The 72089-nt window shown below is 37.4% G+C and overlaps 2 protein-coding genes and 2 long non-coding RNA genes across 6 annotated transcripts; 1 reads left to right on the forward strand and 3 right to left on the reverse strand.

Moving 5' to 3' along the window:
- Positions 1-9741: 9741 nt before the first annotated feature.
- LOC103454556 (uncharacterized) lies at positions 9742-21980 on the reverse strand. 2 transcript variants are annotated; one of them, XR_011575463.1, is made up of 6 exons: positions 21616-21980; positions 21411-21535; positions 20832-20892; positions 19962-20032; positions 10199-10361; positions 9742-10083 (listed from the first exon to the last, which is right to left on the reverse strand). It is a non-coding gene; the product is annotated as an uncharacterized lncRNA (long non-coding RNA). The 2 variants fall into 2 exon arrangements; XR_001792096.3 differs by lacking the exon at positions 19962-20032.
- Positions 21981-29472: 7492 nt separating this feature from the next.
- Positions 29473-31182, forward strand: LOC114821161 (uncharacterized). 2 transcript variants are annotated; one of them, XR_011575521.1, is made up of 6 exons: positions 29473-29718; positions 29835-29874; positions 30508-30596; positions 30701-30733; positions 30886-30913; positions 31107-31182. It is a non-coding gene; the product is annotated as an uncharacterized lncRNA (long non-coding RNA). The 2 variants fall into 2 exon arrangements; XR_011575520.1 differs by lacking the exons at positions 30886-30913; positions 31107-31182 and having other exon boundaries at positions 30701-30783.
- A 772-nt stretch (positions 31183-31954) lies between these two features.
- On the reverse strand, positions 31955-33298 carry LOC139191454 (cation/H(+) antiporter 4-like). The gene has a single exon (XM_070812312.1). It carries the CDS (start codon positions 33196-33198, stop codon positions 32071-32073), a length of 1128 nt encoding a protein of 375 aa, XP_070668413.1. The 5' UTR covers positions 33199-33298; the 3' UTR covers positions 31955-32070.
- Positions 33299-33321: 23 nt separating this feature from the next.
- Positions 33322-35067, reverse strand: LOC103454602 (cation/H(+) antiporter 3-like). Its single transcript, XM_029092217.2, has 2 exons — positions 34783-35067; positions 33322-34476 (listed from the first exon to the last, which is right to left on the reverse strand). Exons 1-2 carry the CDS (start codon positions 35065-35067, stop codon positions 33322-33324), a joined length of 1440 nt encoding a protein of 479 aa, XP_028948050.2.
- Positions 35068-72089: the final 37022 nt, after the last annotated feature.

The raw sequence follows: 72089 nt of genomic DNA on the forward strand, positions 1-72089 counted from the left end.
TGAAGCTCTTGTTGGCACCATAAATTGGTTTTGCTTCACACTGTCTTGATCAAGAGTGTGTGAAGCTTTTGAGAATTGTGGTTGAACTCCTTTGATGAAGCTCTTGTTGGCACCATAAATTGGTTTTGCTTCACACTATCTTGATCAAGAGTGTGCGAAGCTTTTGAGAATTGTGGTTACCCTCCATTGATGAAGTTCTTGTTGGCACCATAAATTTGTTTTGCTTCACACTGTCTTGATCAAAAGTGTGTGAAGCTTTTGAGAATTGTGGTTGAACTCCTTTGATGAAGCTCTTGTTGGCACCATAAATTGGTTTTGCTTCACACTGTCTTAATCAAGAGTGTGTGAAGCTTTTGAGAATTGTGGTTGAACTCCTTTGATGAAGCTCTTGTTGGCATCATAAATTGGTTTTGCTTCACACTGTCTTGATCAAGAGTGTGTCAAGCTTTTGAGAATTATGGTTGCCCTCCATTGATGAAGCTCTTGTTGGCACCATAAATTGGTTTTGCTTCACACTGTCTTGATCAAGAGTGTGTGAAGCTTTTGAGAATTGTGGTTGAACTCCTTTGATGAAGCTCTTGTTGGCACCATAAATTGGTTTTGCTTCACACTATCTTGATCAAGAGTGTGTGAAGCTTTTGAGAATTGTGGTTACCCTCCATTGATGAAGTTCTTGTTGGCACCATAAATTGGTTTTGCTTCACACTGTCTTGATCAAGAATGTGTGAAGCTTTTGAGAATTGTGGTTGAACTCCTTTGATGAAGCTCTTGTTGACACTATAAATTGGTTTTGCTTCACACTGTCTTAATCAAGAGTGTGTGAAGCTTTTAAGAATTGTGGTTGAACTCCTTTGATGAAGCTCTTGTTGGCATCATAAATTGGTTTTGCTTCACACTGTCTTGATCAAGAGTGTGTGAAGCTTTTAAGAATTGTGGTTGCCCTCCATTGATGAAGCTCTTGTTGGCACCATAAATTGGTTTTTCTTCACACTGTCTTGATCAAGAATGTGTGAGGCTTTCTACGAGTTGTAGTGTTTGCATTGTTACAGAGGGGAAATGTTTGAAGCAGATGCAAGAAAGCTGAAAAGCTTGATCTTCGTATGCCATGCACTGAAGTTGCTGTTGGCTTGCAATAAGACTTTGTTGGTGACTATAACGCTTGTTGGGCATAAGTGCTCCCCTAGTTGAGTTGTCAAGCTTGAGGGTTTTTTATTATTTGTGAATGCTAGGAGTTCACATGTACAAGTTGTACCACTCGTCTTCTGGTAGGTGGAATGAATGGTGAGTTGCTTTCATCACTTGGTTGGTGGTACGAAGATGAGTTCCTTCTTCACCTGGTTGGTGGCATGAGTGGCAAGTTTCCAAATGATATTAAAGTACGGGTTGTACATTTCATCACCTGGTTGGTGGCATGAAGGAGAGTACAGGTTGTACATTTCATCACCTGGTTGGTGAGAATAAAGGCAAAGTGTCTAGGCACATTGTAGCAAGTGTTGAATGACACAAAATATGTTGAACCCTTTCAAAGCATAGTTGGCTTATGTATGAATGTGTTAAAATGTATGATTGAACGAATATACTGTGAAGCTATTCATTTATTTGTATAATCTTGTTGACATATACTTAGACTTTGTTTCATGTTGGAAGCATTCATGTTGAAGCTTTAAACCCGAGTGTTTCATTGCTAGGAATGTAAGAGGATTAGGATAAAGTTGTCTAAATCACATCTTTATTGAATTCATGCCAAATAGTCTTCGTTACATAGGATGCCGAACGGCTGAAGCTTAACACTTGTACAATGTGAGTTTACATGTAATAGTACTTCAAGTGATCAGCGTTCCATTGATGGCTAAGGGTCTTGTCATCGGAGCTTCTAAGCTTGTAGGAGCCAGGGCGACTGATGCCAACAACTTCAAACGGTCCATCCCAGTTTGGACTAAGTATTCATTCACTCGGGACTCTGTTGCAGAGTAATCTTTTCTTCAATACCCAGTCCCCCACTTTGAAAGAACGAGGTTTGACCCTTGAGTCATAGTAATTGGAGATGCGCTGCTTGTAGGCGACATTCCTCAAGTGAGCATGGTTTCTGTGTTCCTCGACTAGATCTAAGTTGAGGGTAAGTTGTTTGTCATTTTCGCTTTCACGTAGTTCTGGACTCGAAACGTTGCTTGCTTGAGCATAACTAGGACAACTGCCTCTGTACCAAAGGCAAGTGAGAATGGGGTTTCTCCTATTGATGTCCGATACGAAGTGTGGTATGACCAAAGAACTTGGGGTACAAATTCTGGCCAACAACCTTTAGCCTTGTCCAAGCTGGTTTTCAAAGTTCGCTTGATTATTTTGTTGATGGCTTCAACTTATCCATTAGACTAGGGATGGGCTGGGGAGGCAAAACATAAGTTGATGTTGAACTTAAAGCAGAACATCATGAACTTATTGTTGTCGAACTGTCGCCCGTTGTCAGTGACTATCGCATTGGGAATGCCGAATCTGCAAAGGATGTTTTTCCATACGAAGTCTTTTATTTTTACCTCAGTAATGGTTGCTAAGGGTTCTACTTCGGCCTACTTTGTGAAGTAGTCAACTGCAACGATTGCATAGCAAACCTTGCCCTTCCCTGCAGGCATTGGGCCGATCAAATCAAGTCCCCATTGGGCGAAGGGCCAAAGGCTGATCATAGGAGTGAGCGGCTCGGGAGGAGAGTGAGGAATAGTTGCGTAGCGTTGACACTTATCACATAAGCGGGATATTCTGATGGCATCTTGGTGGAGTGTTGGCCAATAATATCCTTGGCGAAAAGCCTTGTATGCTAGGGATCGAGATCCAGCATGATCTCCGCAGACTCCTTCATGTATTTCCAAAGGATAGTTTCCGCCTCTGCGGGCATAAGGCATCTTAGGTATGGTAGGTTAAAACCCCGCTTGTAGAGTTGGTCATTAATGATCAAGTAACGGGTAACCTTGTATCGAATCTGCTTAGCCTGAACTTTATCATTTGGAAGGGTGCCATGAGCAAGGAATCTATAAATCGGGGTAATCCAACTATCTTCTTGTTGTAAGTTGCACACTTCCGCAACCATGGTGCTTGGTGCTGCCAACAATTCGACCTGAATTTTTCTCCCAATCTTGTCTTCCACCGCTAAGACGAGGCGAGCCAAAGCATCTGCATGACTGTTTGCCGCTAGAGGAATTTGGGTGATTTGGTAGTGGAAATGCTTAAGCAACAATTATGTTTGTGCCAGATATGCTGCCATGGAGCTATCCTTAGCGTCAAAGTTGTTGGTGACCTGGTTAACCACCAATTGGGAGTCACTGAAGATATCAACTCGTTTAATCCCAAGTTGTTTGGCCAAACATAAGCCTGCTAGGAGGGCTTCATATTCGGCCTCATTATTCGACGCTTTGAATTTGAAACGAAGAGCATACTCTATCGCCACTTTGTCAGGGGTCGTAAAGACTAGTCCTGCTCCACAACCATGTTGGTTGGACAAGCCATCAACATATAGACTTCATGTTGGGGCTGTTGGTTCTATTTTCTGGGCTTCCGAGGGTAATGAAACCACTTCTTTAGGCGTAGAAACAATGTCAACAGGATATGTGAAGTCGGAGATGAAGTCTGCCACTGCTTGGCCCTTCTTAGCTGGCTTTGGTTGGTAGGAGATGTCAAACTCACCCAATGTTATCGCCCATTTGATCATTCACCCGGAAGTGTCAGGACTTTGGAGTATCTGTCGAAGAGGATGATTGGTAAGCACAATGATGGAGTGTGCTTGGAAGTAGATACCGAAAGCCCAATTTCTCAATGTTGGAGTATCGTGTCTCCGCATCTTGTAAGGCCTTGCTAGCGTAGTAGACATGCCGTTCGACATTACCATCATTTCGAATGAGAACGGAACTTACTGCTGAAGTCGATACCAACAGATAGATAATGAGAGTGTCACCAACCTCAGGTTTGGAAAGCAAATAGGCTTTACTCATGTAGTCTTTGAGGTTATTGAATGCCTCAACACATTCATCAGTCCATGTAATGTACTTCTTACTTCCCTTAAGTGCTTTAAAGAAATGAGCACACCTGTCGGTGGCCTTAGAGATGAACCTAGTTAAGGCTGCCACCTTGCCAGTAAGGCTCTGGATGTCTTTTGAAGTTATTGGTTCATTCATGTCGAGGATTGCTTTGATCTTCTCGGGATTAGCCTTAATGCCTCGTTGGCTTATCATGAAGCCTAAGAATGGTGAAAGTTTTAGATAGGTTGGTGATGTGTTGGTCAGTATGTTTGCTCTTGACTAGCATATCATCAACGTAAAATTCCATGCTCTTCCCAATTTGTTCGACGAACATTGAATTGACCAGTCTCTGATAAGTCGCTCCTGCATTCTTTAGGCCGAATGGCATAACTTTGTAGCAATATAGTCCCCTGTCAGTTGTGAAGGCTATGTGTTCTTGGTTCGGAGGGTTCATGAGGATTTGGTTATATCCTGAGTAAGCATCCATGAAGCTCAATAGTTCACACCCTGCCATAGAGTCTATAAGTCTGTCTATAAGAGGAAGAGGAAAGCTATCCTTCGGGCATCCTTTGTTTAGGTCGGTGTAATCGACACACATTCTCCACAAGACCTTTTGGAGCATGAAACTTTCCTTGGTCGGATTCTTCTTAACAAGGACAACATTTGCTACCCACGTTGGATAATTGATTTCACGGACAAAGCCTATGCCTTTGAGTTTTTCAACTTCTGCCTTCATTGTCTCGTACCGTTCAGCGTCATAAGATCTTCATTTCTGTTCTTGGGGTCAATACTTAAGCGATGACAAATTATATCGGGAGTGATGTCTGGCATGTCCTCATATGACCAAGCGAAGACCTCAGTGTTCTCTTGCAAAAAAGAGATCAATGCCAACCGAATAGGTGGTGACAAGGTGGTACCAATCTTCACCATGTGATTCGGATAATCTTTTGAGATAGAAACCTTCTCCAACTCTTCAGTGGGTTGTGCTTGCTGGGTGAAAGAGTCATCTCGAAGATCGTCTGGTTGATTGTTGCCACCGTGAATATCTAAGTTGGCTTCATCTGGGCTGGTCTTTATGACTTGGTCATGTATAGAAAGGGTTACCTTGGGCACAGGCAGGTGTTGTTGCTTGACCGAAGTGTTGTAACATGATCGTGCACTAAGTTGATCTCCTTTGATGTAACCATTGCCATAGGGGTTGGAAATTTTATCAACAACATATGTGTGGATACCATGGCCTTGAGATCATTGATGCCTGTGCGTCTGAAGATGACATTGTATGTTGTTGGGCAATCAACCACCAGGAAGTTAGTGGTAATGGTAGCTGTGTAAGGGACTATACCAATGGTGAAAGGTAAGTGTATGCTCCCCAAAGGTTGCACGATATCACTGGAGAAGCTTATTAGAGGGGAAATCGAGCGGTCGAGCAAGTGTTCAGCTACATTAAGTGCCCTAAAAGCTTCAGCAAACATGATAGTGACCGAAGCCCCCGTGTCTACAAGGATTCGTCGTACTTCAAAGTTTGCTATGTGAGCTTCCACGATCAGTGGGTCGTTGTGAGGGTAGATGATACGTCTTTCTTCCTCAGGGTAGAAACATATTGGATCCCAGTTAGGCTTTTGATACTTACCTCCCCTGATGTCTTCCACGTGAAACACTTGGTGGTTGGACCTTAAAGCTCGTTCACTATTTTTCATAGCCCTGTTGGAAGATTTAGATATGGGTATGCCACCACTTATGGAATATATCACATTTATCTGGCGTTGGTTACGGTTACCCCTTGGAGGGTGAAGAAGGAATTGATCAATTTTTCCTTCACGTGCCAAAGCTTCAATATGATCACGAAGGGTGATACACTTCTCACCGTCATGGCCGTTATGCTCGTGGTAGCAGCAAAACGTGCCCATGTTCTTCGTGGGCTTGTAATCCGGGTGCCTCGGCTTTAGCTTCGGTATCAAGTGTGCTATGCTAGGGTAAATGGCCACACATGTGGCGTTCAAAGGTATGTATGCTTCATACCTCAGGGTAGGGGCTGTCCTGACACGTGCTTGACTCACTGTGTTGACTGCCTGGGGTTGGGGATTATCAAAGCGATACCCTTGGTTATCGCGGTAATGTCCCTTACTCCTTTTACTAAAATGAGACTGGTGAAGATGGAAATCTTTCCTTTTGCCCTAAGATTAATATGTCTGTTGACTTGGCAAAGTATTGAGTAAGGTAAGGGGAGGCACCGCTGCCGTTTGGAAGGTCGAGGTCTTCTCATTTGGTTGGATCTGGCTTCCACTCCCTACTTGCTAATAAGGGGTGGTTGTGGGAGGTTTCCCTTGATATGTCATTGCCTCGGCGAAGGCATGGTTGTAAGCATGTGCCATCACCTCAGAGTAAGTCTTCCAAGTGTTGGCATTGATCATGTACTTGAAGAAACAATCACGTAAGCCTGCCGTGAAGGCCTTGAGGGCGGTCTTGTTATCTGCCTCAGCGTAGTGAAAATACTCATGACTGAAACGACCAGCATACTCTCGTAGTGACTCATCCGGCTTCTGGCGAATAATGTACAAGTCATCTGCAGAATGTAAGTGATCGGTCTGGAAGATGTGTTGAGAGACAAATAGTTTCCTCAGTTCCTCAAATGAGTCTACTGTCTCAGGTGCAAGACGGCAATACCAGTTTAGAGCTCTGCCAGAGAGGGTAGAGGAGAAGAAAAGACATCGCTCTTCGTCGGTGTGCATCCGATATGCCATGGTGGACTTAAAGAGGTTAAGGTGTTCAATTGGGTCTTCCCTTCCAGTATAGAGTTGTAAACCAAGCTTTTGTTTTGTCTTCGCTTGAAGAGGGTGTTAAGGATCCTCCTTGTGAGAGGGCCAGGCCTGGGTTGGTTCCAGTCAAGTGTCTCGGCCTGACGTTCGACCTTCAACTTGTTTACTTCATCAAAGAGCTGTAGGACAAGGGGGTCTTGAGTGGAGTCATGTACCACTAGGATTTTCTTTCGTAAGTCTCAATCACCTCTTGGAAGTAGGAAAGTTTGAGCAAAGGCAAGTCTGTCGAAATAGCTCAGAGTCTCATGTACCTTCATGTTCCTCTAGGACATGTTGTTCCTTCCCTAGATTGGCAGCTAACCTGGGTCGTGGGAGGGGATCGAGTCTTTCAGAAACCCTTGGGTCATTGATCTTCGAGCATATGTGGAGGGGATTCTCTCGACGTTGCTTTAGGAAGTCTCGGCAGTCACGATAAACGGTTTTCGATCCTTCTAACCCTTCTGCAAAGAGGTGTCTTCCTCCACTTCTCCTGCTTCAGGGTCGAAGCAGCTGGGTTGAGAGAAGTCTCATGTTGATCAATGTTTTGATGATTAGCTCGCTCCTCATCAGAGATACCCATGTCGAAAGAAGGTGACCCTCCGTGTTGGGGGGCACCCAGATGATGGTTGATGTTCACATGGGCAACAAGCTCGCGTGTTTGAGTACGCATAGTTTCGTGGAGCGTCTCAAAGAGCTTCTCATACTGCTCCTGGAGGACCTCATTCTTCATTGCTATCTTGTTGTTTTGAGATTCTAGCTCATCGACTTTAGCTTGAAAAGCAACCCTCTTTCCTTCCTTCTTTCGTTGCTTCGCACTAAGTGCAAGAGGGGTGTCATTCTGTGTGTTGTGGCTTCCTTTGCTCCCCATGTTGGAGAAGGATGCCTAGTCAAAAGAGAGTGTACGAATGGTGGAAACCAGCTTGACAAAGCTGAAGAGAGTGGGAATAAGTGTCGTTCCCACAGACGGCGCCAAATGTTGATGCACAAAATCAGTGGAGACTTTTGTACAACAGAAAGTATTAAGTTTGTGACCTTCGTTAGATTGCTCCGGTCACTAGTGTGGATAAGTATGTAAATGGATAGAGATAGGGAAGCAAACACAAGATGTACGTGGTTCACCCAGATTGGCTACGTCCATGGAGTAGAAGAGTTCTCATTAATTGTGAAGGGTTTACACAAGTACATAGGTTTAAGCTCTTCTTTTGTGAGTACTAGTGAATGATTTAGTACAAATGACATTAGGAAATATTGTGAGAGAATGATCTCTATTTATAGAAGAGAGTTTCTAGTTTCATTCTGACATTGACACGTGTCGTGTTGTGATTGGCTTCTGATGTTGACACGTGTCGCGCTATGATTGGCTTCTGATGTCGACACGTGTCGCGCTGTGATTGGCCTCCTGGTTGGAAGGAAACTTTTCTAGGTCCTTGACGGTATAACGTTGACTGGTGCTCAATAGTTTCGGGATTGGTCAAGTATGGTACAAACACTCTTTTAGTCCTCTGCAGCAGAAATTACATGAGCAGAGATTACATTTATTCGTATTGGAAAGTAAACGAATGCCTTAAATCCGCAGATTGTGAATTAAATTCTAGCTATTGGGGAACAAGGGAAAAGATAAAAGAAACAAGATCATATATCGCCCTACATATCTTCGTACACTATAGCAATAATCTGAACATACACATATTCTGGATGATACTAATTCATATAACATCCACCTTCTTGGTGTTGTTACAAAGCGAGACTAATTAAGTATGTTATACATCATATATGATGACAAGTAAGCAAAGTAACTACATAGTGGGGGTAAAAAAAGAAACCCCGTAAATAATTCAATCCTGAAGTTCATGATCTTGATCTTCACAAGCTTCACAGACCCTAACAGTATCAGCATTCACAAAGACTGCCCTTGTGGAACAGAAGGGGTGATCGGACCAGGAAAATCCTTTCATATGGGAGGAGGAGATTTTGCAATCTTGACTACTTGAACTCCACGGTATTGAATCTTGAGCTGTTCGAGCTCGCTGGCTACATGATCTGTTTTGGTGGTTTGGAGGGGAAGAACAGTAGCTTCGTCTAAGTTCCTCAACTGAGGAGTAGTACGAGGGTAGAGGAAGTCAGTGGGAAAGAAGAAGTATTGAAGGCCAGCCATGAAAAAGTAGGAAGCAGAGAATGTATGAGGGTTATAAGCTGTTTATATGAAGATGTTGGTTTGGTGGACTTCGGAGAAAGAGTAGATCATCACATGTGCCTTTGCGTACCTAATAGTTTGGCTTATATACTGCAGTGGCTTTGCATTTTCAAGGTGCTTTATTGTTTTGTTGGTCGAGCATTTTCAATGTGCTTATTTGGGAAATTAAAGAAAATGACACCGGAGTGACTGTAGGTAAGGGACGAAACCATATCTTTTACAAAGTTTTTGCCCTTCTTTTTTAACAATGGTGTGGAGGGGGAGTAAAAGGGGATGCATCATGGTCGTTGAAAATATCAAACATGGATTTTAGGAGACCTTGATCGGCAAAAAACAAATTGAGCATTTGAATTTGTAGAAGATCCTTCTCAAAAAGCCGAAATTTCATCTCCAATGCGTTGTATCACGTTCAAAACAAAAAATAAATAAAATTGAATCAAATTCATGTAGATTAATTTAATAAAATAATAAGTTAATCATTAAAAGAATGATTAAAACGTAATAATTCCATGATTGAAGCTGAACAAACTCTCTTTAGCGTAACGTCGAGCGTGCTAAAAGCGTATTGTAGGGCTTATGGAGAAAGAGGGTGCGGCAAACATAAAGAGCATTGGGTGAATTCAGAGGTATGATTTCTCATGTTATTGTGTCTTTATTTATAATAGTAGGAAAAGTAAATTCCTTATGCCACTAAAGGTAAGATAAATTCCTTATCCCAATATAATTACAATTTTAATAGGATAATATCTAAAGTATAAAATATAATAGAATTTCACAAGAATAACCAAAGATATAATAAAATTTACATGATCACATTCCTAACCTAATTAGAACTGCAACAAATTTTTCTATTTAAACATCATTCTTGTCTGAGTTCGCTCTATTATTTTGTTTAATTTTTCAAAACCCAATGCTACATGTATCAAACAAAATTTAGAAACAAAAATACTCGGAAAATTGTAAAACAAAGAAACAAAAATACTCGGAAAATTGTAAAACAAACGCACGCGGTAATCCTTAGCACCTTCCATCCTTCAATGTAAAAGTTAAATTTAAAGAACCCCTCACTTCAGAACTTCCTCTCCGCCGCCTGCATCAATTTAAATGCTAGGTGGGATGAAATGTACAAACCGCATATACAAACATAAACAAAATTGAATAATGTCAACAAAATATGTAAAGAGAAAGATGGGATGATTATCCACCGAAAATGGCATCATAGCCAGGTTGGTGCGACATATTGGCGTAGTGGCAGGGTAGGAGGTGTTCGGGCAAAGATTCTTCTGGAGAAGGCTCATCGGACCTCAGCACAGCTCCCCATGGGATTGGCACTTTGGATGTGTAGTTGGGCTCTTGCTTGTTGATGTGCTACAAGAATAAGACAAAGTTAGTTCTGAAAGGTGCCTTTGTGGGGCCTTAGGTGCAGGCCTTGAGGCTCACACTCAAAACTAACTAAGTGCTAGGCGTGTCACTGCTATCTCAATATAGCAAATGTAGAACAAGTGTGTTTTAAGTCGATTACTTGCGCCCCAAGTTACTTTAAACTTCTTGTTATCAAAAGATTGTCGTGGATGGGTTAAGTCCACATTAAGTTCTTCTTCTTGCCTTGTAAACTAGGACTTTTAGTTAATGGTCTTATATGTTTGAATGAAGGGAGTTGAGAGCTCCTTAAGTTACTTGTTTGGTTCCAGATTACATTTATTGAAAACATATTCGTCAAACTAACCAGATCCAAATGCAAAGGGAACTCTTAAAATAGAAAAAAAAACAAGTGGAAATAACTTGAATACATGCTGGAGAACGTATTAAGTAATAGATTTACTAATTTAGAAAACAAATAAAGAGCTTCGGGCAAGATTTCACCTTATCTGGTAAGGTTGAACCTCTTGCAGTCACTTATCTTTGAATTTACAAGGTTTGAATACTAAAGAGGGATGGATGGTAAACAAGTTTACACAAGGGAATCGATACTACACCACTGAGGGAAATAACAGAGCTTTTAAACTAGACAAGAGATAGCTTTTCTAAATAACTACAGCTAAAAGGATTGAATCTGGGCTGATTTTAGCTTTTGGGTGCAAATTTGGCTTGAGAGCAAAGTTTGTATGTTTGTTTGTTTGATCGGTTGAGTATCCTTGTCCCTATTGTCTCTTCTTTCTTTTATAAACAATTTGGCCCGACTGCTGTAGCTTTTGCTCGTGCCCGCAACCACATGGAGGGTAGTAAGTCATCAACTTTTTACTTGTGATGCCACTGGAGAGTGTTCTTTAGAAGATAAAAGGTTAGTCCTCATCACTTGTCACTTCACCCGTAGACACGTGGCTTTTATTTTGGCTGAGAAGGCTTTAACTTGCTCTGGGCTCGATGCTAGGCTTCGGGCAAGTTTCCCCTTTAGTTGGCATCCTTGGTTTTCCTCTATTTAAGCCCAATATTCAAATATTAACCCAAATAATGCCCCATTTAATCATTGTTATGTATGCAAATGATGATTAAACAACCGTCGCATGCTTTCAGTCGAGACTTGCACCTTTTAAGACAGCCGTTGTTAACTAAACCGTTGCACTAACCCATGATTTCCAACGTTAACTAACCGTTTACTATATAATCTTCACGTAAACCTTTCAGCCAAATACTTTAGCAATCTCTAACCTCTGAATTTCCATAACTTCCTAGATTCTCTTATTCTCTCCGTTCACACTCCATATTCTTAACTTTCACCCCATCTTCTTCTCAAAATCATCCAATGGAACCCAAAGTTACCCAACCTCAATCCTCCTATGAATCTGGTGAAGGTATTACCACCATGCGCCGTTTGCTCAACGACCTTCATCGTCCTTGGGCTGGCTTTCAAACCTTACTTTTCTTTGAAGAAGGATGAGTGCACTCTTTGGGGCCTGCATGGACTTCTCAGGTTTCTATTGCCGTGGAAAACAACATGCCCAAGGTGAATTGATTCACCCTAAACCTATTTTCAGTTGAAGCTGGCATCTCTTCCTCTAAATGATCTACACATCGACGAGGATTTCCCTTGATGAATGATGAAGCTTGGGTGCAGTGGGTAAATGAGCTCGAGCCTATTTTTAAGGAGAAATGGATGAACAATGGCATGTACAAGCAAATTATGTTATCTAAGACTATTGTGATTGCCAAGCCTGAACTGCTAACCACAGTTATCCTCTTCTGGAATTCGGGCACCAACACCTTTGACTTCAGGATGGGCCTCATGTCCCCGACCATTCTTGACATGGCTTAAGTATTCGGGTGAAGGCCCTCGGGCAGAGTTATGAATGTCACCTATGACTGGTCTTCTTTTTCTCGCCTAATTACTGAGAGCTCGGGCACCTCTAATCCTATAACCCAACTAGAGTACAACTCTTCTATTTTCATGAGTAACGAGACTTCTTTCATGGGTTTCATCCCTTTTGTCAAGAATACTTTTGGCCCGACATCCTCCAATGCTAACAGAGATCATGAGCATATGTATTTTCTACTATACTGGCTCAACAAGCATGTCTTCCCCAACAAATCCAAATGAGTAAAAGTTGAGTGGATCCATTTGGTGGAATCTCTGAACAACTTCGATGACGTGGCCATGAGCCCATTTCTCCTCGCTCATATCTATCACCTTCTGTATGAAATAACCAAGAGTGAACCATTTGAAACCAACCTCAACGGACCAACCTAGATGGTTTAGTTATGGTTGTAGTGGTTTTTTCCTGAACTTCAAGCACCAAATCTAGAATTCCTAGAAGGTGTTGCTCCTGCCCGAATTCTTGCTGAGGCTTCACCTACCAATCACTCCATATTTTCCTAGCTTTATTTTTTCAGAGTCTGCAAGACTCGGGCATACCTGGAGTGGGGAGCTTCAGTGCTTAGGAGATATCCTTGGTTCTAAGACCAAGCTTTTTCAAGATGCCTTTGGAGAAGATGCCATCCTCTTCTGCAAAGAAAAATTTATTAGCTGCATCTAGTCAAGGGATCTGGCATGGTGAGTCCATAATGATTGCTACGAGCGCGGGCTAGAGGTTTACCACCCCAACTTCTGCGCTAGATAATTGGGGTTTAGACAAGTCATCCCTATACCCTTTTTCGACTCCGTTCATTGTGGCACCTCATATCGTCTTTGTTCTCCACTAGCAACCACCTTTCGGGCTGCTCGATGCAGTTTGGAAGACATGAGCAGGATTGCACGAAAGCCCATGGCTCTGAACTTTGAATGCACCTCTTCTTTCTTTTCTTGGTGGGACGCAAAGTGGACCAAGAAGTATGTAGGGGATTTGCGTGAAGCCCGTGACTGCCTCTTTGGGCAACTCTCAATTAAATCCTACCCCAGCTCGGGTGAGATTAAGAATTGGAAGGAGATGATTCATCAGAAGAACCAACTTCTTCTAATGGGTAGCTTTTACTCTCCTAACCTGTATTTTATGTTATTTTTATAATCTACCCTCTTCTAATCCTTTCCTTGGTTTTTTCATACTTGCAGCCTAAGGCAACACCGAATGGGTGGATGTTGGGCTAGATGAGAAGGCTGGGGAAGCTTTTGTCCTTCAAGAAGCTAAGGCTAAAGCAGCGAGGCAAGGCATTGGAGATGGCGGAGATGTCTCTAAGTTGCTTAAAGACTCGGAGGGCGAGGTTAAGTTTATGGTGGAGACTTGGGCAACACGGTAGACAAGGGCAACAGTAGTAGAATCTTCACAGTTTGAGCCTAAAAAGCGACCTTAAGCTCAACTTTCCATACCATTTCTATGGGCAACCCTCCACAAACAAAAAGACTAGAGCTCAAACTTCCAAAACATCCAAATCTTACAAGTCCTCCACTACTCCTCCAAGGGATAAGGAACTCAGGAAAATGAGGCAGAATGGGTTGATACGGTGGTTCCGGCCTGTATTTTTTGCCTCTCTGTTTACAGAGAAGAAGAAGATAATGAGGGAGAGAGAGATAAGAGGGTTCTCAAAGGAGAGACCACGGGAGGGAAAAGACAAAGGGCACTAGAAATGGGGTGGTGCCACGTGTCAGTCATGTAGTGGTCCAAAGTGGAGAAATATCTCCATTTGTGAACTTACCAAGATACCATTACATTTCGAATTCCATAATATCCCCGTTTTTGCTCCAAATTCAATTCCACTTGTGCCCACGAGTTCGTATCATCAAGTACTACACAAATACGCTAAAAGAGCTGATGGTCAACGAAAGTCAAAATCTTTGCCTCAAGGGCATTTTCGTAAAATCATTAACTTAAAGTTTACCAAACTTAAAATTAGGGACGGTTTGTCACAATCTACCCACCTTAAAAAAATTCATCCTCGAAATTTGAAATCACTTGCCATACATAAAACTCCAAAAAGTGGGGAGAAAGTATATATATAAGGAAGAAATCAAGCTAGAGCGGTTGCATAAAAGAGAATGCCATTCCGTCGCAATCGGAGTGCTGTGATTCCTCCTTCAGTGCAATACTAAAACATAATACTTTTATAAAAACATAACATCGAGAATACGTATATATGTATAGTAACATCCTGCCAAAATACACATATATAACAATGTAAAGTTAAAGTAATTATTCTAAAAATAAAACTGAAAATAGAATATTTTCACTTGCGCACTCATTGAGTCACGTACTCGTAGTAACTTTGGGTTAAGCCCAAACAATAAGTAACTAATTAAGTAAGTATACTAACGTGAACGAGCCTACCTATCTACTTGCTTAACGAACCCAACGAATAAGTTATTGTTATTACGATCTACAGCTCGCAATACCGATAACTCACTGTTATCTCGATAAGCGAGTAACAAATTCCCGAGGGTGCAATAATACCATCTTGCCCCTCATTGGAAGGTATACATGAATCATCTGACTAGCACCTTAATTGCGCTCAAGCACTGCCCTTACAGGTAACAACGCAACTAGCACACAGTTTTCTAGATTGTAATCTCAATTATTCCAATACATGTTCGTAATACTTACCTGTCAATCATGTGCCGTGCATAAAAAAATCTTGATACCACGACTCAAATAAGAATATAGCCAAACCAGAATAATAACTATCGTCGTACACAACATAAGCAAAGATACCTAGCCGGCTAAAACTATAAAACATACAAAAGTAATATGTCCTCTAAGGTCCGGATAGTGTATTCAAACTGATCGTTAGTCTGAGGGTGAAATATAATACTGGACAAAATCTTAACACTCATAGCCTTCAAGAAAATTTCCCAAGGCGTGGAAGTGAAATACGTGTCATAGTGAGATGCAGTAGTGATACACACACCATGTAGTCGAATACCGTTGTTCACAACGCTATAGGGAGCAGATTCATATTGAGTTTCTCTCGAATTTGGTGAAAGACTATGCCAAGAGGCTACAAAAGCACTCAAGTATCCGAGGTCAAAACAAGTCTTTCAAGTCTAAAGTACAAGATAACTGGATTGAATGCATAACATCTCACTACAACCATAGTTTCCTAAGTATTCAATCATTAATAGTAAAGATTCGTTCAATGGAGTATTTGTTGGGTGTCTGAAGACCACTAGATTTCAATATCCGAGCAATTCCTTTAGACGGTTTGTCTACTTCAAGAATAATACAAAGTGTAGTAGGGTAGACACGTACCCAAGATTAACTAGACTGCTCTTCAGCACCAAAAGGTGAATATAGCATCACAATCAGAGTATATACTGATCGAATTGTTAGAAAATCCGATAAATTAAAAAATGAGGCATTTTACCAAGTGATCTAAATGCAGTTCTTCGAGACAAACAAAAGTGAGCTGACTTGTCAAATCGGTCGATAATTACCGAAACATCATAATAATTTCCACATGTACGAAATACCTTGTACTGGGAGTTTATGCTGATATTCCCTATTTGCATTAGGATAAAAGAAGTGATTATAACCACTCGAACAATTTCTTAATGATTCAAAAATAATGTTAATTCAATGCTCGTGAACTCCAACTGGGATAGAACAAGTTAATGATGTTCAGGGATAGATACATATTTTTGCACAATCGGGGTGGTACACGATAGTGCAATCATAGGATTTGGTTTAGTTCTTCCATTGTCGCTGTCAGAACTTTAGCTCTTCCGAACAGAAAGTGTATGTGAGAAGTCTAAAGTTGGTAAAGGTTCTAGACACTTTTCTCCACAGAGAAGTGTCATCCAGTTTCTGAGTGAAAATTATAATTGTTGACTCTAGGTCCTATGTATGATGACTCATTTCAAACGGTTCTAACAGTTGGAAAATATAAACGATACTCCATCATGCTGCCTTTGCACAGTCAGATCATCCAACGAACATGTCACCATGGATCCCCAAAATGATCAATGTCATCGAAAGGTGTAAAACAAGGGTAAGGTGAGACAACACTTCGGTTGTCAGAGACTTTACTCATATTCAACATCATAACTGGACTAACTTTCTTCGATCAATAAGTGAGGAAAAACACTATGGCTGAAAGATGGTTAACAAATTGTCGATAAAATTGACAAAATCAAAGATATCTCGAAATTCACAATATTTTGTGAGAATTTCAACTTTCTTCCGCTACCAGCTTTTTGGAACTTGACAAAAGGATCATCTGTTTAGATCACGTCTCCCAAGAAGTACCAAGCTAACCTTTGCGAAACGTGGTAATAAGTTAATTGTTGGTATTTAGGGAATTTAATCTCGTAACTGGTATAGGTGAGAAAGTCGTCTGTAAGATTACTATGAATTAGTTAGGCTATGGAAGAAAACTAAGGCTAAAAAAGTTTATCGAAAAAGGCCAACAATTCAAAGTATGGGTTAACGATTTTAATCATTACCCGATTGAGTTGCTAAAATCTAGGTACGATCCTAAAGTTTGGCATTTTGCCTTCACTGATAGGTTTAGGGTTCCCTAGGTAAAATGTTTGGTTGGGTAATCCCCTAATCGGTAAGCTTTAGTAACTAAGTTCCTTCAATGTGTAGGATTTGTTCAAAAGATACAAGGAAGATTGGTGTACTTCATTTCACCGTTTGGTGGTATCTCAGGTAAAGTTTGAGGTTTGACGCCAAAGATATACGTCCTCGAAATATAACACACTACTGTGTTCCACTACGCCACATGCTAATAGGTCTTCACAGCTTTCTCGATACTCAGTTCACTCTAACAATGAGGAATTAACTCATACTTTGATTCTTATGTCCACCTGTAGAAATGATCGAAAAGGTGACTAGTCGGAGAGATTTTGTTTACCTAGATAGGTGATAAGGTATAAACAACTATGAGTTTACTTTTCTAATACAAAACTTGCTCCTCACTTCCCATGATTTAGTTTCTTCGGCTTAAGTAGTCACTGTTAATCAGTCTATCAGTCGTACCGCTAATTAATGCATATACAATATTTTTATATTGTTCGCTACCCTGAAAATGTGAACCAGCGTTCTAACATAGAGGTATCACTCTGTTGACCCTAAAAACTACCAAGACTACGTGGCGCACAGGCTAAGTAACTAATGAGCTAACTACGTCATTCGGTTGATGCGAAGCGTGCCAACTCGTCAGCTGAGCTCGGCCGAGGAGTAAAATGCGTTGATGTTGTGTTGAGCGCGCGATTGACTTCTCGATCTTGAGACTGCGGCCGAGGAAGGAACACGTCCCGGCCTTTGGGTTCTATAGCTTGAAGACATGGTTGCTAATTTTGTGAAGTTCACAAATCGTCGGCGCTGGATTCAATCACAGTGATTATATTTGTAAGGGTATAAACACGTCGAATCGACAACAGAGTATAGGGGCATAAATACTCAAAACAGATAGATGTCTTGATGGTAAATGTGGTTCGGCCATCAGAATGCCTAACTCTAAAGCTTACTTATGAGTATCCAATCATAAAACAACTCGGCGTTCAATGTGCCGAGCCCTAGTATACTGTAACACCTCACCTCGCTGAAAAGGCTAATGAGATGACCTCTGCCAATAATGACCCGAAAGTTTCTCTCAACTAGGACTTAGATAGATAGCCAGTCGGCCTTGACGCATTGTTGTTTATCAAAACTGAAGGTGTTCCGCGATCGATTGGTTCTATGGTGATAATGTTGTTTATCCAAACTGAAGATATCACTGGTTGCCTTCACAGTGCTGTTTATCCAAATTGAAGATGTGTTGGCGGAAAAAGAAAATAAAAATCTCAAGATTGTTAGAGTTTGCGCAGGGCAATTTGTGTGTTGAATTGGAGAGAGCTTCTTCCATTGCCACTGCCTCTGTATTTATAGGGACATATGCGCGTTGGTTGATAGACTTTTGCCATGTATTAGAACTCTTCCACTGATTGCGTCAGATAAGCCTTACTATTCATAAGACTCTGAACTTAGTCAAAAATGTAACCCAATTCAATCCTTGTGCTCAGCCTTATCACATCAAATCCTAAGATAACCTGCATGCTTGGATTTGATCAAATAATGCCCATCAAAATAACCACCAATCCACTTACACCGCTATGGTTGGTTGCTTTGTGGAGATAATAATCACAAACTTGTGGTACATAATTACATGGGAAATAGTCTCCCAACCTTCCACATATATGCATGTGCTGACTTAAAGAATTGCAAATGAATTGCAATTCTTCTACTGGTTATATAATATTATCCCATGCAGAGAAGGGCTAAAATATATTAAAAGATAGTGCCATGATTAAAACCACAATATATCTTTCAATAATAGCAAAATTATCTTCACTTTTCATACGACGGTTGAGAACTATACTTACTCAATAGCCTTGATTACACGAGCCGATGGTGTAAATTTGGGTCTAAACATACTCCCAGATACTAGCATTTGTCCGGTATCAGAAATCATACCACTTAAATATTGGTTACAAGTTCCAAGATATCAAACAATATCGTCAATTAGTAGCGCTACTATAGACGGATTATAGGTTATAACCCACTCAAGTGGCTAGTTTAAGATAATTGGTAAGGAATTGGTCCTGTAAAGTGGTTTCAGTAACTATAAGAGAAAAATACTTACTACTTCGAGGAATTCTATTGACCATAGATATAACAATTCATACTCATGTGCCTATGCTCATCAAATTAACGAGTATAGCACCAAAAGAAATTTGGGAAACTAGTATTCGTTGGTACGTCCTAAGGCTGGAAAAGGAATTTGTTAATGATCTACTTTAGGACAGCTTAAACGTAAGTCGATCTTCATCCTGAAGATCCGGAATGATCCTTAAAGCGTTTGAAGAGATTAGTGCAATTGGGGACCAAAAGTGGCTGTTCCCCAAATGTTCTCCTGTCAAGTGCTACCACTTAGCACCAAGTTGTCGTTCAAGACAAATTTTGGAATCTTTACGAAGTCAACTTCGTAGGAATTCAAATAGATGGTATATTAACAGGTACTGCCAAGGAATCAAAACCATTTCTAGTTTCATAACTCGGAAAGGTTGGTAAAAATGATTAGATGGCAGTAAAATTGGTAGGTAAATCCCCCATGATGCACAACCATCGATATGGTAGCTCTGCCTCAAGGCCATCAACTTGTCTCAAATCTACATCTTGCCTTAGCAGGGAAAATCTTCATTAAAGTTTAGAGGCAGTCACCAAAGCGATGTTATAGAATGTCGATAAGTCATATAAATCACCCAAAACTTAAGAAAAGCTAATACATTTTCCGTAGTCGACGAGGTGGCAAAATTCAACATTTAGGCTCAAGTAACGAGAATGCTTACATCACGCGTGTGATGAATGCAATACTACCCAACTTATGCTCTGATACCAAATTGACACATGCCGACCCGGAATGTCCACTAGGACTCCGAATCGAGTTGTGCTGGCCAACACTTGGAAGGTGACGAAGCCATAAAGTATAGTGATGTGGAAAATGTGAATAAATTTAAACCTAATAATGTCTAAAGACAAGAGTGCGCCATGAGCGGGAATAAACTCATTTCACACGCAACGTCAGAGCATAAATATAGTACAGTAGTGCGGGTAAGGATCATACCCTCAGAGGTAGCCACCTATACTGAGATTCACCAAGAATCCTCGTCGATAAGAACTTTCAACAGCTAAAACCTGGAGGGGCGAAAAACAAGGGTGAGTGGGCAAAAAAAAAAATGTGAAAACATATTTATCTTTATAAACATAATAACCCCTCTCCGTAAACCCGTATAGTTTCCCGAAAATAATAATACATACGTATATAGAAATGATGCTCGAAAGTAGTGAAAACTAAGTATATGCCATGTCAAGTATCTTAACAATGAAATAAGTAAGTCAGGTGAAATAAATCAATATAAAATGATATGTCAGCTGGAGTCACCTAACGTGACATGTACGACTGAGCCTATAGCTCATCTACCAATTCATGCCCATGAGTCGGAACCACCTAATGTGGTCTGTACGACAGGCTGGGTATAAATAGATACACTCAAGTGCTACGATCACGTGAAGGCTGTGCGAAGTATCGCAAGTCACCTACAAGTCGGAACCACCTAATGTGGTCTGTACAATAGGCTGGTACCTACCTTGGATCCAAGGTGAGCGTGTGGTGCGGGAGGTGAACGATCACATGAAGGCTAGGCCCTGGCCTCGGGCGAAGCACTAACACCGGGGTGCGGGATAACAAGTACTAAATGCATCTAAACATAACCATACCCACTGCAATCACTGTCATCAATATAAACTCACCTGAAGCTTACCTGGGCATCTGCAACGTCATGCAATAATATGCGTATCTATACTAACGCATATGCTAAAATGTAATGCAATTGATATGGCATTTAAAAAAAACGTAAATCCATTTAAAACAATTTCTAGAAAATGTAAAGCATATATACGTATATATATAGAAAACCAAAAAAAACCCACTCACAGAACATGACGTTGGGTCGAACCCGCCTTACGGCTTCAAAGATGCTTGCAATGCATTTCACCTAGAAACAAAACCATTATTTCATGTTTTTCCCTTAACTTTAGGAGCTCATTTCAAGCTTAATTTTCAACCAAATTCAATGATTCAAAAGTCAACTAGAAGTTAGAAATGTGGGAAACATGTTTGTACCAGTTTGAAATCAAATAATGGCCGGAGTTGACCAGGAAAATGGTTTGAAAGTGGCCAAATGGCCACGGGTCCAAGTTTTCCAGAATCTGGGAAATTTTGTCCCAACGTTTAGAGCTAATTTCTAGCTCGATTCTCAATCAAATTCGATGATTCAAGAGCCATATTAAAGATATATATGTAGAGAATAAGTCCATACCAAATTGAAGTCGAGTTTATGTCGGCGTTGGCCAGAAAAATGGCCTAAAGATGGCCAAATGGTCACGGCCAAAATTTCCAGAATCTAAAATATTTCAACCCAAATTTGAAGGCTAATTTCTAGTTCACTACTTAACCAAACTCAATGATTCAAAAACTAACTTGAAGCTAGAAATGTAGTGAACAAGGCTTTACCAATTTCGAGGACCAACCATTACCGAGATGGCAGGAAAAATCCTCTAAAATGGGCTAAATAGTCACGGTCCAAGCTTCCAAAATTTCTGGGGAAGTCCTCCCTTTGTCCCCGCAGCTTCTAAACCCTATCCAAAACAAGTCTAAGCCCTGAGATCGTTCACTAGAAATGAAAAATAATAAGGGAGAGAGAGATCCTAATGCCTACCTTGGTCGGGTTTCATTGAAGTCGCCAGAATCTTAACTTTTAAAGCTGAATTCCTTTTGAGCTCTAAGGGACAATTCTCATAACCCAAACTTGGAGTTAAGTTGATAAAGGTGTGATGATGGTAGCATGGTGGTGTAAAGGTCTGGGTCTTGTATGTATGGAAGCTGTCATGTGTGGTGGTGTCTCGGTGGTGACTAATCCAAAGAGAGAGTGAGTTTGAAATGAGAGGTGAGGGCAATGAGAGTTAAAAGAGAGGGAGAGATCCAGGGATAGGGAACTCAGGAAAATGGGGGAGAATGGGTTAATGCGGTGGTTCTTGGCCTGTATTTTTGGCATCTCTGTTTACAAAAAAGAAGAAGATAATGAGGGAGAGAGAGATAAGAAGGTTCTCAAATGAGAGACCACGGGAGGGAAAAGACAAAGGGCACCAGAAATGGGGTGGTGCCACGTGTCAGTCATGTAGTGGTCTAAAGTGGAGAAATATCTCCATTTGTGAACTTACCAAGATACCATTACATTTTGAATTCCATAATATTCCCGTTTTTGCTCCAAATTCAATTTCACTTGTGCCCACACGTTCGTAACATTAAGTACTACACAAATGCGCTAAAAGAATGAGTCATACGTCTCTCTAACCGATGGTCAACGCAAGTCAAAATCTTTGCCTTAAGGGCATTTTCGTAAAATCACTAACTTAAAGTTTATCAAACTTAAAATTAAGGACGGATTGTCACATAAAGTCCACAAAATCTTATTTAAAAAAAAAAAAAGCAACCCTCCTCAACTTCAATCCTCCCTCGTGCGCAACACATCAACCTTCCACTGTCGGAAACTTTGCTTGAAAAACCCATCCACATAAATCCGTTGTTTCTCTTCGGTTTCATCAACATCCTAATGAACCTACATTAATATCAATAACAATAAATTAGTAATTTAAAAATATTATGTTTTAACAAAAATAATTGTTCATTATTTACTACAAACTTACCGATAACTCCATCAGCATGAACTTTTTCAACTCCTCAGGGACCTTTTTTCAAGACTCAAACTTAGCAGAACAATCCCTCTGCACCAAATTCTCAATGTCGTACCAAAATTTGGCATATGCCTTAGCCATATTTTTGCCTTCAAAGTACAACACTTGCTTCCTTTGATACCTCTCTGATAGCACTACCAGTTTCTTTTTGCCAGAACCTTCACCAGAATCGGCCATTCTTTTTTAAACAATTTTTTTTTTTAAACTAGGGTTCTGAAACTGTGTTTATATAGCACTAGGATACCTTTGCTCGCACAAAGCTACATGTTCGTCACGCAAAATGCATAAATGCACAATAAATGGGAAGGTTTGAACACAATCTGACCCTGCATTGTGTGACAAACATCTGTTATTCATCACGCAAAGTAATCTTACGTGGCGAACATGGTGTCCCACAATATATTTAACGACGAATGGAATGATTATAATTATAAAGTTTACGTAACCATATATAACTATGTTTACGTAAACTGTATAATTACAAACAAATATTCAGTTAAATATTTTTCTAAAAATATTTAATACCTTAAATATTTATTCTAAAAATAATTAATACTTTAAATATTTATTCCATAAATAATTAATACCTTAAATATTTATTCTATAAATAATTAATGCCTTAATCCATACAATTATTTTGAGCATAAGTACGATATTCATTGAAGATTGAAAACACATACAAACCGAGGATAAGGTGATTACATTAGGCCTCAATAAAAAAAAAACCAAACAGGAATTAAAACATAATTAATCCAAATACATAACTTATAAAAAAAACCTTAAATTTAAATATTATCATACAAAACATAAATTTAAAACTACTATTTCGATGGTGCTGGTACATTCCTCCATCAACTTCATCAACTATTAGTTCGTATCATCATCAAGAGTATACTTACACTGTTAGACATATATGCATATAATTAATTCCAACATATAACTAAAAATTTCACAAACTTAATTATTAATCCATCAACAATATACTTACTAATAATAGTTCATCCATCATAGCCTTCTTCACATTCTCGAGCACATCATTCCAAGAACACCACTCAACAATGGAACAATTATTCCCCATGGCGATAGCAATTGCATGTGCGAACTCAAAATGTTGCCTCAAATCATTCGGGTTGACGGCGGGCACACTCTAATCCTTATTTTTATCCTCCATATGTTCTTGAAGAATAAGAAGAACAAAATTGTGAAGAATAAGGACAACAGAAGCGCATATTTATAGGAAGGTTAGGGCCTTTGCGTGACGAAGACTTTGTCGCGCAAACATCTGTATTAAATGCGGTATTGACTTCGATTCACCTGTAGTGAATAGTCTAAACTGACAGGAACTTGCATGACGAACCCTTGGTCGCTAAATTGTCCCCTATTCGTCACGCAAGTTTTTCGCACCAAAAAAAAAATTACCGTGTGTTTTCTTGCTGACTGCGCAAATTTTTTTTTCCTAGCTTGTCTATTTTCTGCGACGAAACATTTTTTCCGTCCTGCAAGTACGTCTTGTGCTACGAAATATTGTTCGTCGCGCAAACTATTTTTTCTACTAATGACATATGCAAACTCAAACATTTAAAAAGTTTATATTACGAGTGCAATTATATATTTCTTGTTTAATGTTAGCAATATCATAAATGTGAGCATTTTTCATCAGGCAAGAGGTGGCTTACTGAAGAGCATCAATTGCGACCTTAAACCTTGGACGATATAGCACCATAGTAGAAAATGGGAGCGGCAATAACACCATAGTAGTACAATAAAAAATGAAAACTTAACATCATATTATTATCAAGCATAAAGTAAGTTTGATTAAGCATCGGAAGTTCACCATACATAGATTCTTAGAGGCCAGGACAATGGTTCATCCAACCTTGTAATGAACATTTCAAACCACCTGCCAATTGAGAGGTTTTCTTTAGTCCCTTAATAAAATGCAAATCAAAATGAATGAAGAAGGTACAATAAGTTACACAATAATAATTAGTAGCAGTTCAAATCTGGGATTAATTAGTAGCCCTCAAGTACTGAGAGGTTCGCTTTTAGTCTCTTATGTAATAGCTGACTAAAGTACTTAGTTATTTTCATCCAATCGAGGTATTCAAACATTTGATTAAACCACAAACTACAGAGCTTTATTTGAGTTTACACAAACATGAGAAATCTAACAAAAAGGATTCTTTCAATAAAACATGTAGTGTCAATGTAACATAATTAAGATTAAGAGATGACCGATGCCATACAACAACTGTTTTCAGCATAAGAACTCCATGTGCAAGTCTCGCATTTTCTGTGTTGAAATTGAATCCAAGTCCAATTGCACTTCAGGACAAGATCCTAAAATGCAACATACAATAAATTTAAACCACTACCACTGTTCAGAACCAAATGATACTAGCATAGTAATATCTACATGGTTACCTGCTGAATGTGAAGCAAGTTGCCAAAAAGACTTGCTTCTTGGACAACATTGGAAGGTTTCTTTGCCCATGGTAGGTTTCTTAGCTCTAACTCACTTTAGAAAGCACATACATCACTAAATGAAAAGTACCATTAACATCAGTGCTAACAAACACGAGCAAATAAAAAATATGAAGCCATTTTCTAACCCTGTTTGACAACCTATTCAATTCCCTTCAACTGGTACATTTGAAAAATTACAAGAACCAAGCATTGACCCTGCACCATAAAAATCTTTCAAACATACCCAAATTAAACAATTACAAGAACCAAACATTGACCATGCACATAAAAATCTCGTTGCTTCTAAGACAATTTAAACCCAAGTGAAATATTAAAACATAAAACAAGAAATCATTCAAGGCAACCCCAAAATCTAAATGGAATGGAAATCAATATCAAACCAATATCACACAAAATGGCATCTAGTTAATTAAAAATTATATTAAATAAAAAGAAAATAACTAAACCGCTATACACTTGGTGCGTTGCGGGTTTGTGATGAGGAATTGAACAGACGGGCCGAAGGAGAGAGAGCCGGAGCGGATCGAAGCTGAAGGAGGGGGCTGCGAGAGAAACAACTCGGTATTTGTGGAGATTTGGGGTTTTCGTGTTTAACCAGATGATCTAGAATAGGAGCGCAGATTCAAGACGACAGAGCGAGAGAGAAGAGGTGGCAACAGATATGTGAGAAACGAGAGAGAAGGAGCAGCGTGATAGAAGAGTGTTATCCCGGCACTAATTTTTTAATTAATTAGGTTTAGGAATTTGAAGATTAGCAATTTTAATTCTAATCGGCAATTGTTCAAAAAAATTCTAAACGGCAAAATATTCTTTTTGTTGCCCGCTTAATTAAAGAAAACGCGCGACTTAAAAATAGTAATTTTCAAGAAGGCGGGAAAACTCCCACCAAATTCTTACCCAACACAAATCAAGTTTGTCAGCTAACAACTTCTTCGCCGACAAAATATTTTGTTGGCTCTAACCTTTGGTCGTTGGGAGATGTCCTTGCCAAAACCTTAACCCTGGCGCACGTATTTAGTGGACAAACCCAAAAATTTGTCGGGTAAAAACTTTTTGACCGACAAAATAAATTTTGTGGGCTCAAAATTCGTTGGCAAAATTAGATTTTCTAGTAGTGAGGCGCCTAGACCATATAAACATCCACCTAGCCCGCCTAGACCGCTTGAACCCGTCTAGGTGCCCAGTGGCGAAGCTACGTGAGGACGAGGAGTAGCGGCCGCCCCTCCCTTCGCCGGAAAACATGCCTAGGAGAGCTAGTTCAGCCCCTCTGCTCTCGTCGAAAATGAGAATTTCCGCTCCGGTGATTTGGTTTCTGCTGCTACGCAACAAAGATGGATTTGTTTTTTTCCTCTTTTTTATTAGATTTTGGAGAAGGAAATCTGAAAAAAAATGTAGTTGCAGACCGACGGAACTTGCGAAGAAGATGAAGGTGTGTTTGATATTCCCTATACCAAACGGTGTCGTTTGGCAATGCTGACCCTTTTTTTATATTTTTCTCTCTTAAAAGTTAAAACTAATTGTACTGACACATTTGTTTACATTTTTCTCTCTTAAAAGTTAGTACTGATTGTACTGACACACCTTTCTCCTTCGGTCCTTTCTGCCCCACTTTGTTTTCCCATTTCCCCCTCCTTTTTTTTCTATTCTGACCGCACCTTTGTTTTGGTTTGTTAATCAATTTCTTTCTCTTTTTTATTTTATTTTTTATTTTTTATTATCATTTTTGTATGTATTTTCCCTCTTTTGAATACCTCAACATATGTATTTTAAACTCTCACATTATCTATAAATATTGTATTAATTTTAAAAAAAAACAATGTATATATTGTTTAATGCTTATTTTACAATAAAAGAAATTCATTTAAATCCATCTAGGCTCCTACCTAAATCTCGCTTAGGAGCTTAGCTGCAGGCTCCAGTCCGCTGCCTGACTAGCGCTTAACGTTTTTTTAGAATCTAATCCTAACTAATTTAAGCTTCTTACATGGCTTTAATATTACCTCTTACAACTGCTTTGGTGAAGAGATGGTTTGCTGTTATGAATATTGATTCAAAATTTTGCACTCTCCAATGTGAAAGCAACCACTTCAGTTGAACCTTGCACTCTTTAGAATTTCGGCCCTCCCCTCCGTAAATCCTGGCTTCGCCACTGGCGCCCACCTAGACTACCTGGACCTGTTCAGACACCTACTTAGGTCGCAACTCCCACTTAGACAGAAAATCGATAACTTTCATTTTGCGTTTTTTTTAATAAAATGTAATAGACTTGTTGAATACTTGGATGAATATTCATTATATGCTTGTTCCCCACGTTATCAATATGTTCTAATACCTATAATTTATATATCATTTTATTTTGCAATTTTTGTATTCCAACACAATTACGTATTTTTAAGTAGGTACTTATTTATATGATCTATATAAAGTTACTTATCCACCTAGGGGATGTTTGTTTCACCTCCTTAGGAGGGACTGGACTGGACTGGACTGGACTGGACTACAGTCGCATGTTTGATAGATGCTGGAACTAAGTTAAGTGGGACTAAAGGGGACTCGATTGGACTAGAGGCCTCCTTTAAGGTTCTTAGCGAAGTCCTCCCCAAAACATAGGACTTGCTAAGACTGGCTTCTTCCTCCTCCTAGCGAGCCCCTTTGTGAGTTCTGGGCTTCTTCCTCTGCTCCTATGTTTTCACAAATGCCGAGAGCCACCATCATTCCCCCTCGCCAATTCCCCCTTCCCCTCATTCTCTCTCCTCGCTTTCTTCTCTTTCTGCTTCGCCGAGATCCGAGCTTGGCTCGAACTCAACCTCGACATCGACAGTTGCTCTATCTTGCTAGTACTGTAGTTCTGCTACGATGGTGGCGACTCAGTAGCAGTCGGCTTCTCCTACGCAGAAGATATTCTAAGCACGTTCGAGAATCGTTGTAGGGCGATTTTGCTGTTCCACAAACTTGCGCCTCCGATTGAATCCACAGACTTGGAAAGCTCTCACCAGTTGGAATCTTGCACCGAAGAAAAACCAAAAAAATCAAGCTTGATTCTTCGTTTTGCAGAATTTTTTTTCGCAATTAATCAGAAAAAAATAAGAAAGGGAAGGAGAGTGGGACGGAGAGAATGAGGAATAAAAAGATGAAGGCTTCCAGAGAGAGGGAGAGTATTATTAGAAAGAAAAAAAGATAGAATTAATTAATATAATATTATTAGATATGAATTAAAAATATAAAATATTGTAGCTTGTTATTTTCCTTCTTTTAAGTTCGACATTGCACCAAATGCTTCACTAAGTCAGTCCAGCTTAGTCCCTGAAGCTAATCCAGTCCGAAATAGTCTGGTGCAACAAACACACCCCTAGTCTTCCTATGCACCTGTCTAGATCATGCCTAGCCGTCTAGGCCCTAGCCTATCACCCGACTAGCGCTTTGCGTCTTTAGAACCTTGCTTGTACAATTAACAGAGAGTATTGTACATGTTAGCATACATGTGTGTTATATTCCTATCTTGTACATGTTAGCTAAGTAGTTATCTTAGTCACTAAGATTGACAGCTGTTAAATAGTTGCACATCTGTGTAATTTGTAACTACTCATTTTACTGTAGAATACATCAGCTTGTTCTACAAGATTCTCTCTTTCTTTTCTCTGCTTCCTTTCATTTTCTTCAGTTCTCCATTTTCTTCGATTTTCACTATAAACATGTGTGTGATTCCACCATAGTTACAATATTGGAGTGTGACAGGAAAAACTCAAAAAACAATTGGAGAGTTACTCGGAAAAAAAAAAAAAAACAACAGCAACAACAAAAGGAATACTATAAATCTTTATCCCCAAAATTGGAAGTGTGAAGCACTGGAGCCAGAATGTTCACATATATTAATTAGATCCACCACCGTGACCTAGCGTTTTTGTTTGATTACTGATTTTTTTTTTCTTTCCATTTTAATACAAGCGATATTTCTCTTCTAAACTAGGCTAAGAGAATAGAACTCAGAACGTAGTGGATTAAATAATAAGAACACAGACACCAGAGTAATCCACTACTTGCAAATAAAATCCTGCACTTACTAAAAAATGTCATTTTGCCAACAAAGTCTAAGCAGACAAAGCAAAATTTTGTCAGTACAAAAATCTTTCCCCGACAAAATATTCGAATTGTCGGCTAGAAACTAATGGGTGTAAGCTGACAAATAAAATGTCGCAAAAAATAAGTTTACCCGACGAAGCATCTATTTGTCAAGAAAATCGTCGGCATGATCTATTAAAAAAAGGCGCGATACCGCGAAAAACGAAAAAAAAGAAAACTTTTCGTATTTAGAGGTTATCGGCAATCGCACCCCAATGAACAAAAAACTAATCTAAACGATGAAGGATAAAAATCTTGCCGCACCCTAGATTTGGATCTCAACGCTATCTCCCTTCTCAGTTGCTCTTCTTGGATTGAACATCCTAGCAGCTATTCTTGTCTATTCTCCACCATATCAGTTGCTCTATGTTGCTAGTGTAGTTCCTCTATCGGTTCCTCGTACGATTCTCTCTCTTATCAAAAACCCAAATCCAAATCCAGCGATCAACACTCAGATCGTTGTAAGTTTATAACCTTTCTCCTGTTTGAAATTTCAATTTTCAAGGTTCGATCTTTCTATATTTGCTTAATATGTAATTTGGGGTTTTTTCCTTTTCTTTCACGGAACCCCTATCAGAGAAAACGCTCTTCCTTTCATATCTCTCTGCAATCTCTAGGTATCTTCTCAATTTCTCTTTCAATTGATGCTATAATATTTGTTAAAATTATTAGATTTAGGGGTTGGGTAAGTTAATTTTACGGATTTTGATTGTGGTTTGAGTTCTGATTTTGTTTTAGATAGATAGGACTAGATTGTGGTTTAGGGTTTTTTATTTTATTTTATTTATATTTTCTTTTGTATATTCGCTGCACATTGCAAAATTCTGGTACTATTTGGGGGTTTTGGTGTTGCAAAGACTGAAGCTCGAAGAAACATGGTATGTGTACTGACAAATGGTTGTATAGAAGTGAGTTTGTAAAACTTCATAAGAATCTTTATAGAAATTTAAAGGCATCAAAAGCCAAAACTGAAGCTCAAAGAAATAGGCTTAAGTATGTCAAGGCATTTAAAAGTGGGCAGAAATTGATTGAAGATCCAAGAGAAGTTTGGAAGTGGTCTCTCATTTTTGTACAGTTACAATTGAAAAGGTACCTATGTTCTTTTTCATGATAAGATACAATCCTTTTTGTTTCTTGGTAGGTACAGCAATGTGGACTTTGAAAAATGTTAATCATATTTTCCACTATTTTGAAACAGAATTTTATTTTACAAGTAACTAGGTGACTTTTATCTTTTTGGTGGAACATAGGTTTTGATAGTTTGATGAGCTAGAAGGCATCATGTTTGGATTGCCATTTTTCAGTCATAAGTGGGCATCGGGCAGTTCTATCTCTATTGGTATGATGAGCTGAGGTTATTCTTTCTGTTTTTCACCCTATGTTCAACATTTGTTTTGGTTTCCAATGACTACATAATCAGTGTGTATATGATGAATATTGTAGACCCCGGAAGCAAATAAGAGTCCTCCCACAGAGGTATTCCTTTCTTACTTTCTTTATCCCTTTATTTTCTTTCCTCTTGTAAATTGTGTGGGTTTTCTTTATCTTTGAATTTGTTAATTATTCATGACTTATGTGAGAGGTACAAATACCGCATATATTGTATATTTTGTCCCTCTGTTGTGCAGAACACACTTAGCGAGGAGCTTTCTGCAGGTAAGTTTGACTGTGCTGGGAATATATTGTATATTTTGTTTTTCTCTGCCTTGTGTTTATTCTAAATACATGGATAAGTAGTATGTCGCATACTAGACATGAGCAATGAGCATTGTTCAAGTAATTTGATTCCCCAACAAGTTACAAATTGTCGTCATTAACACAATTTGGTAAAGTTGTGAGCTTTCTGCAGGTAATGTTGATTGCAAGGTTTAGATGAACCGTTGTCTTGGCCTCTAAGAATATATGAATGGTATTAATCAAAACTTACTATATGCTTGATTACATGAGTCCATGCTTTATCATCCAAGTTACAAGTCAAATTCAAGTTTGTTTCAAGTCTGATTGCATAATTACATGAGTACGTGCTTTCTTGTTGACATATTGGTTAAGTTTTTTCACTGTTTATTGTAATAGTATGGTTTTACTGTAGCCCTTCCTCATTTTCTACTCCTAACAGAGTGTTGTGTGAATCGTAAACAGTAAAAACTACATATTATTACTTGTAAAATGATTAATGGCTACAATTTGATTATTTCGGTATTAAGGTTGCTTTTTCTTATGTTGTCATACATAATAATTACCATTTATATTATTTTTGCCGGATATTATTATACAATGCTATTGCTAGACCGATACTGAAGAATGAGAGTAGAATAGGATTATTGTATAATATATACTTTTGTATAACCACTGTACATGTACATATTACTAATCAAAGAAGCATTATTAAAAAAAAATGTGTGTTCAAGCTTCTGTTAATTTTTTTTTATATAAATTAAAATTCTCTCCCGACAAAGCTAGTTTTGTCGGTAGAGAAAGACTATGCCGACAAAATATCTTTGCTGACAAACACATCATGTTGGCTAAAAGGTACATTTTGTCGGCTTAAAAATCCTTTTTTGACGGAATTTTTTCTCAGGGTTTAAGAATGGCTACAAAATATGTTTTGTCAGGAAAGAACCACTTCATAGGCGACGAAATGTTAAAATTTGTCAGCTAGAGTTTTACGCAACATGCTTTGCGCGACAAAATCGCCGACAAATTTTTTTGTCGGGAAAGAACTTTTGCCGACAAATTTTGACTTTTGCCGACTAACTAATTTTGTCGGTAAAGTCGAAATTTGTAGTAGTATTTGCTGGGAAATTGAGTACTGACTATGTGGTTTGTTGTTGTTGCACCACAAAGATTGAAGATCTGCACCTGAAGTCGTCCGAGGCAAGCATGTCCCCAATAATACCAAGCTCCGGGAATTCGCTCCATTCATCAAGCCCTGAAGTTTGAGGACTTTCCCAATGTTTTCTTCTTCCAACAACGAAAAGGTCATATTCGTTCAAAATACTCCGAAGTATTGCCACTGTTTCGGGTCCATTTTTTGCAATCTTCTCTACATAAAATGCTGATCCGCAAGCATGAACATAGCCTTCCCTATACTCTCTTAAGCTCTGCAAATCAACTATCCTATCCCAGTTAGTGGCCTCACAGTCCCTCGAGGTTGTGAAATAAAAGACGGTCAGGCTGATGCTTGGATCCGCTGCCATCCTTAGTGTTAAGGCTAATGCCTCCCTATCGTCTTCGCCTCCCAAGAAGATCAAGGCGACTTTGTATTGTACTGCTTCTGATGATGAGTTTTTTTCCAGTGCTAATTGTCTTAGAGGTCCACGGTTGATAAGAATCCCAACAGAACATGGTGCTTTTTCGAGAACACTGATATTTAAAGACCTTATAGCCCTATCGTCGGACTTGATAGAGCCATCAAGAGTCCAATGTCGATGGAAGGGGAGTATTATGAGAGACGTGGCTCGGTCAAGTGCAAGGGTGCATGTATCCTCATGCATTGATTTGGTTGGAGAAATGGCTGTGAAAGGTTGTACGGTCACTGCTTCACTGAAGTCCCGCTCGAACTGAAGGAAAGAAAGAAGCATGTCCTCCGAGTACGAGCAATTGGAGAGTGTCTTGGTTTGCATTCTGTGGGAAATGAAGATAGGGGCAGCTTGGCCAAACATCTCAATGAGGTGAAGGACATAAAGGGAAATGGGGCTCTCTTTAGTTGGACAGCAGGCATCCAAAAAATTGATGACGGCTGAAATGTTGTTTTGCTTGTGAATGCATGCAAGTATGCGGAGCTCTGAGTTGGGTTTCAAACACGCTACGTTTCTTTGCTCATATCCTCCATACTTCTTTGAGGATATGTTGAAGTGTTTCAAAAGCAATGACACAACGCATGCGATCATTAGGATACCAAGTACGTTAATGGCATAAATCTCTTCATTCAAAGGCTGCATGCAAGCAAGTAGGCAATATAAGATGATATACCAAGTACATTGCACATTACAGAAAGCAAGTAGGCAATACAAGATGATATATAAATGAGCGCTGCTATTTGGACCATATTGCTGACTACCTCTTTAATTAGTGTTTAAGGTGAGTCGTGCATGTATTGGAGAGATAATTAGTAAAGTGGTCGATAAATGTGGTACAAATATGTAGCAATATTGTTCTAGACTTAGATGGATGGATGGATGGACAGACAGACAGAGAGAGATAGATACCATATCTTTGGTGACGGTGCTCAAGGAGCCCAAGTCCACGACACCTTTGCAGCACATTATGAGAGCGAGTCCCAAAGCATCCATTAGAGGCATGTCACAGTAGAGTGCAGGTAGTAAACTGCCTCCAAATTTGGAGACGGTAGACACAACGAGGAGGACAAGACTAGGAATTGCAAATTTTCCTTTAAACTTGATGTCTTTGGGATTCATGAGCCACACATTGGAGGTTACAAACAGTGGAAGAAGAATATCGGACACCATGAAATCGTAGCACTTGACGAGAGCGGAGCCGAGCGGGGGTCCTTCCGGGACAGCTAAGCCCAAAACGAAAGGGCCGAAGAAAAGATATTGATTAAAATAGAAGGAAAATAGCGCTGAGCATAAGACCCCAATCAAGATGATAAGAAGGTAGCCGTTGTGAACAGGCTGGCCTTTGGGCGTCTGTCTGATGATCCAATACATAGCAGGGCGTGCCCCAAAGTAAACAACAAGGATATAACCGAGCATGGCAATCGTGTTGCGAAAAAATCCGCCCTCCTTTCCAGTGCTCATAACCAGTTTGGTAAAAGTTCGAAGAGACAAACCCAAAATGTCAGACACAATAGACGAGGAGAGTGCTAAGCGGCCTAGTTCCGAAGTGAGGAGTTTGAGGTCCCCGAGGAGGCAGGCAATGACTGTAAATGAAGTCTGAGCGTTTGTGATTACGGCTAATGCAAGGGCCTGCAAGTCATTTTGCTCTAATTCCCAGTTAAGAAAAACACCTCGGGTTCCAAGAGTAAACAGACCGACGCATAAAGGCACTATCAAGGAGCCAGCCCCGGTGTACAAGGCCTTCCTCCCTGTTCTAAGTACAATGCCGATGTCCATTTTCACTCCCATCAGAAATAAAAACATGCAGTAACCCAACACCGTTAACGTCCCCATTACGTCCTGACTTACAATGTCGTACATGATTTTTTCGTATCCAGGCCATATGCTCCCCAACATCCCTGGACCGAGGATTATACCTGCCTGCACAAACGTATACACGTACACGTACGTACTATTAATTTAACAAAACCATGCATATTGATAATCATGACCTCTTCGAACAAATTGGACGCTCGTATGTATTATTACTTACAATTAATAGTTAATCAATTAGACGACGTACGTACGTACGTACGTGCAATAGAATATTGGATAATTATATATAAAATTAAATTAGAAGAAACTATTAACTATGTATAAAGTGATTAAGAAATTTGAAATGCTTAGAATTAAACTAAGAGAATAAATGATCAAACGGGAATGTAGGATGATGATACTTCTACTTACCAGCATCTGAGTGACAAAGACGGGGATTCCAAAGCACCTGAGAGCGAGATGAAGGAACTGGGTGAGGAAAAAAGCCAAAGCCATTTGCTCTTCGAGGACTGACAACGTAGCACTTGAGAGTTTTTTGACGCTCAATGGATGAGTTGCAGAATAGGGCGACTCATCATCTACCTTAGAATTTCTCCAATAACCGCTTGAATGAATGTTGGGAGGGAGCGAGATGCAAACCAGTGCCTGATGGTCCCGCGTTACGTTTAGCGCCAACAAATCTTCAAGCGACTTCATGATTCAGCAATATGTATCTTTCTTTCCCTCTCTATACACACAGAAACGAAAGTATGGTGGACAGATTGCAGAGAAAGATCAAATTATGCCTAAACCCTAATCTACGTACATATCAATTATGGAGATCGATCGAGCGAGATAGGGATGGATCGAATTGGTTCAAGGAATTAATTTATGAATATTTATGAATCAAATGATGGCATGGTAATTAACAAGCATCTATGGCACTCCAAGTAGTCATAATTTATATACAAAGGTTACATATTAAACGGTAGCACGCAGCAATGACGAATAACTGGCTAGTGTTGCCGCGTTGGTTTGTTTTCATCACTAGTTAGCCTTAATCTTGTTAATTGGTATAACATCCTCCGATATGTATGTAAGGCTGTAAGAATCATGAAGGATTTCAACAAATGATAACCACACATGGCTGTTGCAAGCAACAAGTGCTATATAGGTTTATATAAAAAGGAATAAAAAATAAAGAAATAACAAGAAGTGCCATGTACGTACGTCTACTCATATTATTTCAATTCTTGATAATATGGATTAATTAGTTATTCCTTTTATTAATATCTTGTAGCTCCTGAGGTTAATGTTTGTTATATACATTCTAGAATTTTACTTTTAAGAAAATATCTTCTAGACTCTAGGGATTTTTCTGTTTGTTTTAAAGAGTTAGGTCAGAAGCATCGACTTATTTGGTTGTTGGTTACTACGATTTGAAAATCTTACTATAGTGTGGTGCTTGCAACGAGAGAAATATGAGACCTGATTCTCTCTGATGAGTTACCTCTTATAATGTTTCGTTCTCTTATTTCTCCCTTCCTAATTTGCTAAAAATTATCCATGAACTTAAGAAAGTTCAAAATTATATAATTCTACACTAATAAGCGATAATATAACTTGATGATTTTCTTCGGAAAGAAAAAAAAAACCTTGATGATTTTCATTGATATCAATGTCATCCACAACGATGGAGAATAAATATTAGAGAGAGCTTCACGGAAATTATTGACACATTTCAATTCGGAATGTCCACGTGTACACTCACATGGTGACAAAACCATAATGTGTAGTGAACGTACAAAGTGCGAAGAAATGAAATTTGAATTAAATAAAACAAGAGTGTGCAAGTGAGCAGGTCGAAACCGTTATTATAGAATAACAGTGTTAGAGCATAAGTGTAGTAAAGTAGAAGCACTTGCATCCTCAAAAGAATAGTTATATTATTATAGAAGATAAAGTTTGCCAACTTTGACAGAAGTACATGTCAGCTAAAGCCAAGATTCCTCATTCTTAAAATCGTCAAAAACCATCCATTATTCCTTTGAACTATGTTATGACTTGATCCCTCCTCAACCGAGGGTATGTAGGCAACTTGAAATTTCAAAACTTCAAGTATAATCACATCATCAACAAAAACACAAACACTTTGAAAAATAAAGAGCAAATTCAAAATGTGAATACTTTATTTCTTTGAAGGAAGAATTTGGTGACAAGGCCTTATTACAAAATAAGCAAAAACAAAGAAGACTTTAAGTACAAAAAACAGAAGACACTACTTGAAAGCTATGTCCCTAAAACTACGACGACGGTTTTCAAGCAAGCCTTCCAAAGTCTTCAAAGTCTCCACATCGGTGGGAGACAAGGTGGGCATTTCCATGGCCGCGCCTTTCTCTTACTTTAGGCTTGAAATCTCTTCTTGATGCTGAGAAAGTGTAGCTTCTTGCTTCAAGAGAACAACTTGAAGTCGTGATGCTTCGATCTCCAACTGCTCTCGCTCTCGCTCCAACGCTTCTAGATGCACTTGGACGAAAGCCAAAGAAGTCCCTGTGACTTGATAACCTTCCAAAACAGCTTGCTGAGAAGACCAAACTTGGGCAATTGATAAATCTATTGCCGCAAGTTGTTGAGCCCTAACCTCTGGACTCAACTTCCTCAAGGAAATAGCATGCAAAGAAGAACACTCAGTTGAGGTAGCCATAAGTTTGGCAATCTTGACTCTCAAAATTTAGGAATCAATGTTAAGGTTGTCAGTTGCAAAAACAAGCTTAAATAAGTCTTCCATGAGCAACGCAAGGTCCTCCAATGGGCATTTCGCAATCCTGTTCTCAATATGCCTCTTGATATCTATAGCCGTGCAAAGGTTGATGCGATGGATGAGCTACTCAGTGCCACTAAGGTTTGGCCCTCTAAAAGAGATCTCAGAGCTAGCTAGCAAAGGTGTGGGATGCATGACCGGCTCTTGCATGCTTACATCTACATTCGACACCCTTGGGCCACTTGGCAGGTTTGGAACAAGCTCTGCACCAGGCGGATCCCCAATCTCCTCATCTATAGGTTGATTGCCTCCAAATAGCATTTCTGTATCAAATGAACAAAAGGGCCCAACCTAAAGAAGATAAAGAAAGATGTTAGAAACAAAAGCTAAACCAATGAAATCAGAAGAAATCATAAGAAAGAAGGAAATACATACATCTTTCTCAAGTGACACACGGCTATCAAACTAAGGAAGCCTAAACACTTTCTTTTTCTTATGATGAAAACTAACGTCGCTGCCATCCTGAGCACATTCAAGCAGTTGCTTGTTCAAAACTTGTTGATGCTGCCTCAAAACAAGTTCATCTTTGTGCGAGTCAACTTCGTCATCCGAATGTTGCGAAGACAAGCACGGGCTTTAAATAGCTAAAACCATAGGTCCACCTTGCAAAGGAGTTGCACTCGCACAATCAAAAGGTGCCAGCTACGTAGGAACCGCGAAACAATCCTCTCCCAGCATATCATGGCGTGAGTGAGAAGAATTGGTGCCTCTTGTCGTCCTTAAGTTTTAATGGTGTACCTTTGACCACTAACCTACGCAGGCACAGGTCACTGGATTGCTCTTGAACTCATTATTGGTCGGCAAGGTAATAGAATCATTTGTGCATGAACGGGTACAAGGCTCCCAATGCGTATATGTTGAACAAAACCAAATTGCCTACTAAAATGATGAAGGTTATACGGCTGAACAATACATTGGTCTCCTTGCCACAAAGAAACATACCCTAAACGGAAACTTGCAAGGTAAGACAAGTCTGAGAAACGATGGTATGAATCATCTACGAGGCCTTGCCGTGCCGAACCAACCCTTGCTAGATGGTCCATTCTCAAATTTTCACAGCTTTTAAACAACACTTGCGCCTACAAATCATCAAGGCTTTTTGCAGAAAGCACGCCAGAGTACTTTGTCATCAAAGGCCCTAGCTTGACTGAAGTTGATGACGAATGCCCTGGTAGCAGTAAAAAAAAGAGCACAACAGCAAGCAGAGTCAATGTGCAGGGCAATGATTGTGTGACAAAAAACATACACCTAATTGTCTTATAAATAAAAGTCAATTGCCTCATAATGCTATAAGGAGAATACATACCAAATAGCAAAAGAAAAATCAAAAGAAGGAAGTACATTCCAACCAAAAGAAGGAAGCAAATTCCAAGCAAAAATGGCAAGGTGATTTCGGCCACAAAGGTTAAAGCCTCTATCTTTCAAGATTAAGCCTCTACGACCCTAGAAGAAAAATTTCAGTTTCTTTCCAGATCAAGCCTTTACGGCTCTTGAAGAAAAAATTCAGTTTCACTCAAGATCAAGTCTCTTCGGCCCTTGAAGACAATTTTCATTTCATTCAAGATCAAGCCTCTACGACCCTTGAAGAAATGTTTCATCCAAGAAATACGCCTCAATAGCCATTGACGAAATTCATCACTTCAATTCAATATCAAGCCTTTACGGCCCTTGAAGAAAAAAATTTCATTTCATTCAAGATCAAGCCTCAATGGCCCTTGAAGAAATGTTTCATTTAAGAAATACGCCTTTATGACCTTTGAAGAAGCAAACTAATTCAAGATCAAGTCTTGACAATCCTTGAGTTAGAACATTCATATTGCAAGACTTCAAAACACGTTTCCTACATGTGACAAGCATATGCCTGCAACGTAACTTGAAGTTGGGGCATTTGTAGACATGTAAATTTCGTTGCATGCAAATGATGCATCACAAATTGGCAAGAGGTCTAAATTACTGAAAAGAAAGCTCAAACATCTTCATAAAACAAGCAAGAATTGAAGATTGCTCACAAAATAGGCAACAAGCGCTACAGATTTCGGCCAAGCAAAGGAAAATGGCTGAAATTAAGACACCAAACATGCCTAAATTCTCCCATGGACGAATCAAGACACAAATCAAAGCCAAATCTATCCAAAGCCAAGCTTTGAGAAGTTTATAAATACAAGGTCCCAAGACAACAAAAGGGTCGACAATTTCTACATTGAAGGGTTGGCAATTTCTACATTGAAGGGCCGAAATTCTCACAAAAGGAAAGCCTCTACCAAATCTTTGAAGACTAATATGCTACCAAAGCTCTCTTTGAAGAACACATAATCAAAGCCAAAACTTTATTTCGACCAAAGCATAAGCACCCTTGAAGAATCAACAAGCACTTGTGCTGATTCCTTCAAGACTTTGTTGCAAGCTCAAAACTTGTAAAGACGTTCGATTCAAGCTCAATACTTGAAGCAACCGTTCAATCGTTCTTCGAGATCAAGTCATCACAACCTTTGGATTAACAACCTATGCATCTACATGAAATTTGAAAACTGAATCAGAGGAAAGTTGTAAACAGAGATTGTAACCCTACAAATTCATTAAAACAAATCTACTTTGTACATGTGTTCTCGTTTCATTCGATACACAGTAGATTTATATTGATGAATTTGTAGGGTTACAATATCTTTTTACAACTTTCCTCTTATTTAGTCTTCAAATTTGATGTAGATGCATTAGTTGTTGATCCAATGGTCGTGATGAGTTAATCTCGGACAAACGATTAAACAATTACTTTAAGTTTTGAGCTTGAAACAATGTGTGGATAGTCTTCACCTTAGGTTTAAAGATGTGGCAAAGGTAGTGTTAATGTTGGCTTTTGTTGATACAAGGGTTTTGGTGACTTTATCTTGAATCAAATGTCGTTACAAGTTTTAAGCTTACAACAAAGTCTTGAAGGAATCAGCACGAGTGCTTGTTGACTCTTTAAGGGAATTCTTCGGCTTTGGTTGTATGTTCTTCGAAGAGATCTTTAGTAGTGTATTAGTCTTCAAAGATTTGTGCAGAGGTTATTCTGGATGTATAATTTAAGCCAAGATGTTGAATTGTTGACCTTTTGTTTGTGTTGGGAACTTGTATTTATAGACTTCCAAAGGCATGCCTTTGGATGGATTTGGCCTTGATTTGTGTCTTAATTCCTCCATGGGAGAATCTAGACATGTTTTGTGTCTTATTTCGGCCACTTTCCCTTATCCTTGCCGAATTATACGGCTTCTTGCCTATTTTGTGAGCAATCTTCAATTCTTGCTTGTTTTAAGAAGATGTTTTAGCTTTTTTTTTCCTGTTTTGAGAGCAATTTGGACCCCTTGCCGATATTAAGGGAGATTTCCTCCCCTTTGCCAAATTTTGGAAATCCTTTTAAGCTTCATTTGCTTAATTTGTGCCACATGTCATTGATGACTTATCTATTTGTGCTGAGTCATATGTCATGTGGAGCTTGGTGATGCATCATTTGTATGCATTAAAATTTACATGTCTACACCCCTATCTTGTGAATCCCCTTCTTTCGTAAGAATAGTGATGGTATTGCTCTTAAAGTATTTGAAAAATACCATGGCTGCAACAAAAATAAACAAGGCAACATAAGCATAAGAGTGGGGCAGCAAGAAACAAAATTGCTTCACTTAAGCAAAAGACATACGAAACAAACCTTGTGAGCGTTGAAGGATGACAATGTTCAAGTCACACCGACGAAAAGAAATTAACCACAAGATCTTGGGCAGCACGGCTATAACATCCCACATCACCCATGGGAGTGATCCTTAAATGTATATTCCCATCCCTACCTAGCACGAGGCCTTTTGGGAGCTCACTGGCTTCGTAGGAACTCCGAAGTTAAGCGAGAAGGGGGCTAGAGCACTCTCGGGATGGATGACCCACTGGGAAGTTCTCGTGTGAGTTCTCAGAAACAAAACCGTGTGGGCGTGGTTAGGGCCCAAAGCAGACAATATCGTGCTACGATGGTGGAACGGGCTCGGGATATGGTGGACCCGGGCCGGGATGTGACAAATGGTATCAGAGCCAATCCCTGTCCAGAAGTATGTTGACGAGGATGTCGGCCCTCTAAGAGGGGTGGATTGTAACATCCCAAATCACCTAGGAGAGTGATCCTTAAATGTATATTCCCATTCCTACCTAGCACGAGGCATTTTGGGAGCTCATTGGCTTCGGCTTCCATAGGAACTCCAAAGTTAAGCGAGAAAGGGGCTAAAACACTCCCAAGATGGGTGACCCACTGAGAAGTTCTCGTGTGAGTTCCCAGAAACAAAATCGTGAGGGCATGGTTGGGGCCCAAAGCAGACAATATTGTGCTACGGTGGTGGAACGGGCCGAGGATGTGGTGAACCCGGGTCGGGATGTGACAACGGCAAAGAGGGAAACCATAAGATGGTTCTTCAAAGCATGTTATAGTAGCAAAGAAGGCTAAAGTGCTATACAATCACACTACGCAACCCTGCAACGATACTATGCAAACAATTTCTTGCACTGCACAACAATGTCACCATCGAGGGAAACTGCAACGAAAGGTACTACACAGCGTAACCCCGTTGCAGTCTTTTGCACAACACCACACGGTAAAAAGAAACGCACTGGAACAACACCAAGCAGCAAAAGGCACGGCAACAACAGCTACAAGGCACGACAGGTTTTGTGACAAAAATACACACCCAATTTTCCTATAAATAAGGGTCAATTTCTTTCTAATGCTATAAGGAGACTACATACCAAATAGCAAAAGGAAAATCAAAAGAAGGAAGCACATTCCAGCTAAAAGAAGGAAGCAAATTCCAAGCAAAAAAAAAGGCAACATAAAATCGGCAACAAGGAGAAATACATGTTTTTGCAACAAAAATCAGGAAAGAAAAAAAAAAGGAAACAAAGAAATAAGGAAAAGGCTTCAAATTTCTAAAACATCAAGGGAAAGTACCTGTCCTTGCCAAAATACAAGAGGAAATCCCTCCAAATCAAGGACAAATCTTCAAGTTTCCTAAACCAAAGAGGAAAACACCTAGAAAAAAAAAAAAAAAAGCCAAGGAGGAAAGAAAAAAAAATGCAAATCCTACTTACCCAAGGACAAGCATTCAAGCTTTCCAACACCTTGAAGGAAAACACCCTCATTACCAAAATTAAAGAAGATTCCTACTTAAGGCAAGAAAAGCATTTTTATCATACCCACAAGGAAAAAAAATCCAAGTCTCAAAATACACAAAATGTATTTGCAAAACATTTATGGAAAATCAATAAGCACATTAAATATGTGCCAATTTATCCATTTTCAAAATTTTCATTTCATTCAAGATCAAGCTTCTACGGCCCTTAAAGAAAATTTTCATTTCATTCAAGATCAAGCCTCTACGACCTTGAAGAAAATTTACATTTCGTTTAAGACCAAGTTGTTGGAAGTATGCCCACAAAGCCACTCATTTGATGTAATAGCTTTTGGAATACTTATTGTATTAAACTTTTATATGCTTAATGAAGGGCAAAGCTTATTGGTAATCACTATTTATTGTATTATTTGTTTAAGCAATGAGGGAATCCAAGGAATGTATTTAATCTAAGAGAGAAATGATCTAAGTAAGTTAGATTATCGAGATCTTTTCTCTTATGTTCATTCGTAAAACGTTCCTAGCCATAGGATTGCCAATTGGGCATTGACAATCCGCTAAGGTTAGTATGTGTTATGTTAACTCAAGCGTGAGTATGACTAGTCTCAAGTCATTTAGTGTTGGACATTGAGATAAACACATAGGTGCTCAAAAGGTAATCGAGTACACTGAACTACTATAAAAAAGAGAGTTCGATCATACATGTCATGTAAGAACTCGTATGTTGCAATATGCAAAGTAGTCCTTTGACTTGAGGCATCATAGATGTCTAATGGTTAGGCCATTGATCTTTGATCATGTCAAAGGCATTCCAACGAGTACTGCTTAAATACACCAAAAGAATAATTCATACGTTCCTCTAGACGATGATCAACAGAAATCAAAATCCTTGCCTCTAGGCATTTTCGTCAATTCCCTCGATTAAAATAAATAAAAAATGAAATTTTAGGGATGGGTTGTCACACCGTCTGTGTCACGACTCTCACTTAGACAGAAAATAGATAATTTACATGTTGCATTTTATTTTTTTCACTAGAATGTAAGAGATGTGAAGCAAAAAGTAATCAAGAAAATTATGGAGGCAACACGTGGACTTTTGGGTGAAAAAGACAAAATTACTCTTGAAGTACACCGGGATTCCCACGTACATACAACGGACAATAACAACTCAATCGAGGTCAAATGTGATCAAAATGATATTTATTCAAAACCCTATCATCACTCTTCATCAAATCCTCACCCACAAGGTAACTTCCAATTATTCCTTTCAAATTGGGATTAATTACCAAATTAATTGGAAGATATTATTTGACATAATATCTTGCAATAATATTAAAAACACCACCATAAGTGGCCAATCCTTATTTCTCCAAATAGGGCTGGCCACATCCCTATATATAGTCTCATATTTCTCCATAAACCTAAGTCCATTCTCTCCCTAAAATTCTCTAAACACTTTATCTCTCAAATTCTAACTTTGGCATCGAAGATTCTTCGGCCAAAGCCCTCCCCCCCTCCCGCCATTCATCGTGGGCGCGTGAGACTCTTGGCCTTGATCTTAGATGTTATTGTTTTGTAGGTGTATTTTCATCAAAGGAGAAGAAGGCAGAAATTTGCATCTACAAGAGACTTGTGGAATACTTGGATGAACACTCATTATGTTGGGGTCAAGCTATCTAGTCATGTAGTCATATGAATGCATAACAAGGGATCTGTAACCTTCCATGGTGGAGGGAGAATACTCTGAGATATGATTCGACAGTCTTTGGCCAAAGCATACGAATATGACTTAGGAAGTTTGTTCCAAATCATATTCAATTGAATCAAATAGAGAAGTATTGCATTGGATAGTAGACATGAAACAAACTATCACTCAAACAATGTGATTAAGAGTATTGTATTAGAGAAAGATCGTATTGCATTGTAATTGTAATTGGATAGGTTCTCCAACTACTTCTACTTAGCTTGGGTAACAATGACATACTGCTAGGTGTCACTCATGGTTTGTGGAAGCCCTGAAGATTAGCAAACACTAATCTTCATCAAGGGGAGAATTGAAATGCGGTTTCAATTCACAATCGATCGTTAAGAGTAACAATCACCCACTACCTTGCTAATTGGAACCTAATGGATCGTACACCAAGTAAGGATAAAAGTGAAGAAATATAAATGAGATGGATAAGTAATTAAATGGTTTAATTGAGAATGGTCAAGATTAATTAATTAGTTAATTAATTATACGAAAGGTTCGTATTGGGCTTTCAATTTAGTTTTGGGTCTTGGCTGCCCAAAAGTGTTTTGGTCCATAATGCCCATTATGTTTAAGTTGTATGACAACTAAAACAAAATGGGTAATTAACCCAATAACAAAATCAAGGCCGGCCATAAGGGTGAGTGGAAGCAAACTTGGATTAATTGCAAGTTTGCCACTCACATGTGAGATAGTATAAAGTCAACTTTATAGCTTTTACTCACTAAGCGTTTTCTTGAGGCAAAAGAAGAGCAACCTTGTCTCTCGTTTTCTTCATAGAGGCCGGCCACTTAGGGGAAGGATAGCTAGCAATCTTTCTTCCTCTAAGTCATCCATTTCATCTTCACACCTCATCCTTGGTGTGGAGACTTAGAGACACTAAACTTTTGGTGTTCTTGGAGGTCCTTTCCTCACATCCTCAAGGAGCAAAGGAGTATCAAAAGGAAGAAAATCATAAGGAAGATCTAAGGAGCTAGGAGGTGACTTGAAGGCCCTCCACTTGGGTGAATCCCTTGTGTAAACAAGGATGAGCTTCAAGGGTAATGAATCTCAAAAATCCTTTCTACTCTTTAATGTTGTTAAGGAGTCTTGTGGTTCACCATTCACTAGGCTTTAAAGTCATGAGTTTTAGAATTGTTTTTTACTGCATGCCTACTTTAAAGTGTTATTAGTTTGCATATGTGTTCAAATGTTCTCATATGTTCTTATCTAGGACAAAATTTTTCCTTCACAAGCCTTAATGGCCCTTGAGGAAATGTTTCGTTCAAGAACTACACCTCAACGGCCCTTGATAAAATTCATCATTTCAATTCAAGAAATACACCTTTACGGCCCTTGAAGAAGCGAACTAATTCAAGATCAAGTATTAACGACCCTTGAGTTAGAGCATTCACATTGCAGGACTTCAAAACACGTTTCCTACATGTGATAGGCACATGTCTACAACGCGCCTTGAAGTGGGGGCATTTGTAGACCTGTAAATTTCGTTGCATACAAACGATGCATCATAAAGTTCCACGTGGCATATGACTAATCATAAATAGACAAGTCATCAATGACCTGTGGCATAAATCATGCAAATGAAGTACAAAACCTTCCCAAAACTCAGCAAAAGGGACAAAATGTCTATTGAAATCTGCACAGGGATCCAAATTGCTCCTTAAACCAGAAAGAAACTAAAGTATCTTCATAAAACAAGCAAGAATTGAAGATTGCTCACAAAATGGGCAAGAAGCCCTATAATTTGGTAAGGATAAAGAGTGGCCAAAACATGCCTAGATTCTCCCATGGACGAATCAAGACACAAATCAAAGCCAAATCCATCTAGAGGCATGGATTTGAGAACTTATAAATACAAGGTCCCAAGACAAGCAAAGGGGTTGAAAAAATCTTACATCTAGAAGAACCTCTACACAAATCTTTGAAGACTAATACGCTACCAAAGCTTTCTTTGAAAAATGTACAACCAAAGCTGAAGCTTTCCTTCGACCAAAGCTGAAGCTTTCCTTCGACCAAAGCCGAAGCTTCCCTTGAAAAATCGACAAGCACCTGTGCTGATTCCTTCAAGATTTTATTGCAAGCTCAAAACTTGTAACGATGTTCGATTCAAGATTAACTCGCCAAAACCTTTGAATAAAAAAAATCCCACATCGACATCACCTTTGCCGCAGGGCACACACAAACCTTAAGGTGAAGACAATCCACACATTGTTTCAAGCTTAAAACTTGAAGTAATCGTTCAATCGTTTGTCCAAGATCAAGTAATCGCGACTATTGGATCAACAATCTACGCCATTTACATCAAATTTGAAGATTGAATCAGAGGAAAGTTGTAAACAGAGATTGTAACCGTACAAATTTATTAATACAAATTTACTTTGTACACGTGTTATTGTTTCATTCACTATAGAATTTTCATATTTACAATGGCATCAAGCAGCACATGTCCATGCCGAGGTATCCTCAAGACAATGGATAGGTCGAAGCATTCAACAAGATGATTCTCGACTACCTCAAGAAATCCCTCCTTAACATGAAGGGAAAATGGCCACACGAACTTCCTGGATGTCTATGGGCGTATCACACTACCAAACGACGAGCAACAAGTGATACTCCATTCTCTTTGGCATTTGGTTCAGAATCCATCATTCTTCCCAATGTCATCATGCCAAGTATCAACACTTTACTACCAAGCATCGAGAAGAACAAAAAGTAGATGACCACAAACTTAGATCTGGTCAAGGAGGAACGCGAGAAGGTTATCACCTGCATCGCAGCCTACTAGCAGTAGCTCTTCTCCAGCTGCAATAAAAGGGCCAAGATTAGGCAGTTCCAACCTCGAGATCTAGTCCTAAGAAAAGCCTTCATCACTATCTATAAAGAAGACTCCAAAAGGATAGATCCCATCTGGGAAGATCCGTACAAGATCAATAGAGTAGGTGACAAGGGTAGTTACACCCTTGCCACCATAAACGACAAAGAGATCGAGAAATAGTGGAACGCTTACAATTTGAGGAGGTATTATTCGTGACCTCTTGCTAATAAAAGCCCAAAGACTCAGGCAGCTCGACGGGCACCACCTCACAAGTGAATGACTATCCAGTTGTTATGCATTTCCTACCTTACAGCTAAGTTTTCATCCATTTCACTCATTTTTCAATGAGGAATTCAGAAGTAATTTACAACTTGGCTCGGCTGCATGCTTACAACAACTGATCACTCATTGGGGACCAAACATGCTCTCCAATGCAAGAGGGTAAACCAATTCCTAGGCACCCACATGGTTTGCTCTCCGATGTGAGATGATAAACTATACACTCCAAATATCTAGACGTGGATGAGCTGGGCTGCCCTGATGTAATTAGGTGCATGATGGCTTGCGCCAAAATTCCTGGAAGCCATAATGGTCTTTTTTAAGGCTTAGCTAACTGAAGGATTTTTGGTCTCTTGCCTAATCTGCGGGGAATTGAGCCCTAGAGACAAATGAGGCACATTACACAGTACACCTTATGGATGACTGCCCTGGAACCCTAAAGCTACTACCCAAGAGCACTAAGGTAGCTTACGGTTCCCAAAAGACTACCTACGGTTTCCAGAAGATTGCCTATGATTTTCCATTCCAACAGTAAGCCGCGCTAAACTTATGCAATTGCATATTTTTTTTAGAGGTTAAACAGTTAACGTGCATATAGCTCTATCCACTACTGACATGCTACGCAATCGATAAGGTTCATCTCTGCCAAGCACAGAGTGATAATTCAAATCCACACTAATTCCTAGAGTATTGTGATACTTGCTATGCAACCCACGGAATTGGTTACATAAAGGGCAAGTATTTCTCTCGGACCTTTGCCTACGAAATTCCATACAACCACATACTTTTGATATGAAAGGTTATCAAATTTCATGTCCTAGAAATCTTTAGTATGTTGTGATGGAGGCCACATAGCTTAATGGATTGAAGAAAGCCAAAGTTAACAACTAAGTGGTCACGTGGGCTCGTATGCTTCTATAAGTAAAGTGTTCAGTTACCGACCCTATGGCTAACAACTTTGCAAATGCTCTACATCAAAACCTACGGCAATATAGGCTACGTAGGAAGTGAAGATAAGGAAATGCGAAGGCAACAAGTTTATTAAATTTTGTGGCAAAATTGTTAAACAAATAGCAAAGGCCGATGGAGTTCAAGCAAAGTAAAAAGCAACAAGGAAAATAAAGAAAATCCTAAAGGCTGCCTAGAAGACTACTCTTTAGTAGCTTGGACATCCCACGACTACTTGGTCGCCATACTCTCAGCAGCTGCATCATCCAACGCTTCACCTCCGGTTGCCATAGCTTGGGCACCAACTTCTTCGACTACTTTACCAATGGAAGTCTCAAAAGTAAGGGCAAGCAAGTTTTTTGGAGAAATAGAGAAGGTCTCGAAGTCTTTCCCAACAAACTCAAAGTCAAACAGCCTACCAAAGAGATGATATACATAACGTAGCTTGTAGAATTTGGTCTAACTCTGAACAAGCGAAGCCTCAAGTCCAACATTCTTACCTTTCAGTTGCTCCTCCTCCTCGAGCAGGCCAACACGGACGTGTTGCAGCTCATCTTTCATTCTTCAGACTGTCGTTGATTTTCAAGTCACCTTAGAGTTCCAACACTTGGGGTTCAAGCCTATTGACGATTTTCTGGAAGTGGATTACTTGATTATAAGCAACAATCAACTCTTCATCCATTACGTAAGCAGCAGAACGAAGCTCAGAAATAGCACGCACAAGATCTTGAATTTGAGGTATGTAACAACCAATTTCCTTCTCTGCACTTTTATACTTAACTTCGATCGCGTCAAGCCTAGTCTTCAAATCAATGATCTTCTGGCAACGAGGTCAGACTCCAACTTTTTTATCTTCCCGACAGAAGAATAAACCTCAACTGCCATAGTCATTGTCACCTTCATGGCAGCCCAGGTGTCCCATTGGTCAAGAAGCATAGACTCAGCGGCTAAAATCACCGTTTTCTGCATCATGGCAAGCAGAGCATTCCTCCTATACTGGGTCATATGCTTTCTAAAGGAACTTAGGCAAACACCCATGTGACGCCATCTAAAAGCTTGGCTCACGGGTCCATGTCTTCAGGATAGTTAGTGATCATGAGAAATTGATAGTGCATGTGTGTAAGTTGTAAATCATAGGGGTTTAGGTAGGGGTAAGTTACATGTTGATCTGACTGCAACATCTAGTAGTAATACATGGATGGTTCTGCTTGGTACATCCGTAATAAAGGACCATACATCTTTCAGGGTTGGTCATGTTTGGTATATCCGCGATGGGTGATCACTACATGCACGGTTAAATTATCATTATGGTTATGCTTGGTTTATTCATAATGAGGGACCATATGCATTCTAGGAGTGATCATGCTTGGTATATCTGCCATAGGTGCTCACTACCTAGAGCTATAAGATATGGTCCTACTTGGTATATCCGTGATGGGTGATCACTGCCTACGTTATTAGACTATGCCCATGGTTCTACTTGGTTTATCCGCAATGGGGGACATTACACATTCTAGGAGTGATTATGCTTGGTATATCCACGATGGGTAATCACCACCTAAAGTTAGGATATGGTCCTACTTGGTATATCTGCGATGGGGGACCATACATATTTTAGGGGTTGATCATGCTTGGTATATCTGCCTGCACGATTAGGTTATGCCTATGGTTCTGCTTGGTATATCTACAATAGGACCATACACATTCTAAGGGTGATCATGCTTGGTATATCCGCAAAAAGTGATCACTGCCTACCTAGGATTTTCAGGATTCATTGTACTTGGTACATTTTAATAGGAGACCATATTTTGGTTACATTTCGTTAAGTGGTCCGAAATCTTTGCTCTGGTTTATTTCCATAAAGTCTGGGACCCTAGACCTAGTGATGAGAATTTCTCACAGTAGACATTGTGTTTATAAATTATAATTATCATGTTATTACTAGGAATCTAGGTAGGGAATCATCTAGAGTTGCTTTATTAAATTTCGTGAAATGACATTTGATCTTGTTGATGGATTAATGTAGTTAAATGTTGATATTGTGCATCTTTGATACATGGAATTGATTAATTGACGTGATTATGGAATGGTGTCGGAAAGCATGTTATGTATGTGAATGACAAAATAACAAATCTTGGTTGGCATATGGTTGTTATGTAGTGTGGTACCCTATTTTTTTTGTTTCTTTTTTGTTTTTGTTTTGTTAGGAAGTGCATTAAGAAAAGTTCATAGTTTAATAAAAGGTGAACTATGAATGGCTTGATTCCTACTTAGATGCAAATGTTAGATGTAGCCATGAAATAAAAGAAAGTTATTGCAGGGTTGAATCATTGTTTGTGTTTTGGTCTTGTCTTGGAGGCAAGACATGATAGATAAACAAGTATGTGGTGATGTCATTTGTCGATCTTGGACGTATGTCGGGATCAAGGTGTGATGTTGAATTGGATCCTTAATTCAGGTGGTTGAGCCATATACACCTCCTCCTCCAAAATTCCATGCAGAAATGCATTCTTCAAAGCAAGTTGTCTTACAGACAAGTTAAAGTGTGTTGCAAGCACTATAACAATTCTCACTGTTGTTCGTTTAACAACAGTACTAAATGTCTTAGTATAATCTATACCATGCTCCTAACTAAACCCTTTTACAAGTAATCTTGCTTTATGCCTTGCAATTGAACCATCAGAATGCCTTTTGATCTTGAATATCCATTTACAACCCATAAGATTTTTGTTTTCAGGTAAAGAAACAAAGCTCCATGTTCCCTGAGTGTGTAGTGCCTGAATTTCTTCTTTCATAGTTTGGGCTGAAGGGGTTGTGATTGTTGCATAAGTAATGGACATGGAGGTTGAAGATGTGGATAGGGTACCAGAGTGTATGTGAGGTGTAAGCTTATAAGATTCAGTAGATTGAGTTCTACGTGGAGATGTATTTGGGATTGATTGTGGATCTATAGATGATGTATCTATATGTGACTCAACTATAAGTGCTGGGTTTTCACAACAACATTTTGAGAAGTAATAACTCGATAAGTACTTGAACTGTAATACCTTGAAAAATTAAAATATATAAATTAGCTAATCATATTTGAGTATGTGAGGGAAAACGGAAAATAAATCGAGTTATGGTTATGAAATCCAAATAGGGAAGTTGTGAAATTTTCGTTTACAGAATTTATCATGATTTACGTCATATAATTTTACGATAAGTGGAAAAGACAAAAATGCCCCTAGTTGGCTAAACGAATTTATATGAGGAAGACCCTTTTATACTTTATCAAATATCTTGGCATATTTGGATAGAGCTCGATCTCATGAGCACGTTGATGAAGACCATTCCTAAAACAGAGTTAAAACAAAGATATAAACGAGCAAAGTTTGGGGCAAAATGGTCTTTTGCCAATTAATATGGAAGGCTCCACATTTTCTTGGTAAAACTCTTGGCACCACATATGTGGCTGACATGGGAAGGAAATGAGAGAAAAGGAGAGGTGTTGCCCAATCAAAGGGGGGGGGGGAAATGAGGGAAATGAGAGAAGAGGAGAATAAGGGAACCAAATCCACCCTCGACCTAGTTTTGACTTGACTGTGGACCCGGTTTCTGCACGATTTCACGACTCAAATTCAGTCATTTTTATTGCAAATCTCGTCAAATCACCAACTGGAAATTCAGTCCCGACCTTCCGTCCCCCAGTTCCACCAAAAACCCGAGTTGTTTTGGGGACTTTTCATGGGAATCGAAGCCAAAGGCTTCATGGGGTGCACGACGACAATCCGCCGTTTTCTAAAAGGCTTCCGTGGATCACCACCACCAAAGGACTTCTCTTGAGCCCAAGAACAAACCCCAAACAAGTTTGGGGGAGGCGTAGCATCGAAGGGGGTTAATTGAAGAACACCCATTTTAGGGTTTTCCAGTGGATCAAGATGTTTTCAGGCCACTTCCCGACCGAATTGGGCTTCGGCCCAAGTATGAAAATTGTTCCTCTCATTTAGATCTACATGCCTGTAAAATTTGGTAATTTTGAAGTTAGTCGGAAATTGGGGTTTCCGTTTGGCCAGTGGGCCGATGTTGTCTTTTCAATTTTAAATTTGATGTTGTCTTTTTAAGAAAGGACTGAAATGTCTTACTAAAGTACTCACCACCTCCATCATTTTGCAATATTTGATTGTTTCAGAGAATTGAGTAAGTACATAAGAATGAAAGGCAATAAATGTTGCAAAAAAGTCTGATTTATTTATTAATTGAAAAATCCAGCAATATCTGGTACATTCATCAATTAGGGTAACATAATACCTAAAACAATCTACAGATAGGCAAGGTGCACAACCCCACACGTGAAAACAGAATAACATAGTTTTTGCCCTTGCATACTTCAGCAAGAAGCAACTTACAATGTATTTTTCGCTAGAAGAGAAAAGAATAAGTATGAGAGAAGGAAGATGAGTGTTTTATTTTAGGGGTTTTTGAACTTTAATCCTTCAAGAAGATTAAAATTTTAAAAAAAACCTAGTGTTAGATTAAATATTGATTTTAGTCCCTAATGTGTCCTTAATTCAAAATAATTAATGTGCATTTTATTTAATGTCTCCCATTAAATATTTAAATTTATTAATACACAAATTTTAATTTATTTTTTGACCAAAAAAGAGTTTTTTACTTTATTAATTTTATTAAACATTCTTCAAATTTGAAAGACTCAATTAATGTACCTAAATATTAGTACTGAAATGTATGTACCTAAATATATGCACCGAAATGTATTATTATTAAATTAATGTACCTAAATGTGTGTACCGAAATGTTAGTACTGAAAATGTATTATATTGAATTAATGTACCTAAATGTTTGTATCAAAATGTATGTACCGAAATATGTGTGTACCTAAATGTATGCAACGAAATGTATTATAATGAATTTAATATACCTAAATGAAGAAGATAAAGTACATCGAAACATATTGTATAACAAAAATTAGTTTATCTAAATGTTCACAACAAAATATATTACGATGAATGAAATGAAAATAAAAATTATAATGAAATAAAATTAATACATTAAAAATTAGAAAGAAAAAGATAAATAATTAAAAAATCAAAATATAATTACTAAATGAGGTTATTAATGTATCAAGGGACTAAAATTAGATTTTGATTTTACTCATGGTTTAATCAAAAAGTCATCTTTGCCAAGGATTAAAATGAAGTTTTCTAATTTATTCAATTTAGTTTTGGGAGCTTTAATGAAAAGGGCTTGAGCTAACTTTTATTTAATGAAAAACCACCCTAAACTATTATTTAATAAAAAGGGCTTAAATTTTAATTATAAGGACACAAAACTTTTATCTCAGACCCTATAAAAACTAAAACACACGGGCTCACCAAAAAGCCCAAACGGTATAACAATTAATATTCCAAAATTGCCCCTAACGGAGCCTAACCCAGGCCTGTTAGCCAAAAGGAGATCCGAAGGAAGACCATTGGAACTGGAAGGCTGAGGTATCAGCGCAGTGTGCCTCAAAGATTCAAGAGCTGTTTCAGAGAAGGTAATAATCAAATAATTTTTTGGGAGATTTTTATGGTCTTGCTCTGTTTGTTTGTTCTTCATTTGTTTTCTTCGGTTTGAGTTTTGTGCTTGAATTCGTTTTCATATTGGGAATTTTATTTTGAATAGGTACCGAAGCTGCACCAAGGAATAAGGAAGCAGCCGCAAATGCTTAAGTCTTCTCAGCAGTCATTTTGATTGCAATTTGGGTACTCAACTACAGCTTTAGAAAGCGATTATGATTCTGCACAAGTTCTGTATGAAGCTGTTTTTTTTTTTTTTTTAACCTTAAATATTAATTGCTTTTTTGTGTTGGTGAGACTAATGTCAGTTGCCTTTCATAATTCGTAATGCTTTGGTGATGTGCAATGTCTTTGAATTTATAATGAGTCAGCTAATATTTATTATTCCAATTTTTCTCTCTATTGTAAATTTTAACGCCTATTGTGCCCTTCAAATCTCCACAAGGTTGCAATTCAATATTTTTTTTGTATGGAAGGCTGCTCATTGAACTTATATATGCATATTTACATTATATCATGTTTTTCTCCTCGATGTCTACCAAATTAATGGCTTAAGTGGACTTCTTCAATGAAGGCAGCAATAGCCTCTTCATTCTTTTCCTCCATGTCTGCCAAATCAATCCTATAGGTTCCCAACATCCAGCAACATTCATTAGGCTCCATGTCTTTGTTCTTCGTCCAATTATATACCCCTTGAAGGCTACATTATAAAATTAGATATCCAATTATTTTACGGGATATTGATAGAATTGAACACTGATTATTTCTTGAACTGAATATAGGTATTATCACTATTTCGTAAACTTAACACGGGCACTATCGCTTTTTTTTTTTTAAACTGAACATGGTTACTAACACTATTTCTTAAACTTAACACTAGTAATATCATTATTTCTTAAATTTAAGACTAACTATTTCTTAAACTGACACATATACTAACACTATTTCTTAACTTAACACGAGTACTATTACTATTTCTTAAACTAAACACTAACTATTTCTTAAATTGAACACATGTATTATTACTATTTCTTAAATACTTCTTACCTTTTTTTTGTTTTTGCTAAAAAAATTATAATGAGAATGTCAACAACAATTTAATTGAAGTTAAATCACATCGTTGAATATGATAAATGTAAACTTTCTCACATTATAGAAAATGACAATTATAAATGACACTAATATTATCATTACTTCTTGAACTGAACACTGACTATTTCGTAAACTGAACATTGACTATTTCTTAAACTGAACGCTAGTATTATTACTATTTCGTAAACTAAACACTAACTATTTCTTAAACCGAACACCTTGTAAACTAAACACTTATTATTTCTTAAACCTTACACTAATACTATCACTATTTCGTAAACTAAATAGACTATTTATTAAACCAAGTAATTATACTATCACTATTTCGTAAACTAAGCACTGACTATTTTTCAAACCAAACACTAGTATTATCACTGTTTCGTAAACTAGTACTGTCACTATTTCGTAAACTAGTACTGTCACTATTTCGTAAACTAAGCACTGACTATTTTTCAAACCAAACACTAGTATTATCACTGTTTCGTAAACTAGTACTGTCACTATTTCGTAAATTAAGCACTGACTATTTCTTAAACCAAAAACTAACTATTTCGTAAACTAAACACTGACTATTTCTTAAAATCGAATACTAGCACTATCGCTATTTTGTAAACTAAACGCTAACTAGTGCGTTGTTTTTGTTCTGTTTCAGAAAAGTGAGTTATTTTGATATAGTTTCAGAAATAGTGTTTATTTTGTTCCCTTTCAGAAATAGTGTGCGTTGTTTTTGTTCAGTTTCAGATAAAACGTGGGTAATTTTGTTATAGTTTCAGGAATTGTATGGGTTATTTTGGTTCAGTTTCAGAAATAATGTTCGTTATTTTGTTATAGTTTCAGAAATATTGTGAGTTATTTTGCTATAGTTCCAAAAATAGTGTAGGTTATTATGATTCTATTTCAGAAATAGTATGAGTTATTTTGTTCCCTTCAAGAAATAGTATTTATTTTGGTTCTATATAAACGAGCAACATGCGGCAGGACTGCGAGAATTATTTGTTTGATCTCTATCCTTTTACAAGCAACTTAATCTGGTGAACATCTAATCACCCCTTAGTGAAGTATACAAATCATTGCCCTTAGTGTTGTTATTTTGGTTCTGTTTCAGAAATAGTGAGTTATTTTGGATCTGTTTTAGAAATAGTGTGTGTTATTTTGCTGTAGTTCTAGAAATAATGTGGGTTATTTTGGTTCAGTTTTTAGAAATAATATGGGTAATTTTGCTATAATTCCAAAAATAGTATGAGTTTTTTAGCTTAGTTTCAGAAATAGTGTTTGTATTGAAGCTGAAACGTATTTGCCCTTTAATCATAGATAGGAGCTGGAAGAAGGCATCCCTGAAACCTCAGGAAAAACCATCACTTACATGTCAAGCAATTGCATTTGTGATGTATAGTATAAGATAATGGTTATAAAGAAAGACCTGACACTTCACGGCAACTAGCAGCGGCCAACAAAGGAGATGGGGTGGTCAAATATGCGCTTAGATACAACCTTTCTTAAGCAAAATTCAAAGTTCTTAGTAGTACTTTTCATATATTAGATCCCTCATAAGATTTTCTTATCCCCTTCTAGTTTCTTACTGATTAAATTAATAAAATCCTCCATGTCGTAATTTGATTAGTTAACCAGAAATGCAATTCTCTTCAAATTAGATGTAAATAAGAAAGACAGCAACTAATTCCTAAACTAACCCACCCAAAAGGAAAAAGCCATTCATAAATCTCAAAAAAATGGCACTCCTCCATCAAACCTCTTTGTTGTACTTTCAACAATCAGGGGAGCATCAAACCTGCACTCAGTAACTTTAAATGAAAAAAGAAAAATATTTCCTCACTCAAGAATTTCAATGCCGAAAATTCAGTAACAAAAACAAACACAGCAGCTCCAGCTTCCCGGTCGCCGTCGTCTTCACCTTCATCATTATTCGATTGCAGAAATTCAATAACAAAAACAGAACTGTAAATTGAAATCAGAAATGAAATTGCAACAAACAAATCTTTTAAACAAGAAACCGATCGAACGAGAAAGATAGCGTGTTATATTGATCACAAGAGAAACTGAGCTCCAGAGGCTCGATGCTGAGACGCTCACCCGTGCTATCGGATTCGATCGATTCAGTTGATTCGAAAAATGGAATTCGAATTGAAAATGAAAAGCAGGTTGGGTGGAGAGATCGAAAGAGGGAGAGAGAGAGAGAGAGATTCAATCAATGCAATTGCAACAATGGAGGAAGTGGAATTGAATTGGAAGTAAAAATAATAGCAGAGAATAGATGGAGAGATCAAGAAATGGAAAGAGTTAATGAACGGGCAGAGCTTAGCATCAGGGGTAAAATAGGGAACTCAATGTTTGGGCCATTTTGATTAGACTAGTTTAGTGTTGGGCTTTGTCCTAACCATTAAATAAAGTTTTTACATGGCTTTTGATTAACTTTTAAAGTTTTCAAGCCCTTTTCATTAGTTTTCCTTTTAGTTTTTAGGCTGGATAGGGACTAGGACATAAATGGAGAGAAACTTTCAAGACTTCAAATGCTGCCATCTTCGAAAAATTGAAATCAAACACATAAATCTCATTTTTAAAAGAAAAATGACACAACATAAGGCTTTAAGACTCTTCAAATATGTCTATTTCTCTCTACATTTGACCATCCAAACGGAAAGAAAAACATTTCAAATATCCCTCCACAGCCTTTTTCTTCCTTCTATTTCCTTAGTCCGAACATACTAGAACATAAAGCCCAGTGTCTGCTCTTTTTGTCAATGCTAAAAGATTCACAACTCAGGTGTTCAGTAAACATATATAAACAGCCTACACAAAATGTCTCAGATAGACAAAAATGATATACATCTATGCGGCCTTTGGCGAATATTTTCATGTATACGCCAAAAATCAAACTTGTTTTTATATGCTTCGAGATCGCATACGTCAAAAATCACAAGAAATAATCATTCAAATATCAAGTAATGGGACAAAACTTTTAGACTGGTACAAATGAAAAATCATGATTTAACGATAATTTTAACTCCGATTTTGATGATCTTTTACAGCTACACTCATTGATCCAATATGAATACAATGAACTAATTCAATCGTCAATTTAAAATACTTACATTAATGGATACCACAAAATCTTATGTTATACGTAATGAAAGTATAAATAAACTTTGAGTGTTAGTGAATCTATCGTTTTGATGGGATACGTATCCTACGAAACTAATTTTAATGATCCAACCGTCAAACTTGTTTGAATATGCTTCGAGATCGCATAGGCTAAAAATCGCGAAAAACAAATATTCAGAGATCAAGTAACGGGACAAACTTTTTCGACGGTTATAAACCAAAAATCACGATTTAACGGTTATTTTAACTTTGATTTTGATGATTTTTTACAGCTACACTCCTTCACCTTATATGAATACACAATGAACTAATTCAATCATCAATTTAAAAGATTTACACAAGTGGATACCACAAATCTTATGTTATACTTAATGAAAGTATATATAAACTCCACGTGTTAGTGAATCTATTGTTTTGATGGGATATGCATTGTACGAAACTAGTTTCAATGATCCAACCATCAAACTTGTTTGTATATAATTCGAGATCTCATACACCAAAAAACAACATTTAGAGATCAAGTAACGGAACAAACATTTTCGATGGTTATAAATGAAAAATCACGATTTAACGGTAGTTTTAACTCCAATTTTGATGATTTTTTACAGCTAAACTCCTTGATCTTATATGAATACAATAAACTAATTTGAACGTCAATTTAAAATATTGACACAAGTGGATACCACAAAATCTTATGTTATACTTAATGAAGGTATAAATAATCTCCAAGTGTTAGTTAATCTATTGTTTACATTACACAAAACTAGTTTCAATGATCCAAATGTCAAACTTGTTTGTATATAATTCAAGATAGCATACGCCAAAAATCGCAAAAAACAAACATTCAGAGTTCAAGTAATGGGACAAATATTTTCGACGGTTATAAACAAAAAATCACGATTTAACGGTTATTTTAACTCCGATATTGATGATTTTTTATAGCTACACTCCTTGACCCTATATGAATACAATGAACTAATTCGATCGTAATTTAAAACATTTACACAAGTGGATACCACAAATCTTATGTTATACTTAATGAAAGTATGAATAAACTCTAAATGTTAGTGCATCTATTGTTTTGTTGTGATCTGCATTGTACGAAACTAGTTTCAATGATCCAACCTTCAAACTTGTTTCTATATGCTTCGAGATCGCATACGCCAAAAATCGCAAAATATAATCATTTAGATATCAATTAACGGGACAAAACTTTTCGACGGTTATAAACGAAAAATCACGATTTAACGGTGGGTTTAACTTTGATTTACACTCCATGATCCGATATGAATACAATGAACTAATTTGATCGTCAATTTAAAATATTTACACTCATGGATACCACAAAATCTTATGTTATATGTAATGAAAGTATAAATAAACTCTGAGTGTTAGTGAATCTATTGTTTTGATGGGATACGCTTCCTACGAAACTAATTTCAATGATCCAACCGTCAAACTTGTTTGTATGTGCTTCAAGTTCGCATACGCTAAAAATCGCAAAACACAAACATGCAAAGATCAAGTACCAGGACAAACCTTTTTGACGGTTATACACGAAAAATCACGATTTAATGGTTATTTTAACTCTGATTTTGATGATTTTTTACAGTTACACTCCTTCACCCTATATGAATACAATCAACTAATTTGATCGCACATTTAAAACATTTAAGCAAGTGGATACCACAAATCTTATGTTATACTTAATGAAAGTATAAATAAACTCCAAGTGCTATTGAATCTATTGTTTTGATAGGATACGCATTGTACAAAACTAGTTCAACGATTCAACTGTCAAACTTGTTTGTATATAATTCGAGATCGCATAGGCCAAAAATCACAACAAACAAACATTCAGAGATCAAGTAACGGGACAAACTTTTTCGATGGTTGTAAACGAAAAATCACAATTTAATGGTAGTTTTAACTCCGATTTTGATGATTTTTTACATCTACACTCCTTTATCCTCTATGAAGACAATAAACTAATTCGATCGTCAATTTAAAATATTTACACAAGTGGATACCACAAACTTTTATGTTATACTTAATGAAGTTATAAATAAACTCCTTATGCTAGTGAATTTATTGTTTTGATAGGATACGCATTGTACGAAACTAGTTTCAACAATACAACCGTTAAACTTGTTTGTATATATTTCAAGATCGTATACACCAAAAATCGCAACAAACAATCATTCAGATATCAAGTAACGGGACAAAACTTTTCAACGGTTATAAACGAAAAATCACGATTTAACGGTAGTTTTAACTCCGATTTTGATGATTTTTTCAGCTACACTCCTTGATACAGTATGAATGCATGACTAACTTCGATCATCAATTTAAAATATTTACACTAATGGATACCACAAAATCTTATGTTATACATAATCAAAGTATAAATAAACTCTACGTGCTATCTATCGTTTTCATGGGATACGCATCCTACGAAACTAATTTCAAGGATCCAACCATCAAACTTGTTTGTATATGCTTCGATGTCGCATACGCCAAAAATCGCAAAAAAAAACATTTAGAGATCAAGTAACGGGACAAACCTTTTCGACGGTTATAAACAAAAAATCACGATTTAACGATTATTTGAACTTCGATTTTGATGATTTTTAATAGGTAGGCTCCTTGACCCTATATGAATATAATGAAATAATTCGATCGTAATTTAAAACATTTACACAAGTTGATACCACAAATCTTATGTTATACTTAATGAAAGTATAAATAAAGTCCAAATGTTAGTGAATCTATTGTTTTGATGGGATATGCATTGTACAAACTAATATCAACGATCCAACCATCAAACTTGATTGTATATAATTCGAGATGGCATACACCTAAAATCAACATTCAGAGATCAAGTAACGGGACAAACCTTTTCGATGGTTATAAATAAAAAATCACAATTTAACGGTAGTTTTAACTCCAATTTTGATGATTTTTAACAACTACACTTGACCCTATATGAATACAATAAACTAATTCGATCGTCAATTTAAAACATTGACACAAGTGGATACCACAAAATCTTTTGTTATACTTAATGAAGGTATAAATAATCTCCAAGTGTTAGTGAATCTATTGTTTACATTGTACGAAACTTGTTTGTATATAATTCAAGATTACATACGCCAAATCACAAAAAACAAACATTCAGAACTCAAGTAACGGGACAAACCTTTTTGATGGATATAAACAAAAAAATCACGATTTAATGGTTATTTTAATTCCGATTTTGATGATTTTTTTACAGCTACACTCCTTGACCCTATATGAATACAATGAACTAATTCAATCGTAATTTAAAACATTTACACAAGTGCATACCAACTTATGTTATACTTAATGAAAGTATGAATAAACTCTAAATGTTAGTGAATCTATTGTTTTGATGTGATCTGCATTGTATGAAACTAGTTTCAATGATCCAACCTTCAAACTTGTTTCTATATGCTTCGAGATCGCATACCCTAAAAATCGAAAAATACAATCTTTCAGATATCAAGTAACGGGACAAAACTTTTCGACGGTTATAAATGAAAAATCACGATTTAACGGTAGGTTTAACTTCGATTTTGATGATTTTTTACGGCTACACTCCATGATCCGATATGAATACAATGAACTAATTCCATCGTCAATTTAAAATATTTACACTCATGGATACCACAAAATCTTATGTTATACGTAATGAAAGTATAAATAAACTCTGAGTGTTAGTGAATCTATTGTTTTGATGGGATACGCTTCCTACGAAACTAATTTCAACGATCCAACCGTCAAACTTGTTTGTATATGCTTCAAGAAATAGGACAAACCTTTTCGACGGTTATAAACGAAAAATCATGTTTTAGTTATTATTTTAACTCAGATTTTGATGTTTATTTTTACAATTACACTCCTTGACCCTATATGAATACAATCTACTAATTCGATCATCCATTTAAAACATTTAAACAAGTGGATACCACAAATCTTATGTTATACTTAATGAAAGTATAAATAAACTCCAAGTGTTAATGAATCTATTGTTTTGATGGGATACGTATTGTACGAACCTAGTTTCAACGATCCAACCGTCAAACTTGTTTGTATATAATTCGAGATCGCATAGGCCAAAAACCGCAACAAACAAACATTCAGAGATCAAGTAACATGACAAACCTTTTCGATGGTTATAAATGAAAAATTACGATTTAATGGTAGTTTTAACTTTGATTTGGATGATTTTTTACAGCTATACTCCTTTATCCTATATGAAAACAATAAACTAATTCGATCGTCAATTTAAAACATTTACACAAGAGGATACCACAAAATTTTATGTTACACTTTATGAAGTTATAAATAAACTCCTAGTGTTAGTGAATTTATTGTTTTGATAGGATACACATTGTACGAAACTAGTTTCAACGATCCAACTGTCAAACTTGTTTGTATATAATCCAAGATCGCAGATGCCAAAAATCACAACAAAAAAACATTTAGATATCAAGTAACGGGACAAAACTTTTCGATGGTTATAAATGAAAAATCACGATTTAACGGTAGTTTTAACTCCGATTTTGATGATTTTTTATAGCCACACTCCTTTATCGTATATGAATAAATTGAACTAATTCAATCGTCAATTTAAAAAATTTACATTAATGGATACCACAAAATCTTATGTTATACGTAATCAAAGTATAAATAAACTTTGAGTGTTAGTGAATCTATCGTTATGATGGAATACGCATCCTAGGAAACTACTTTCAACGATTAAACCATCAAACTTGTTTGTATATGCTTCGATATCACATACGCCAAAAATCGCAAAAAACAAACATTGAGAGATCAAGTAACAGAACAAACCTTTTTTCAGTTATAAACGAAAAATCACGATTCAACAATTATTTTAACTCCAATTTTGATGTTTTTTTACAGCTACACTCCTTGACCCTATATGAATGCAATGAACTAATTCGATCATAATTAAAACTTTTACTCAGGTGGATACCATAAATATTATGTTATACTTAATGAAAGTATAAATAAACTCCAATTGTTAGTGAATGTATTGTTTTGATAGGATATGCATTGTACGATACTAGTTTCAACGATCCAACCATCAAACTTGTTTGTATATAATTCGAGTTCGCATACGCCAAAAATTGCAAAAAAACAAACATTCAGAGATCAAGTAATGGAACAAACCTTTTCGATAGTTAAAAACCAAAAATCACGATTGAACGGTAATTTTAACTTAGATTTTGATGTTTTTTTACAGCTACACTCCCTGATCTTATATGAACTCAATAAACTAATTCGATCGTCAATTTAAAACATTTACTCAAGTGGATACTACAAAATCTTATGTTATAATTAATGAAACTATAAATAAACTCCTAGTGTTAGTGAATCTATTGTTTTGATGGGATACGTATTGTACGAAACTAGTTTAAACGATAAAACTATCAAACTTGTTTGTATATAATTCAAGATCGCATACGCCAAAAATTGCAAAAAAAAAAATCATCCAAATATCAAGTAAGGGGACAAAACTTTTCGACGGTTATAAACAAAAAATCATGATTATAAGGTAGTTTTAACTCCGATGATGATTTTTCATAGCTAAACTCCTTGATCCAATATGAATACAATGAACTAATTCAATTGTCAATTTAAAATATTTATACTAATGGATACCACAAAATCTTATGTTATACGTAATGAAAATATAAATAAACTCTGAGTGTTAGAGTATCAATCGTTTTGATGGGATACGCTTTCTACGAAACTAATTTCAACGATCCAACCGTCAAACTTGTTTGTATATGCTTCGAGATCGTATACGCCAAAAATCTTCAAAAAACAAACATTCAGAGATTAAGTAACAGGACAAACCATTTAGATGGTTATAAACGAAAAATCACGATTTAACGGTAGTTTTAACTCCGATTTTGATGATTTTTTTACAGGTACACTCCTTTATCGTATATGAAGACAATAAACTAATTCAATCGTAACTTGAAACATTTACATAAGTGGATACCACAAATCTTATGTTATACTTGATGAAAGTATAAATGAATTCCAAATGTTAGTGAATCTATTGTTTTGATGGGATATGCATGTACGAAACTACTTTCAACGATCCAACCGTCAAACTTCTTTATATATAATTTGAGTTTGCATACGCAAAAAATAGCAAAAAAACAAACATTCAGAGATCAAGTAATGGGACAAACCTTTTCGATGGTTATAAACGAAAAATCACGATTTAACGGTAGTTTTAACTCTGATTTTGATGATTTTTTTTACAGCTACACTCCTTGATCCTATATGAACACAATAAACTAATTCGATCATCAATTTAAAACATTTACACAAGTAGATACCACAAAATTTTATATTATATATAATGAAAGTATAAATAAACTCCAAGTGTTAATGAATCTATTGTTTTGATGGGATACGCATTGTATGAAACTAATTTCAACGATCCAACCGTCAAACTTGTTTGTATATAATTCAAGATCGCATATGCCAAAAATTGCAAAAAACAATCGTTCAGATATGAAGTAACGGGACAAAACTTTTTTACGGTTATAAACGAAAAATTACGATTTAAATGTACTTTTTACTCCGATTTTGATGATTTTGTACAGCTACACTCCTTGATCCAATTTGAATACAATGAACTAATTCGATCCCCAATTTAAAATATTTACACTATTGGATACCACAAAATCTTATGTTACACGTACTGAAAGTATAAATAAACTCTGAGTGTTAGTGAATCTATCGTTTTGATGGGATACGCATCCTACGAAACTAATTTCAACGATCCAGCCGTCAAACTTGTTTGTATATACTTTGAGATCGCATACGCCAAAAATCACAAAAAACAAACATTTAGAGATCAAGTAACGGGGCAAACCTTTTCGATGGTTATAAAGGAAAAATCACGTTTAACGGTAGTTTTAACTCCGATTTTGATGATTTTTACAGCTACACTCCTTGATCCTATATGAATACTGTAAACTATTCAATCATCAATTTAGAATATTCAGAGATCAAGAAACAAGACAAACCTTTTCGACTGTTATAAACGAAAAATTACAATTTAACGATTATTTGATCTTCGATTTTGATGATTTTTTCCAGCTACAATCCTTGACCCTATATGAATACAATGAACTAATTCGATCGTCAATTTAAAACATTTACACAAGTGGATACCACAAATCTTATGTTATACTTAATGAAAGTATAAATAAACTCCAAGTGTTAGTGAATCTATTGTTTTGATGGGATATGCATTGTACGAAACTAGTTTGAACAATCCAACCGTCAAACTTGTTTGTATATAATTACAGATCGCTTACACAAAAAATCACAAAAAACAAACATTTAGAGATCCAGTAACGAGGCAAACCTTTTCGATGGTTATAAACGAAAAATCACGATTTAACGGTAGTTTTAATTCCGATTTTGATGATTTTTTACAGCTACACTCCTTGATCCTATATGAATACTGTAAACTATTCTTTCATCTATTTAAAACATTTACACAAGTGGATACAACAATAGAAAAAGGCAATGCAAGAACCCCAATAGAAAAGGAAAAGGAAAATAAAAATAAAAATTTTGCGCAATGGAGGTGAACCTTCGTCGAGCAAGGTATTTTTTTTTAAATTATTATAAAATTTACTGAAAATGTGACTTTATTCCATTCAAATTCAATATTTTTTTTAGTTTTTATTTTATTTTATTTTGTTTACATACAACCCAATAATATATTATTCTAACAAAGACCCGAACCGAACTACAATCAGAAATTTAAAGCTACTTAGTAAATATACATACCATTCAATTTCTCAGGTAACAGGGCAAACCTTTTCGATAGGTATAAACGAAAAATCACGATTTAACGGTTGTTTTAACTCTGATTTTGATGACTTTTTACAGCTACATTCATTGATCCTATATGAATACAATAAACTAATTTGATCGTCAATTTAAAATATTTACACAAGTGGATACTACAAAATCTTATGTTATACCATAAAGTCGTTGACTTTGCGCGACAAAGTTGTGCATTCGTTGCGCAAAATAGCTTTGTGTGGCGTAGGTGTACCTGAGTTGCGTAAAGATGGGAAAAAAGCAGTAAAGCATTCTTGGTTTGGCTCCAGAATCTTTCACGACACACAAAACGTCGCGCAAACATGTTTTTGTACTAGTGTACATACCCTTGGTTGAGGAGGGATCAAGTCATGGCGTAGTTCAAATGAGTGATGGATTTTTTTATGGTGATTTTTCCATATACAGTTTATGCTCTTGCGGGCCAAGAGCGTTGAGTGTCGCTGCTCGTGTGAACAAGAAGCATTGTTGCCGTGTGCAGTTTAGGCTCAGGCAGACGAGGAGCTTTATTTGTTTGGTTTAAGGGTAGTAGCGCTTCAAAAACCTGCCGTTGATGGGGCTGATCTTTAAGTCGTCTTCTGCCATGATTAGGTAGGCGCCGTTGGTGTAGACCTCTTGTAATACATAAGGTCCGTCCCTCTTTGATGTGAACTCATTTTTTGTCTTGTGAGTTGTGATGATATGCCTTCATAATGTTGAGACAAGATCTCCAGTTTGGAAGGACCTTGGGTGGACTTTGTTGTTGAATTCCTAGGATAGCCGTGCTTGGTAGCATTCCAAGTGTTGTTGAGCTTTGAGCCTTCTTTTGTCGATTGCTTCTAACTCTTGAAGTTGTGGCCTTGCACTTTCCTCCTCAGTCAAGCCTTCTTGTATAGCCATCCTTAGTGAGGGGATTTGACTTTCGAGCAGTAAAACAACTTCCACACCATAAAGGAATGAACACCCATGTTCGCCAAATCAAAGGAACAAGAGGGCCCAGCCTAAAGAAGACAAAGAAAGATGTTAGAAACAAAAGATAAATCAATAAAAGCAAAAGAAATCATAAGAAAATGAGGAAATACATACGTCTTTCTCAAGTGACGCATGTCCATCAAATTGAGGAGGCCTAAACACTTTCTTCTTCTTATGATGAAAATTGACATTGCTGTCATCCTGAGCACTTCAAGCGATCGCTTATTCAAAGCTTGTTGACACTGCTGCAAAATAAGTTCATCTTCGTGCTAGTCAACTTTGTCACCCACCTCTTTATAAGCATCTGAGTGTTAAGAAGACAAGCACATGCGTTAATGAGCTAAAGTCGTAGGTCCATCTTGCATGGGAGCTGCTCTCGCACAATCAAAAGGTGCCAGCTGCATAGGAACCACATAGCAACCCTCTCTCAGCACATCATTGTGTGAATGAGAGGAATTGGTGCTACTTGCCATCCTCAAGTCTTTATGGTGTACCTTTGACCACCAACCAACGTAGGCACAAGTCATCGGATGACCCTTGAACTCATCCTTGGTCGATAGGGTGATAAAAGCATTTGTGCATGAACGGGTACAAGACTCCCAATACATATACACGGCTTGCAAGGATACCCATTATGCATTCTCCTTCAGCTTGCCTGGCAAATGCTGGACAAAACAAATTGCCTACTGAAACAGTGAGGACAATACAGCTGAACAATACATCAATCTCCTTGCCGCAAAGAAACATACCCAGAGCAAAGACTCGTAAGGTAAGACAAGTCCAAGAAAAGAAGGTGTGAATCATCTATGAGGCCTTGCAAGCGTTGATGGATGACAATGATCAAGTCTCAACAACGAAAAGAAATTAGCCACAAAAACTTTAGCAGCATGGCAAAGAAGATAGTTACAAAACGGTCCTTCAAAGCATGCTACAATAGCAAAGAAAACCAAAGTGCTAGGCAATCATACTACACAACACCGCAATGCAACTACGCAATCAATTTCTTGCATTGCATGGCAACGTCACCACCAAGGAAAACTACGACCAAAAGGCACCACAATGTAACCCCATTGTAGTCTTTTGTATAGCACCACACGGTAAAAAGTGACGTACTGCAACAACACCAAGCAGCAACAACGGCACGACAACACTGCAACAAGGCAAGGCAGCAAGCACAGGGGTAGTACACGGCAAGGAATTGTGTGACAAAAACACACACCCAATTACCCTATAAATAAGGGTCAATTACTTCCTAATGCTATAAGGGGAATACATACCAAATAGCAAAAGGAAAATCAAAATAAGGAAGCACATTCTAGCTACAAGAAGGAAGCAAATTTCATGCAAAAAATGCTATTTTGTCAACAAAAATCAGTAAAGAAACGAAAAGGAAACAAAGAAATTAGGAAACGGCTTCAAAATTTCCAAAACATTAAAGGAAAGTACATTTCCTTGCCAAAATACAAGAGGAAATCCCTCCAAGCAAGGACAAGTCTTCAAGTTTCCTAAACCAAAAGCGAAAACACTCTTTTTTCCATGGAAATAAAAAGGGGAAAGAAAAAAAAAATGCAAATCCTACTCATCAAAAGACATGCATTAAAACTTTCCAACACCTTGAAAGAAATCACCTTCGTTACCAAAATTAAAGGAGGTTCCTACTAAAGGAAGGAAAATCATTTTTACCACAACCACAAGGAAAAATCCAAGTCTCAAAATGCACCAAATGTATTTTGCCAAAAATTATGGAAAATCAATACGCACAATAAATATGTGCCGATTTGTCCATTTTCAAATTTTTCATTCAAGATCAAGCCTTTACGGCCCTTAAAGAAAATTTTCATTTCATTCAAGACCAAGCCTCAACGGCCCTTGAAGAAATATTATGTTCAAGAAATACGCCTCAGCAGCCCTTGACGAAATTCATCATTTCAATTCAAGATATACACCTCTATGGCCCTTGATGAAATGCATCATTTCAATTCAAGAAGTATCCTTTACGGCATTTGAAGAAGCAAACTAATTCAAGATCAAGTCTCAATGACCCTTGAGTTAGAACATTCACATTGCGGGACTTCAAAACACATTTCTTGCATGAGACAAGCACATGCCTACAATGCGCATTGAAGTGGGTGGCATTTGTAGACATGTAAATTTCTTTGCATAAAAATGATGCATCACAAAGCTCCATGTGACATATGACTCATCACAAATAGACAAGTCATCAATGACATGTGGCACAAATCAAGTAAAGGAAGTACAAAACATTCCCAAAATTTGGCAAAAAGGGAGAAAATATCTCGCAAAATCGGCAAGGGGACCAAATTACTCCTAAAACCTGAAACAAAGCTAAATCATCTTCATAAAACAAACAAGAATTGAAGATTGCTCACGAAATGGGCCACAACGCCCTGTAATTTGGCCAAAGTAAGAGAAAGTGGTTGAAACAAGGCACAAAACTTGCCTAGATTCTCTGATGGACGAATCAAGGCACAAATCAAGGCCAAATTCATCCAAATGCATGGCTTTGGAAGTCTATAAATACAAGGTCCCAAGACAAACATAAGGGTTGAAAATTCTTACATCCAGAAGAACCTATGCACATCAACAAGAACTTGTGTCGATTTCTTCTAGACTTTGTTGCAAGCTAAAAACTTGTAACGACGTTCGATTCAAGATCAAGTCGCCAAGACCCTTGAATGCTTTGATTTTTCCCCGTTTCCCTTTCCAAGTAATTTGATTTTGTTTTTCAATTATTTTTGTGTTCATCAAGACTATATACCAACTGTGTTTGATAACTTGAGTGCAAATGTGGTGGTTGAAGGCACAACTGCAAACTTAGGCTTATGAGACACTATTGGTAACTCTCTCCAACCCAAATTCTAATTCATCTTATATAAATGCGTTCCCCGCCCATTGTTGAATGATTTTAGAATTAGGGGGTTAGGGTCTGTTTGGTTGTCTGGAAAATGTGGGAAAGAAAATGGGGTCATGGGGTTTCTTGATTTGTTGTTGGATTTGTGGGAATTGCAATTTTTGGTGGAATTTTTGTGCGTATTTTCTTAAGGGAAAAAAGTTATATACTTTTTTTGGTTTTCTTAGCCACCCAATGGGAAATATTTCATTTTCTTTTATTTGTGTTTGTAGTGATGTAATTCAGGTTCTGTTTATTGTGATTTTAAATCAAATACTTATAGTCTCATAAATCTATTTCAGTCGAAGAATGTATTTTGGTGAGGACCTCGAAATGTAATACACGCCATATGACATAAGTTCAGAGTAAGAAATTCCAACATATCTTTTGCATAATCATTTATATGGGGCACTTATACAGTGGCTCTCCTGCACCAAAAATCTCTAACAATGTCAATGTATAAAGGGCACTTATGCATGATATGTTGGCATTTCTTACAATTTAAGAGAGCTACCATTCACATTCACATACACCATATTGATCGTTTACATATCTGGTAACCCATACCATAAACATAGCATGCATCTGAATCCTATTTCTTAATGTATACAACTAAGTGCAGCAAATTGTAAAATACTTAATGGCAATTTAAAGATAGCATTTAGATGTAAAATACTCCATAGAAACTTCTATGTAGCATTTGGCGTTTTATCCTATCTACAACATCTTAAGACTCATTACTTTATGTAGTAAATAACTTTATACATATGCAATTTACACGTCTTGAAGTAACTGCAGCATCCTTTGCTTCATAGAAAATTTCTGAAATTCCTTTTCTTTTTCTCTCCTAATTTCAGTCAACGATGCTGAGCGAAGATTATGGAGTTGAGTACCAGGATGAGGAGACTAGGAATGAGTTTTGGCTCTTAATAATCGCTGGTCTGTTGCCTGGAATTGTCAGTGCTTTCAGTTCGACTTCAACAATACTATATGTGCATCATAAAGTTATAGGAATATATTCCTATAATTTACATTTCAGAATTTAATTTATTTAAGTGTTTTGCTAAAACACAAACACTGAGACTTGGTGGTGGCCTGCACTTTGCAGCCACAACTAAGACCAAGAGGTTGATTTTTATTTTCCTTTCCTTACCAATTGGAAGAAAAGTGCAACCCACCAGATAAGTAGTTAATTAGTTATACTACTAAAGTTACATAATGCCACTTAGCAGCTGAAAATTAACAAACTGGATTTCTTGACATATTTTTACATTCTATGTTTTTTTGTATGACAACTTTTTAGGTGCTGCAATTTTGTTCTGGTTTTTCATTCTTTCTGTGAATTTCAATTGTAGTAGGATTGAATCATTTAAATTGTGGACTTCTTTTGTTTGATAGGTTTCAATTGTGTTTTCATTTATATAGTACTAATGGATTTACTGTGTTGGCAATTTCAGGAATTTGAAAAAGAGAGTTAGAAATGTATAAGGATGTGCATTTTATATACCCTGTATTGGATCAGAGTGTGTTATTTGAAAAAGAGAGTTAGAGATGTATGATCAGTGTGTGTGTGTGTGTGTGTGTGTGTGAGTTGTTCATTGAGGTGGTTTTTGCCACTAGACTTGCATTATTGTTTAGGACTGACAACTGTGATAGTAGGGTGTGGCAGATTCTCTTATTTACGTCTAGATTTGAACAGTTTATTGTAGCATATAGGAAAAATGAAAAGGGAATATGAGACGATATTGAAGAAGGCCTTGCAAAGCATCTGGTTGATTAAAATACGACAACATCGGTTATTGTTTTGGTGAGGTGTTCTATTTATATGAAAATCTTTGAGTCTTGAATATTTTAGGCATTGTGTCAGCAACTTGAGACGATTGTAAGCAGTACAAGTAGCATTGATACCTTTTACTTTGCATGCATCTTTGTTTCGTTGGAATTAAACTTGCAATGTATAGATTTATGCCAAGGAAAAGTCAGGGCCTTTGGAGCTTGATATTCTTTGTTAGAGTTTCTATTACAAAATTAGGGAACTATCATGTTCATTTATGCTTCTATTGAGTAAGATAGGGGTGATAAAGATTTCTAAGGTGTTTTCTAAGTTGTTTTTGAGCTGCATTCATTTCTTGGAAGGCCACATTAAGAAGCATTTTGTCAATTGATGCCTTATTAAAAAAAATTCGATATTTATGTGAACACGAAAATTTCCTGAACGGAGAAAGAGATGAGTGGTAAATATTATCCCACCGGGCGTGCCAAATTTGTGAACACGAAAATTTCCTGAAAGGAAAGAGACAAGAACAACGTGCACAAAATAATATTTGTATTTGATGATTTTGGGTTACAATCTCTCTCAAATTTGATCCTCTTATTCGATCTCCGTAAGGTGTGTATTTGTTGATGTGTGATTGATCCAAG

This window comes from Malus domestica, chromosome 14 (genome assembly GCF_042453785.1).
Source record: "Malus domestica chromosome 14, GDT2T_hap1".
NCBI lineage: Eukaryota > Viridiplantae > Streptophyta > Magnoliopsida > Rosales > Rosaceae > Malus > Malus domestica.

Excerpts from the sequence above, each read along its gene's own strand:
- LOC103454602 (XM_029092217.2), bottom strand. The coding sequence starts at position 35,067 with ATGAAGTCGCTTGAAGATTTGTTGGCGCTAAACGTAACGCGGGACCAT. Across the intron at positions 34,477-34,782 it reads TCTTTGTCACTCAGATGCTG|GCAGGTATAATCCTCGGTCC; the intron begins GTAAGTAGAAGT and ends ACGTTTGTGCAG.
- LOC139191454 (XM_070812312.1), bottom strand. The coding sequence starts at position 33,198 with ATGCAGCCTTTGAATGAAGAGATTTATGCCATTAACGTACTTGGTATC.